Consider the following 66,332-nt stretch of genomic DNA (forward strand, 5'->3'; position numbering starts at 1 on the left):
GGGACATACAAGTGCTTGTCCCGTGAAGTTTTCATGACTCCTGCAGGCTCCGCACATCAAGCCCACAATGGCGCCTCCTGACAGCCTCCCACACGCCCGGCCAGGCATCGCAAGAAATGTTTGTTCCTCAGTGACAGACCAGACTTGCCTGTACTCTACTAGAGTAGAGCTCTGCTCTCACATTCTCCCGTTCTCCTTCATCTACTTGTCCATTCACAGTCTTCTGTTAATCATTCTTGCTTTTCCCAACCGACACATGCATTCAGTCGTCTGTCGCTCCTTCCCGCGGCTTCTCGTCAGAAGGAGAGCTTATCACATCGATAACGACGCATGCGCAAATGAAGCTCATTGTGATACAAAACACTTACTGGATTTTTTTTTTTACCAAGTGTAGGTTGTAATACAAGTCAGTTTTGTTAACAGCACATCATTTCGAGTCACAAGAAAAGCAAGGAGCTCAGAAGAAAACATTCAGACCAGAAGATGAAGACATAGTCTCGGGTCTACTCTCCAAACATGAACGTAGATAGAAAATAAATGACGCACTCTCTCTTTCTCACTTGCTTTCTGAATCTCTGGGGAGAATATGTCATGTTTCGCTTGTTTATTTTCACTTACAATTCCAAGATAAGATCAGGTAATCGACATGCCCTCCACACACAAAGTTGGACAAACATGTATCTTTACGCCAACGTCTGGACTGACTGGATCACGTGACAAGTGTAAAGCGTGTAAAGCTATTTCCTAGCTCGATGATTCGTTCGTTGTATTCAGAAAAAAATGAGTATTTTGAAGCGAAATTATCTGTGTAAGAATTTGAGAATAAACTGCACTCAATGAAATCGTAAAGGTCTACAAATGTACATTTAGCAGCTCGTTTATTGTAGACCTTAAAGGCTTGTGATAAGGCTCTGGCGACGGTCAAATGTTTCAAAACTATATTTAGTTACAGTTACAGAGCACGAGAGCAATACAGGAGAAATAAAGGATTCGTTTCTCACTTAATTACCACTTATTAGCACTATTTTGGTTGCCGATGTTTATAAACATTGAAAAAATCCAGTGAAATCGACCTTTGTGTCCTTCCGCCGAGTAACCACGATAGCTTCCCGAGATGGTCAAGCAGACGAGTCTAATTGTGATGTCAATCTTCTTGTGACGTCAGTCTCCTAATGACGTCACACGCACAGGAAGTGTGTGAGGTCATTGCGAAGATTTGACGTCATTTTATTGTATGACGCACTCTTTCGGAAACTGATGAAAAGAAAATTTTGAACGACTCCTCAAGACGATACAGATACACGGCTTGCGATGCTCCATGCAACCGGCCACGCATCCTGCCAGCAGCTAAATAAACGAGCGAGCAGCATGTTCCTCTGTTCTGTGTCGAGGTTGTTATCGCAAGCTTATCTTGATCCTTCACAAGCTGCTGTCCATCTGACATCAAAAACCTCTTCAGGCTGTGTCTTCACCTAAAAGCATCTCCCGAGCTGGCTGAGAACTATCTTCTCCCTCACAACTGACAGCGAGGGTGGCGCAGTCTCTCGGCGGTGATTCGCCAGACATTAAATGTTTGTTCCTCGTCAGCAGCGACCTCACGCGCACTCACTCATGCGCACTAAAATAAAATGATCTTCGCGATAAACAACTTTGGATAAAACTCTCTAAGCTCCCATCCATGCTCCTTCCTTCGCTCGCTCGTGCATTTGTTTGTTCGTTCGTTCTCACGCTCGCTAATCAGCAAATGCACGTGCCCTCGTCGTGCAGCTGCACAGACAAATCCATCTTCAAGACACAATACACAAACAAACTTTGTGCATCAAATACGACGCATTACACAGCTCACCCCGCTTTGAGATAAAGTTCCTTCTCACTCACCCACCTCTCACCAAACTCTGTTTTTAGTATTATTTCTCTCAGCTTGTATTTGTTTATTTTTCTATAATCTTGCTTCTCGTGGAATTATCCGTGTCAGACTGGCTAGCATCGCCTGAATGCCTGGGTGCTTGTCGATAACCTCTCTCCCCCACTCTCCCCCTCTCTACCCTCACAAGCCAGCCCCGGGTATCGCGGGTGTAAAGTGGCATCTGCATTCTTCATCCGGGCCCGCCAGTCGTTGGGCAACTCCACTGATAAGTGTGGAAGTCGTACACCGCACTCTACCCGACACACCACCCCGCAGTCTCTGCTCTTTGATAATGGGGCGAAGTCTGGCCTTGGCTCCGGCTTGGCATCGCCATCGACTGGTGAATGGAGAGAGAGAAAGGGGAAGATGATGGGAGATGGGCGGTAGGAGAATGGAGAGGCGACAAGAGTAATGGTTGGAGGAGGAGGGAGGCGGTGTTGTCGGGGGGTGGCTCGCACCAAGCCAGGGAAATACCGAGGCTTCCTCCAAACACTGCTTTAAGGTTTTATTTCTCTAACTCTCGAGGTCCTGTTACCACAGAGACACAGGCTTCAGTTTTATTTTGATGTTCGTACACCTGCAGCTTGATTTGTTGTTGTTTGGTTGATTATGATGTTTATTATGATGGGTTTGTGAGCGTTCTGTAACCTCGTCTTTCTTTTCTCAGTTCTGAAACGCCTTCTTTTCTTTACCCGTCCTTCCTTCTTAATATTTTGTTCCTCTACTCTTGTTATCATTTTGTAATGCATTTGTAGGCCTGCTCGTGTCTTACTGCGCATTAGAAGGACGTTGTCACGTGACTGTCATTTTTTGTCCCCCGTCATTCTTGAGATTTGACTAGACTCTCTAACCACTTTGCCCCTTCTGTGGGTTGGGGGGATGGGAAAGGGGATAAAAATAAAAAAAAAACTGTGTTATAATGTACATAACCGGTTTTACGAGGGAAGGGACACACGCTATAGCCGCCCTGACCATGATGGAGCCGAGATCGACCATACAAGGTTTGTAACGAGGTGTCACGTGGTGTGTCATGACAGACGTTCGGCCTGCTGTCACCTTCTCTTCACGTAGTCCGGTGGTTTGTTGGTTGGTTGGGTTTTTGTTTTCATTTCTACTCCATCACCATGTTTAGTGCAAAATATACAACTGTGTATTTTAATACCGTGAAGCAAGAAGCAACATTTTTAACAAAAACTTTCCTATTTCCCTCAACACTTTTTTTTCGGTCACTCGAGCATAAGCCCAAATTTTCAGTCCCTGACCTTTGACATGACATTTTCCGTCATCTAGCTGTGGCCATGGTTGGAGAATTTTGTGGTGGTGTTCACAACATGGAAAGTAGCCTCAACAAAGCCTTCAGCAGCAGACAAAATTCAAATGTAATTAGGAAGTGTTCGGAGGCTTCCGAGGAGATAGAGGAAACGATTAAATTAGAACATTCACGTCTTGCTCAGATACTTCATCTCTCCCCTCACCCCTGGGAGACATGTATGTTCTGTGTGTCTGTGTGTGTGTGTTCTGTGTGTGTGTGTTCTGTCTACATGTATCTGGCATAACTCCAACAAGTATGAAGTCTCGCTCCAGCATAATCTAAGGCAGTGTGCCAGTGTTTTCAAACTTTAAAAAAAAAAATTACTCCATTGAGATGATGTTTCCGCTACTCGTGTGGATCTGTCGATATATTTTTTATTGCAGACGTGTGTATTTTTCATCGAAGTAACGTGTCATTGAAGATTAAGTAAATAGTAATCTTCATACCCATTCGTCCATCCATCTATTCAGTGTCAGTGACGACAGTTCCTCGTGTGAGTTCGTTGAGGTCAGACAACAAAAATCAAACAATTTGAACCTTTCGACCTGATTTGAAACTCCTTGTTATGATGAAGACAATCAGACGATCGCTTTTTTGAAGTTTTCTCATTACCATGTGCCAGTCCTGACAAAATGGAATATTTTGTTACCTTTGAGTCTGTAGCCTTTGAATGTGCATCATTACATTCTTCTTTGCCTCGATACACCTCCCGGCAGAATCGCCGAGAAATTAAGATGTTCTTGCCTGTCAGACAAAACAGTGATGCAGACTGCTCTGCTCGTATTTATTTCCGCACCCCGAGTGCTAATTGCCCATAAATTCATTTGTCCACACGTGTATTACCTTGCCATCATGGATGGCTTGCGGCTCATTGGTCGTGAGGATGATGAACCCTCCTCATGCTATTTAACCGTACGGATGGATGGACTGCCTGAGTGTTTATCTGCACGAGGGCGATCGAGTGCCACTTGACAGTAAGAAGGCTTTTCCTTATAATTATTTATTCCTTCGGGAAGTGAATCGGGAAGTTTCTCGTGTTTCTATTTCCAAAGACAGTAATTGGAAAGTGAACAGAACTACTTATCAGTGTCTGGATCCGAAACTTTGCCAAAACCATTTGTCTTCACGTGCTTGGAAATCTCAGCTTGACTAAAGGATGAATACCTAATGGAAATAAAGTTTTTCACAAATACATTTCTGTTCAGCGTGGTAAGAAATTATGTGACTTTTGAACATGCTATTTGCTTTATTTTGATCATTAAGGGATTTCACTGCGTTTCTCGACGATTTTAGTATATTGGGGACTTGGTTCCTTGAAAATATCTTAATTAAAAATTACTACACATGTTTTAAGTATGATTAAAATGTTTATGTTGTTTATCTTGCATACATCAGTTAGCAGAATAAATGAACTGTCCCTTAGTGGTAAAGACTGATTTTACAGAACAGTTTCTGCTTCAAATATTATTTGTTTACCTGTCTGTCCTCTTATCTAGCTTTCTATTATACCTTCAATGTATTTATTTATTCGCTCATTTGTCTACACATGAATGGAGTGCGGCACAGTTATCATTTTCTGTGAACCTCAATCTTTCTTCCTAATTACAGTAGTTATCTCACCTGTTTCTCAGCATGATATTTTAAGGCCGACATTACTGTCACGTGTTTTTGACTAATTAGCATCATGCAAGTAACTTAAATCATGTTTTTTAGAGAATGATTCATTCTTCTCTGCTTTGTATATGTTAAGAGACCCTAAAAGCGAAATTACTTTTATCTCATTGTAGATTGAAAACTCATTTTACATTTGAAGCTTTTTTGTTGAATGGATGCACTTTCTTTACCTCAAAACAGAAAAAAATGTCTATGCTAGAAATAAATCAACTCTTTCAATTGAAATACGCGTGTCTTCTTCCCGCTTCTTACTTTTATCTTTCTTGAAAAGAAACCGATAAGAAAAAAGGAAGGAGTATATTTGGGATAAAAATTAACACAGTTTTAGAGGAGATAACATTGAAGACAGAAGAGCAACTGTAGAGATGAATCAAAATTGGAAACTGGGTTTCTGTACCGTGAACGGTGGTTCCAACACTACACACACACAAATAGGAAATGGCAGCTTTGGGCTTATGTATAAAAGCGAAATAAATTTCAAAGAGACGAAAGTCTGCTACGTTCCTGTTTGAACGTTTGCATGGAAACTTCCAGAAATTATTTGATAGTGTGATGACCGCAGGACCATCATGTTCCACTCTCATCGTGAGTCTCTTTCCCACCACACCACTCACTGGGCTCACGTCCTTCCAGTAACCATCAGGCCTCTGGTTACCTCCCCTTCGGAGCCTACCCTAGTGATTTTGCTCCCCTTGATGGACATGGCACGGTTGAGAAGATGTCCGTAACAAAACAATTGCAATACATCGTTCTTTGTGCAAGGACTATCTAATTATTCGGATTTTAAGGTATCATTTCTTGACCAGATTTATCTCCCGTACACTGGATCGTCCAGGAATAAGTCGGCATGGATGAGAGTTCACCCTCTCACAAAGCTTTATCATTGTCTGAGATGTACAGTCTAGACAAAACACATTTTTTACAGGAACTGTCATTGCCCCTGTGTTATTTTCGAATTTCGATATTTTAGCATTATTTTCAATACCCTTGACGTATAGTTGTTCCAGAATTTTCCAGTATGTTTCAGTATCTATTTGTGCTTAGTCGTTAGAGCTTTTCGCTGCGAATACCCAGTACAAGGCTGCATGCAAACTCCCTGCATTTATTCCTAAGCGTGCACTTGTGTGTCGTGCATGCAATCCTGTGAATGTGTCTCTAATGAATACAATTTGCATCCGTTGACCCACTTATCCTCCCTGCAGACAATGGTCAAGGTAATGGTGACTGGCTCTCCTATAAGGTCAACAGTTAGGAAAGCATGGGTCAAAGATAAAAGAAGACATTTCCGCCAGACTAAAGCTCACCCTCCCGTGCCTACCAAACCCTAAAATCACGTGGAATGAGCCCCGTCTGCCCCGTCTAACGACCTATTGGACGTTGGGGAGTAGTTCAAGAAAGTAAAGTCATGTCAATAGTTCTTCCTGGTATGGCTCTGTCCACTCCTTGCAGTTGGCCACCATTTTTTTTTTCTTCCTTCACCCTCTTCTTATATCCTCTTCGATCTCATTGCTGCTGGCGGAAGTTTACTAGCAATGGCGCGGGGTCATAGGCCATTGTCGGCTTCGTCCCACCTCATCAGCTTGGTTGAAGGGTGGCAATGAAAGCCAGGTCCTCTCACTAGTGCCCTCCCTTTCCTCACACCCACCAGACTTTTTAAGAGCTCAAAGTTGGTTTACAAGAGCAAGTGACTTTGCCGTTAGTGTCTGACATTAGAGAACTGTGTGTATTCGTGTCCTTCTAAGACCTGAGGCTCAATATTTGTTGATGGTCAAGTGTTGGCTTCATTTCTACATCAGTCACTCTTACAGCTTTCTTCTTTATTTCTCGAATATTTTCATGTTTTTCGATAAAGAAAACTTACAATAAATCATATTCATGACGATATTAAATAGAATGAAAATAGAATGTATTGCACTCACGTTGGTAAACATGTTTACGTCAATAATATGTCATTGATCCTGACTGTTTGTGTGCCTGTTGTTTCTCAGGGCTCGTGAAAAAATTCTTGTCAGTTCGTATTTACTTTCCCTGCGCATGTGCACGTCTCTGACACTGGTACTTCCTTATTGACTGATCATTCTAATCTTTTCTTTGAAACCAATCATTCCCTGTTCGTTGAACAAGACCTCAAAAAAAAAAAAGATAAAAAAAAACTGTGCGAAATAATTTATGTGCAAGTTGTGTCAACTGACTTTATTCTCGTATTTCACGAATAGTGGAAGTTTCATGTAAACTGATCATGTGACTCAAGTTTCCATTCAGCGCTGGACACTCCGCTCTTGTTAATGGCCACAGGTGAAATGTGCGAGTGAAACTAAATATTTACACCTGGAAAACAAGAATATGAGATTGTGTGCTTATCCTGTCAGAACTCTTAAAAATCAAACAACTAATGTACACAGCTCTGTTGTTGAGGGAAATTAAGAAGACTACTTCACAGACAAGGCTGCTTGTGATATTTGTATAATTCACCTCTCCCTCATACATCGTGTTTGTTTGTTTGTTTTTTTGTTTGTTTGTTTGTTTGTTTGTTTGTTGGTTGGTTGGTTGGTTGGTTGGTTGGTTAGTTGGTTGCTTGGTTGGCTGCATGGTTGCTTGGTTGCTTGATTATTTGTTTGTTTGTTTGTTTGTTTCGTGATGCTTGTGACTTCAACAAAAACTATCCCTATACCAATAATTGAATTTGGAGATCGAATTTCTGCGAGTAGCGGGATGCTCAGTGCGTTTTATTTGGATGCAAATACGAGATTGATTTAGCAGGCAAGTGAGTGTGAAATGATTTCTTGAAAGTAGAAATGTCAGCTAACGAGAAATTGGTGTGATCACAACATCAGCAGTATTAATACAAGAAAATGAAGCAAAGATGGATGCAAGCATGTTATGTAGGTTTTATAAACTTATTCTCTTCATCTCCTCCCAACACACAAACGCAATCAGAAGATATAGCTCCAAACAAATATAAAAGAAGACAGAATAGAATAAAACGCGTCAGAGACGTAGCGAAGAAATGAGTGAATGATGCATAGAGGAAGAAAGGAAGATTTGTCCGTGTCAGACAGCAATGATCGACTTGAGGGGCTGGGAGGAAGGGGGAGATGGAGGGAGGAGAAGTGGGATTGAGCGGAAAGTGGGGCTCGCTATCATTCCGTTAAATGTGAGTTAATGTGACACACGGCCCCGCAGTTTGCGAGCTTCTCCCTAAGCCCAGCTCTGGTTTCCTCTTCCTGTTGCGTCCATTTTCGAGCAGCTCCACTAATGAACCTCCCCACCACCTCACCCAACTCACCCAACTCACCACTTACATACTTTCTGTTTGGCGGGCTGCAAGCGATCTGTGAGTGCCGTGGACATGTGACAGCACCCGGGTTGATGTATTTGCTTCTGTCTTCTTTGTCTTCATAATGACTCGCCTCAAAGCTTTCTCAGCTCCTTTTTATTGTCTTCCGTGTGTCGATTGGGAATTTATAGGCCAGACTAGCGCATTATTTATTTCGTCTCTTCAAATACAAGCTTTTAGATAAAAAAAAATAAAACAACTGAAAATCAGTGAGTAGAGGCAGATTTATTCATCAAGAAGAATATATATATGTTTGTTCAGGTGTACCGGACGTGGATAGTCAAGTGGTTAGAGATTGTGTGAGATTGGAAGTGTGTTCACTAACCGGGTTGGTGTAGTAGGTGTCCAACAGGCGACAGAAGTATTCAAAAGTTGACACAGTTGACTCTAAACCTGAAACAGCAAGGACACGTTTTGGCGATTTAAAAATGATAAAATTTAAAGAATATTTTAGATAGGAAAGAAATAATCTCTTTTTAAGGAAATAAATTATGGACCTAATTTCGCTAATCTGCACCTAGACTATACATCTTTCGAGCATTACTCAGAATTCCTGTTTGCCATCACCTAGCAAATAAATTAATCTGTTTTTCAAATTATTCAGCAGGTGTCTGTCTGTCAGACCGTTTGTCAGGCGGGACACAAATTAAGACGAAGCACAAAATAAAGTTTAAGTTGACAACAGGAGGAGTTCTCCCTTTGCGTTTGAGGATTAATATGTCTGGTGCTGCCTCTCACGAGTAAGAAAGATGTTCGACCCCCGACCTCTCCCAGTCCCTCGTGTCACGTGATGTTCCGCTTCACGTGCGCCTGCCAGCTTCTTACTGTATCCTGGCCAGAGACTTGTTATGTCTTCAGCAACTTGTTGGTAATTTCATTGCCCTCGACAGCAAGATGTTTGGTGTCCAGTAAATTGTTATTTATAAATTGTAAATTGTTATTGTTATTACACGTGACATATCCTCTCATCTGTCTTGCTGTTTCTAGAAGCTTGTGGGGCTTCTACTAAGTTGTTCTGTTCTTTCCAGCAACTTGTCATGCTATGTACTTCAACTTTTTGTGTCCTTTCCAACAAATAGACATCGCTTCCACTTAGTTGCTAAAACAGGAAAACAAAGTGCACTCAAAGCAACAAATAAATTTGTTTTTACTTACTGCTACACGAAGTCGTCAATAAAATGTAATCCTAAATAATTTCTTTCATCCACCATCGTACATAATTACAGCGACGAAATCGGCGAATTAAGATAAGACATGCATGATTTGTCTACTTTTTCTTCCTATATGAAAATTGGAATAAAAATGTATCATGTAAGTTGACTTGAAGTCGGTTGGCAAATGAAGGAGGCGATTGTGGAGAGAAGAGTTTTCTAAGTTCCACTCGAGGCTGGGATCGATCTCTGTGCGCCATGTCGTGCAGACGATGGCAGACAGTCTGTTGGTGTTTGTGGACATGGCTCAGTGCTTCCCATGTGTTGATGTGTGAGGAAAGCTGCGAGGTTTGACATCCACATCGCTGGGCCTCTCAACATCGTGGTCACCGCGCTCCACCACCACGACGACCAACATGGCGCTGGACAAGCTGGTCCTGCTTTTCTTCTGCCTAACATTTTTCATCAGCTCGGCGGAAATTCTCCAGAACAGAAAGGTGAGCCCGATACAGACCCTTTGATAGGACAAGAATAAATGTTCATTCCATCCGTTCATGGGTGTGAAGGATGTTTGTACTAAATTTCTTCACTCTCTCGACTTGTGCTGTTTTATTTACAGTGACGATATGATGGTGGTGTTGATGGCTGCAAAGACAAGATCCATGTTTGTAAGCCACAACAGAAGATTCAAACACAGTGTACAGGAAATCAGACAGACTATAGCAAACAAATATAGTTAATGTTAGGAAAATGTCAACATGAAATTTCTTTTGGTTTCAAATAATATTCCAAGAAATTATTATTTTAAATGACACTAAATACAATATTTGTTATCTTGCTGGAGACCTGAGTTCTGTATTCGGCTGTCAGGTCCTGCAGACCAGTAAAAAGTTCGATGCATAGAAAGAGGTCTCTGGAGAAGTGACCTCTGTATTAATCAAAGTTTATAGAGCTTCGGGAATATAATCTTAACAGATGGCAATTTCTCTTTATAAATCGGGCTTGTCAGGATTGAAGCCTTGTAATCTGACATCTTTATCGTCTTATTTTGTGAGAAAACACCAATAAACATGGCTCATCAACAAACATCTCGAATAATCACGACAAACACTTTTTTACATCAGTGTCAAGGACTGCTCCATGAAACGGTCGTGACATCAACTTGTCACGATTCCATATAAGTGATCATAGAAGAGTTGTGACAGAAATGTATGGCATCACGGTCCATACACAGCAGCTGAGGTTGTATAGAGCTAGCCCATACCTGATGTATTAATACCTACTACCCTCTCCATTTCTTTGTGTTTTCAATGGCAAGTGCCACAAAACATTCTGCTCCGTTTGGTTCAAAGATTTCTGTCTCCTTATCTTGTATCGGCTTTTATACTAATATGTCTGTATTAAATTTTCATGCAAGACACCATTTGTATGCGTAAAGTTCTCAACTAATCTACAAAATTGATTTCCATGTTATTGGATGTGTAAAATTAATACACTGCTTGTTTCCTCGAATTTTGCATGATTCTTGAAATTCTATCCACAAGACCTAACCCTATCCCAAATGCAAGAAGAAAATTTCCGACAAGTGTGTGAGTAATCAAAAATATCTGGAGCACTGTATAGTTGTGGTCTTCACTGCCATCGATTCAGTGCCGGACATCCTGATAGTGTCTTCATCTGACAGTGTAATCCCCTTTGTCCCTGGCCTCTCGAGCCATAAAAAGAAGTCCATGATTGATGTGCCTGGGACCATCGTTAGGACCTCGTGCCTCTCTATGTGAATGCTAACAATTTGACCCTCACCGGAAGTCCTGACCACGCGGAGGCCATTTTGCGGTTCTCTACACGTTTTATCGTTTTGCACACGTCCCTGAGTGGAGCCTGATGACGAGCTGCTCTTCACTGGCAAGAACTGCAAGCAATCGCAATAAAACCAATTTTCTCAAATGAAAAAAACTCAGCCTTTGAGTTCAAGGATGTTAGATATAAAACACAAGTCAAAGGATCCATGACAACAAGAAATCGTGAGAAAGGACACAATATTTATTGTACTCAATTTACTGTGCTGACATCACAGCTGGCAAGATGGTCAATGAGTTTCCCTTGGTTCCCTTGGTTTCGGTTTAATGTGCATGGTGCAAGCGTGTGTGTGATGCACGTGTGTAGACACTTCATAAATTCCGCGAACTCCTCCATCAGGACACACGTGTACAAAATGTTCAACATTATTATTGTTGTTATTAACCACAAGCGGATGTGATAAATATCAAAATGGACCTTGAAGGGAAAAAGTCTTCCCACCCGTCAACTTCCTGACCTTTTAATCAGCTTCAAAAGTTGGCAGTGCTGTAAATAAAGTACCCGATACATTCTGAGTTATGAAGAAAAATGTTTCCTTTTAGCAACTGGCATTTGTGCCCTGATCTCTGCTCCAAATAAAAGGTAACCTTTCTGGATGGTGTTTCTCTGAGTATGGCCAGGGTCTTCAATATATAAGGTACATTCTTTTTATCGGTGCACAAGCTATCTTCTTAAGGATGGCATTCACTTATTTATGATGTCTCTGATCCTTTTAGTCGATAGCAACACTGTCTGAGTAAACTGCAGGCAAGGAAAAAGCCTGAAATGATATTTGCGCATGTGGTTGCTAGACATTTGCGCTTGTGGTTTCTAATGTATTTTAAAGTTTTCGAATTTTCTATTCTTCTTTTCATTCCAATAATTTTGATTTGCTTCATGCCAGCTGTGACTGAATATGGATCACATGGACCTTGGATATAAAAGAAAGAAATGGTTTTGTGCAATATTACCAGACACGGTGTTTGTGGTAATGGCTTCAGCATCTGTTGGCTCCCCCACACTGTCTAGACAAAAGTTTTGTCAGCTCTGTTTACTTGCAAAGTTTCAGCTTTTTTTGTTTCCAATTCTTTATGTAGCCACCACTAGCTGACACACACACACACGCTTATCAACTTCTATTTACCGTCTTCAAAGATAGCAATGTCCAGGTTTTGTCTTCTAGGCCCAGGAGTAGTTTAAGGCGATATCTTCATCTTCTGGAACATAGGTGTAATCACCCAACGGTGACTAGTGTGAAGTCACGTGGTCTGTACCTGATAATATCATCCACGATTTCAGTTCAAACCTCTTATAGATGTGGGTTACCTTGCTATCTTCACTCGTGCTTTTAAAAAATTTCTTACTCTCTCCCTCTCTATTCCAACCCCCTTCTCCTTCCACAGAAGCGCATATCTCACTTACCTTAACAGTTGGCTGTACTTTGTTACCAGAATGTTCCAGAAACTGATCACCTTTGGCATTAACGGGGTTAACCTTACATTATTTCAACTGAAGCTCGGTTCCCTCATGCTCAGACCTGTTTTTGTTCTCTTAAAACAACAAACGTGTAGGCGTTACATCTGAACTCCAAACTCTTCTAGAAACTTCCAGACTGGTTTTACCAATGTAAACGATGCCATTCGTATTTTTCTGCGATTATTGCGACGCAGAGAGAAAACTCTGGGGTTAGAAGCATCCTTGTCAACAACATCAACCCATTATAAACATCAGTTTTCCGAGTTGAAGATGGTGTTTGATTAAGGCATGATTAATGATGAGTCTACAGATCTTTATTAAGACATGATTAAGGCGATGTCTGTGGCTATTGTCGCCATGATATGTGCAAACTCGCAATGGCCAAACTTCCCTGATACAATATTCCATACAATAAATCCAGCTCAATGTGTGTTGGCGTGCAGACGATACGAGGTTTGCTGCAGCGGCTGGTGTAGATGCCACATCGGATCACTTCCGATCCATTCACATTTCTTCGAGCTTGGCGGGTCAAGGGTCAGACGAAAATAGTCGCCTCCAACGAGATCGACTGTCGTAAACAATTTTCCCTCGCGATTTGTTTGTGGAGGGTAGGGGTGGATTTTCTAGGTCTTTAATGGAAGCAGGGTGGGAGAGAGGGAAGGGTTGAGGGATGCCCCTGTCCCAACAAGCACTTCTCTCTCTCTCAAGCCAGAGAGTAACGATACGATCGAAAGATGGAGGTTGGAGGAAGTGTTATTTCGTTTTGTGAGCAGAGAGGATGTGCAGGGATCCAGATTCAAAAATGTTGTGAGATGGGAAGGGAGTTGTGGGGACAGTTCGATTGCAGGCGTGTATGTCGGTCAGAACAAAAGTCTTGATGCTTCAACTGTTACAAAAGACAGAGCGGGAAGGCCATTGATCTGATAAAATCAGAGGAGAGGCCGAGGCGGTAGACGAAAGATGGTTTTTAAAGTGTGGGAAGGTATGAAAAGCAGGACGAAACAATTGAGATTGACGAGCTCGATGGTCGAGATTAGGGGGACACAGAGGGAGGGTGAAAAAACGTTGTGGGAGGAGCTACATGAAAGAGTGGGGAACAACAAAAACAACAAAAAGCAGACGACATGAATCAGGTTTTTCCATAATGATGGCAAGATAGTACATGTGTTTCTTTTTATCACAATCAGCATCCATGACTAGGTCTTTCCATTCTTCTCTCCGTTTTCTGTCTGACTGTCCATCTGTCTGTCTGACTTGTCCCTGATTCTGTCCTCGATGTTTGGTATGGATGTGCCAATGTTGTAGATGTATTTTTTAGCCTACTCGCATTTGTGTGATCTGTGCAAAGACGAAAGTAAGAATTAAACAATTTAATGACTGAATGAAGGAAAATTAACGACTTTTTGACAGCTATTTTTTTTTAATATTTTAGCTTTTATTTTTATTCTATGTTCTTTTTGTAGTCTTCTTTTTTTTCGAAGCTCTCAGTGGAATGCGCTGTCAGAAGTTTATGGAATGAGATATCAAATCTCCATTCCTCCATTAAAGAAGTAGGAGGCGACCCTCCATTTGTTCCCAGGGTGGTAAAAAAGGGAGAACAAGGGAGACATTGAAGCAATTACCATAATGATTACAACACCATTATTTCATCTGATTTCAATATTTTAAAAAAAGCAGCGAAGACCAAAAATACTCAATCACGAAAGAGAATAAAAAGCAAGCCGAAAAAAATTCATAATCTCTCCCTAGAATGTGTACCCGAGTGCCGTGTAATGAGAGAACAGATTGGGTAAGGTCTGCACTGCATGCGCAGCACGTTCATCATTTCGCGGATTTTTTTACTTTTTGTGAAAATCCTGCATGGAATGTCACCTCACCTGCTTCACATGCCACCAGACGACCGCAAATCTCAGCCAGACACACCTCACGACCAAGGCAGTAAGGAAGGAATTTTAAGTAATGGGGAGTCTGGTGGTGCAAACAGGTGTGGCGAGAAAAAAAGGTAGCCACAAAAATCAGTCACGTGACTTTTCATTGACTTTTAATGTAGTCGGTGAAGACTTCCATATAAACTGCTTTGGATGTTTTATACTTCATTTTCTTGCGTTTTTTGTTTCATTTAGCTTCATTTTGTTTTGGTTCGTTTTGCTTGTTTTCCTAACGAATCGGTAGCACGAGCTTTCAGTGCGACTGATGTTGGGTGAAATAAGCTCTCTGTCTAAAGAGGATCAACCTCTAGTCCAAACTTCAATTCTTTAACACTTGAGGTCTCAGGTCTTAGAACAGACATCACATGCAATCAGTCAGAAGTTTCTTAATTAAGTCAAACCAATATTATCATTAAAAGTAATTAGATTGTCATTAACATGTTGCCTACTACGGGGTTAGTAAAAATCAGATAGAGCGGGTAGGAATAAGATGTAAGAAAAGTTTACTTTGTTTCTATCATTGTGTCATTATCATAGGGGAGAGAGAAAGAGGAAGGTGGAGAGACAAAGTTACAGACCCATTTAGTTCCACCTTATCCTAGCGCTTAACCCAGGTTCAAAGCGATTTACATACTGACACATGAGTAAACATCTTTTTGAGGTAGGCGAATGCATTTACATGAGGATTCCAACACACACACATTTCACAGCAGACAACACTGAAATAATGAAATAATAATGATTAAAGCAAGACTGGGATGAATCAAAGAGAGAGAAAAAAAAATAAGGGAGTGTGATAAAAAGGGGAGAGGAGAGAGGTATGCTTGATAACAGTTTGGGTTTAAAGGATCAGAGAGAGAGAGAAGAAACAGACAATGAGACAGGAAAGGTGTCAAAGCTCGTGTGCTCCACTCACACCCTCCCAGGGTCAAATAAGAATATTTGTGGGGATATGATGCAAAGCTGAATGCGCATAATTCCACGGCATACAGATAGGCATCAAAGTGCCTGCCATGGCACTCATTCATCATCGGTAATTGACGGCCAGAGCGCATCAGTCACGCGCACGGTAGGACGGTCTTGGAGCGCCATCTGTAAGTCGGGGACGTGCAGTCTTCGTGTCCCAGCATCCAGCGCCTCCCAGTGTAATCCTTACAAGCCTTACACACAGAGTGCGTCATAGAATAAAATGACGTCAAATCTTCGCAATGACCTCACACACTTCCTGTCAGAGACTGACGTCACAATAAGACTGACATCACAATAAGACTCGTCTGCTTGACCATCTCGGGAAGCTATCGTGGTTACTCGGCGGAAGGACACAAGGGTCGACTTCACTGGATTTTTTCAAATTTTATAAACATCGGCAACCGAAATAGTGCTAATAAGTGGTAATTAAGTGAGAAACGAATCCTTTATTTCTCCTGTAGTGCTCTCGTGCTCTGTAATTGTAACTAAATATAGTTTTGAAACGTTCGACAGTCGCCACAGCCTTATCACAAGCAGTGAGTATCCCTTTAAAGAGGATTAATGTAAAAATATTTTCATAAACAACATGTACGACAGCACCTCTACAGTTTTCTCTCTATGACTGTGAGTTCGTCTGAATTATCAAGACTAGTCACACACCTAACCTCGACACTAAAAATGTTACTTTTTCATATTTTTAAAACTTTTTTCTTATTGACTTGGCCGTGATATGCGATGAGGACCTAAAGATGTGTGTTCCTCAAGTTTATAACCATTTCAGAATGAACACCACGACTTTTCCCTAATCGACAGAAGCAGTTCAGTCTCATTCATAAATTTCCTGCTGCATGCACTGGATGCTGGCGCCTGCATGTGTGCGCAGTATCTGCCAGACGATGCCTGTGAGCAGACAGGTGATAGATGAACGCAGCCCCCGTCCTGCTCCAGGAAAGTGAACCACCCCGGACGAGATAACCTATCTCTCAAACTCTGCTCAAACTGCCGGGACTACAAGCGCCACGCTCTCAGAGATGGGGGTCACGTGGTACTGATGCGAGAAAATTAGTTTTAAAGGCAAGCCGAGGAGAGGCTTCACCGTTAAACAGCTTCGCCGCCATCTGCTAGTGTGACGTCATCACCACGAGATTCTCCGTGAACTGCATCCATGGACGACCGGGTTTTTCTCGCGGCTCACACTCGGCTCAAATCCTGTTGAAAAACATAAAAAAAAGAAACAACTGTTTCAGCCGTATCTCCACAAAATGTTGTACACTTTTTTTTTCTCTCTCATGACAAAAATGTTCTGTAAAAAACTTCTAGGTGTGATTTTTGACAACAGTATGTCCTGGCCACAAGGATTGAACCCTTTGTAAATGATCACTATACACCCTCAAATAATCTAGTTAAATATAAATAGTCAAATAATCTTTGTCAAATTAGACACTAACCCCCAACTTTGTAGATAGTCTTATTTTTCCTCTTGTTTTATTCCTTCGTTTGTATTAGAGTACCCGTTGTCTTTCCTTAGATCGATGGCTAGATGAAAAAGTATACCTTTGCTTTTTGTTATCCTAGTTAATAATTATTTGTCATTTATCTCTCTCTCTTTCTCTTCTCTCGCTCTCATCTTTCACGTCTTCGTCTTCACCTTAGTTAGCTTCTCTCATTGTTTTCTGTAATGTATTCTCCGTCCAGTTTTTAACAATGTTCGTCTTTATCACAATTTTTAATACTTAACAAAGACAAAGAAAGAACATAGAAACAATCAAATAATAATAAGAAACAGAAAACAAATTAAAATAGAAACAAAAGATAGATGAAACAAAAAAGAAAACAAATAAAGTTCATCCCATCATAATATGTCGATTACACTTGCGAGTTACATAGGTAAAAAAAAAATCTGCGATTCTGCAAGAAACAAACAAATGGTACAGACATAACAAGAAAGAAAAAAAGACAGAAAAGGCTTGTTGTCGTCCTTTTGTGTCTGTCTCTAAGCTCTTTGCGGCAGTTGGATTTAGAAACCCACTATTTTTCTGAGGCCATTAATTTGTTTGTGTGTTTGGTCATCTCGTCTAGCTAAGTCTCCTAAGCACTTGTAACATTTGTTTATCCAACCGCCCACCAAACCGCCCATCAAAGCTTGAGACGCCGGAGCCAGACCAGGAAGAACATCTGACTGTTGCCAACGGCTGCTAATCGTGGAGCTCAAATAGTTTGTTTCTCTCCCCATGGCGAGTAACGGTCTCATATTTGTACCTTTTATCAGCTTTTACTTTTTGTATTTTGAAGCCTACATCCTCCAGACTCTTCTCAATAAATATCCTACAGCCATTGAGGCTCACAACATGTGTACAACATCTAAAATAACATTGACAGTTTTTGTTTACTTTTTTCCCAAAGTTTTCTACTTTCTCCTGTTGTTGTGAAATATTATATTTGATTGATATTTTTTTGTTAACAGTAATACCGACATTGCCTACTCAGGTCCACCCGAGTGTTCTTGTTTATTCTCTGGTCTAAGACGAAAAATATATCAGCTTCGTGTTTTAAAAAAGCAGTTTCTGTCTCGATAGCCTGGTCATGAAGCTCAGATGTTCGCATCCGCTGTTAACGATGACTTTCTGGAAAGGTGAGATGACAGACAGCTCGCACAATCCCTTGAATGAAGTTGATCTTTGTATTTCTACCTTCTTGTGTGCACGAATTAAGATATGTTTCCAGCTCAGGGCAACAAAAATCGCAGTTAGCTGGAGATTACAACTATTTAACCGAGCTTTCGTATTGCGTTTCTTGTGGTTTATGATGTCGTAAACTGTCGTAAATTTTACAGGAAAGAGAGCTGAGTGTGGTAAGAATTAAGACTTCGTGTCGGGGGACACGTACGGAGGAGAGATAGGAAGTCGTCCATCACCGGGGCTTACGTGCCTGCAGGCGCGAACCCGGGGTTTGACGGGTGGACAACATTTTAATCTCATTATTCCACTAATTTATGCTCGAGATGTGCCTGCGGGGTGGCTACGCCTGCCTGGGTGGCCAGGCTCACCCTGTGGAGGGTGGGAGTGAGAGATGGAGAAAGTCAGTGGCGTGAGAAACTGTGTTTGTCTTGTCGCAATCACGTGACAAGTCGTTCGCTCCATGGGACGGTGCAGCGACAAACAGAATGATGGAGTGAAGCGACATTTGTTTGGGTGAATAAAGGAGTCTTTCTTTGCCGCATGATGATGAGAGCTGGCTGGGAGATGTCTGGGGGAGTGCAACGGGGAAGGACTGAGCAAAGAAAGTATTAAATAAGTTACATCGAAGTTTCCCTCGTGTCACTCTGTGCACATCTGCGACTACATTTGATATTGTTTATATATACTTTGTGTTTGTGTATTTAGTGCATATGTTAGTGTATGTGTGTGTGTGGTCTGAATGTGAAGCTTCATAGAAGAAGTTACGATGAACAGTGTGAAAAAAAGGAGAGTAGGTTAAAAAGAAGAGAAAATCTGTGAATTGCATAGCAGAAAAATTAAAGAGAGAGAGATAAAATATAATTTAAATACATTATTCACGACCTGTATCTATAACTATAAAAAAAATTACCATGTAGTAATGAAAAGACCTCCCATTAGTGTACCATCCCTTCCTTCCACACTTCCTAATGTGTATGATGAAGGTATGCATTCATCCCTACAGCAGAAAACAAAAGTTTTAAAAAAGTATGTGATTTCGTTGAGCAAAGGTTTTCGGAAAATGGATTTTTTTCAGATCACACGACCTATTTGCTGGATTATTATCTATTTATGCATGAAGGGATACAGTTTTATTTCATTATAAGGCGTCGATGGCAGGAGATTCTTCCTGAAAGTACCTGTAACTTTCTATATTTCTCCAGAAAATGGAAATATCTACGCCAGGCAGAAACAAAAGCCGCAAGCAAGCCGCAGGATTTAATGGCGACTGTGACATGAATATGTCACGTGACATGAATATGTCGCACACAAAGACTTGCTTTGCTCGGCTTGCAGGACAAGGGACAGGCGCCAGAGGTGGATAATTAGTTACGTACGTGCACGTGCATCGCACTCTAACAACACCTCGTCTTCTCATCCCTTGTACGCCTGACCGGAAGCTGCTGCGGATCTTTGGGATCTCTCCCATCATCCGGGTTCTCGTTGTTTTCGTGACGTCAGACTTGTTTGTTGTTGATTGTGTACGACCTGTAGGTCCGGTGTGCGCCGCCAGAGGTGGCCGTTGTCTGTGAGAGATTTGCAAACTCCAGACTTTGGTATTTGGTAGATCATGTGCGACTTTCAGGTTTTTCTCATAACAGTTTCTGGGCTTTCAAACTACCCTGAGGATGTAGATATTAAGCAAGAGTAAGTCGCTTCCCCTGGCAAAATGGGGAAATCAAGAAAAAAAGTGTTTTGTTTTCGTAGTTACAATGCGAAACCTATACCCACCTACTAACCACGAACCTGTATTACTGGACTGCAGACGATTTTTTTCCAGTCAACTACTAAAAGGAGGTAGTTGTGTACAAAGCTTCCGGTTTATTCACATTTCATATTAACTACTAAAATGAGGCTGCTGTACATAAAGCTTTCTGTTCAGTCAAATTCTTTGTCTAGGCTCGCCGAGACTAACAGCGGAGAATTACGTTAGAGACTAATCGTTGTACTTGGCAGACAGACAGCAATCCACCTATACACATCCATTTCCATACTTCATATTTTCTTAACCCTTGACATCCTGGCCACCACTGAATAACTATGACCCCAGGGTATCTGTGGTGTCTGGACGCTGATTTATAACTTTAGTAACACGACGCTTTTGCTGTCGGTGTTGTTTGTTTGTTTGGTTGTTTGTTTGTTTCGTTGTTTGGTTTGTTTGGTTGGTTGGTTGGTTGGTTGGTTTGGTTTGGTTTGGTTTGGTTTGGTTGGTTTGGTTGGTTGGTTTGGTTGGTTTCTTTGTCTGGTTTGTTTGGTTGGTTTGTTTGGTTTGTCTGGTTTGGTTGTTTGGTTTGGTTGTTTGGTTTGGTTCTTTAGTAGGAAAGCGATTCCACCTTGCGGCGATTTCGCACTATGGGGGAAGAGGAAGATTGGAGGAAACCCGAGTACCCGTAAAACAAACCAACGCCCAGCTCTGCGATCAGGTGTCATATACAGTGTCCCGAAACGAGATCTGAACCATGAGCCGCTCACTGCAGTGACAAGCGACTGTTTTAACCACTTATCTACCCCGCACCCCTAAGGTGAACATGACTCTTTTCCTTAAGTTCTCCATTTTATCTCAGGGCAGCTAGTTACCCTTGCTTCCTAACTACCACCCACGGTCAGCAAGTTCATGTCTGTCAGACACTGAGGGAATTTAAGTCGGATGGATTTGTCTATCGTGTATTTAGAGATGGTCAAACAGAATTTACAGCATTAACGACAGCTTGCAGACAGGAAAAGGTGTTACCCTGTTGTTTTAACAGATGAATGCATCAGGTGACAATTTGTTACATATGTTCCATGTTCATTTCCTCCAATAAACACAGGTCGCCACGTCCACGATGGGTGTTCAGTCGACTGAACTCAGGAAAGTCATGATGGCGATGGCGGTCTGTGACAGGGTTACAATAAATTCCTAACTAGAGTGCGATCAGTCAGAGAGACAGAAGGAAAAAGATTTAGCTAACTGATGGAAACACTGCTGAATCTCGATCTCCCTTCCTTGATGTGTCTTCCTAGTTAACCTGCTGCTCGTCTGTCTGAGAAAAATGATTAATGGAACGCCGAGAGAAGCAACAGCTAATGGCAGTCTTCCGAAGTCTTGTGATAAAATTCGCTGATTTATTGCTTGGAAAGTGAAAGTATGAACTTCTTAACTGACTTTTTTTCTGAAAACATATGAAGCTATAAACAACCTGTCGCGTGTCATGATTTCGTCTAGGTCTGCATGTCTCTCAGCGCGCGGGGACGCTCCTGTATTGGAGAGGTAGCTCACAGCAGACGACAGTCAACGTGTGTTTTCAGGCTATTTTTGTCCGGTTCGCGGGAAAAGGTCAAGGCCCTCGCCCGTTGTCTGTATCAGCACCTGACGTCACAGTCTTGCTAGGTCACGTGAGGTTTGCTTGAGGGGGGCTGCTGTTGGTGAGAGATTTCTTACCAAGGCGCTGAGTAGAGCGGAGAGGGTTTTTTTTTTGTTTTTGTTTTTGTTTTGTTTTTTTGTTGTGAGTACTCGCATCGGTATTTTCTTTTTCTTGGTTGTATTAGGTATTTGGGTGTTTGGGTATATATATATATATTTTTTTTTTGATTAAACTTCGTATTTGTGTCGTTCTTTTCGTCTTTGTCATGGTCTTCGCTTGGGCACGGGTTCGAGAAGTAAGTCGCATCCTGCCTCCGGCTGAGTGACTGAGCGTGTTTGGCCTGCTGTGTGAGTGGCCTTGAGCGTGCTCCGTGGACGCTGGGGGGTGGAACGCGACACAACCCTGTTAAAATAAAATCAAAAGAAAATACTGGGCAACTGCAATACTTACTTTACTGTGAAATATCAAGTTAGGAAGCATTATGTACTATTCTTATACTATATTCCTACCAACAGAGTTGTGGTGTGCATTTAGAAACACTTTATATGGAGTGGGTTCATGTATCACGGGATATGTGTTCTGTCATTGGTGGCATGTAGTTTTCTGGTTTCGTGCTCCACATTAAGCAAATGAGATGAGCCGTGTAGGTACAACTCCACCTTCCTCCATCCCAAACTTAACAGATCGGATTTATCATGGAATGTGAGCAAGAGGGTTGAAATCCGCTTTCTACATCCAGTCCCCTAGACACAGTCAGGAGTGTCTGTAAAGAAAGTACTCTAGCGATGTTCTTCCATTCAGTCGGAATTCTGTCTTCCTTCCTTCCAAAAAAAGTTACCTTTTATAAAGTCAATAAAGGAAAAAATGTCCGTTGAGCATCATCCTTGTAGAAAAGGCCTCGACAACACTATGCTCAAACACACACAAGCGAGTGATGGCTGTAGAAGGAAGGGTAGAGTTCACCTGTAGACCACAAGTTTTAAAGACAAGAACAAACAAGTTGCAGGCAAGCTGTGCGTGTGAAGCTGTGTTTTCTTGCTCCCGAGATGCATCTCAGCAGGAAATTGCAGTCGAAATCTTTTCTGCTTCCAGTCGTGGTTGGAGGCTGCAGTTTATGGAACATCATTTGCTCGGTCTATTGAAGCATTTCCGTCACAAGCAGAGAAAAGGGAGGAAAACATTTTTGGTATGAAACAAAAAAACCAACTGATTCTCAGCGATGGTTCCTCTCATCATCGAACCTTCTAGTTCCAGGTTCAGGGGAAGCAACTCCAGTACTGTTTGTGTACCAGGACTTCCACCAAAAAAATGGACCATGTCCACTGTTTCCATTTGTATGGTGTGTAATCATTACTGGACACAGCTAGTGTGGGTGAGACGAGAGGAAGAGTCAGTGATGATGGGGATGGACTGAACTTTCAAGAGTTTTGGGATCGATGTTTCTTAGTGAAGGTATATAATTATGCTCGCCTAATTACTTATAGAAAATGCTTTGGTTGGATTTTACCCTTAAAGCTCATCCTCTCAGACCCAGAATCACTGTCTGTGTTATGAGTACTTACATTTTGTGTAATAATTTTTCATTGATTGCTTAGGTTGGGCTTCAAGTTGATGAGGAATTTCATATCGAGAGCTTGTTTTGTCAGGATATATCATTAAACGTCCTTTTCATACACTTACACGCAAGAATCATTTTTAAAGCACTTCCTTCTTTTATCACGTGATTTGGATTTCAGCATGGGGAATACTTGGAGCTGTCTAACCACTTCCAGGAGATGCGCCAGAAGATAACTAGTTGGGAAGCTTTATGAGCCGCTCCACTCACCGTGTTATCTCACACCAAGTAGATGCGAGCTGAGATACAGGTGTACTTTAAATGATTCATCTCAGGACCGTGAACCCCAGTCTGAGATTGATTGTATACAGTTCACTCCAATAAGGTGATGTAAGCCCCACAGGAGCAATGTCCTGCCGACTTTATCGGTGATGGTTGGGTAGAGAAGATAGAGGATGAGTTGCTCTCAGGTTTGCATCACTTCGAGGGAAAGGAAGTGCAGACATAAAAACTGTAGAAATTCCTTGAATAAGTTAACTCTGCTGACCGGGATGAGTTCCATTTGGCCTCACCGGGAGATAGCAAGTTGACCGCGGTTAGTGTGTAAGGCAAATCTCTTACTCGCCAAGTTACTAACAGACTCGTTCAGTGAGCCACTCACTGGCTTATCTGTGTTAACCACTCACTAACGACTATCAAGAGGCTCTCTGTTGTTCCTGACAAACTAACAAACCTGAGAATCTTTGCCTCCAGCCCACACACTGATAATCTTCCCTTCTAAACACGTTAATTTGACGACCCTCATCAGCACGTCTCTCACGCACCTCGCACTCACCCTCTCACCTCACCCTCGGCGCTGGCCTCCACATCGCGAATACCTTTAGTATGCGTGCCTGTGTGTGTGCATGTGTTTGTGTGCGTGTGTGTGTGTGTGCAGTTGTGTGTGTCTGTGTGTGTGCTTGTGTGTGCGTAGCTGTGTGTGTGTGTGCATGTGTGTGTCTGTGCGTGCGTGTGTGTCTGTGTGTGTGCATGTGTGTGTGTGCAGCTGTGTGCGCGTGCAGCGCCTGATAGCGCAGTCTGTAGGCGCTCGTGCCGTCCGCCCTCACATCAGTCCGGACAACGAGCTCCTCGCCGGATGAGGGCGCAGCGTCGTGCGCTTCTTAAGGTTGCGCCGAGCGCGATGGATACCACGCTCCACCTCTCCTCGCCTCTGACTTTAATCGTGGAAATCACAGCATCAGACTGACATTCCTCTGCTCACAAGCTGCTGGTCCCGGGGATGCTGCTGACTTCAGTATTTTAACTCTTGTCTCTAGAGATCGCCGGGTGCTCGACTTACATCAGAGTGAAAACCTTTGGGACAATTTACACAACTCGTAAGTTTAAAAACCTTTGACCGTTGTTTTAAAATAAAGGCCGTTGAGTCATTTCTTATTGCTGCTCTACTAAGGTAAGTCTTTTATCTATTCATACAATTTGTGAGAGGGAAATGATGATGAACTATTTACATGTTGTCTATTGTGTTGTGTGTAAGTGTATGTGTGCATCTTTATGCTCTGTGTGTGTGTACCTTAATGGGTGGTAACATATGTTTTTACTCTGTGCATATATTTACATTGCTTGTGTAGTGTACCTACTTATGCAAAGAGAAGTATGTGTGTTTGTGTTTGCGTGCAACACTTCAGTAAATATGTGTGTGGGACACAGCTGTAAATAATGTGTAAACTTATCTCAAATGATTTGTATTGTCCCTAATAAGCAATCTACGGGAGTAAAACATAAAAATGTGTTCATAATAAATTCAATGTGACAAAATTACTCTCAAACACACGGATAAGTACAGGTTTGGACTAAAGAGAGTGCACATCCACACTAGAGCGTGTGAACCTTGTCATATCATTCCAAATAATGTTTATAATATCAAATATCTATATTTACCATTCAAACAATATTTTTGAGGATATGTCCGAAAAGGAGAGCACGAAAGTCTTGCTGTCATCACAACTTTCAGTTCAAGATGCAAAGAATATCATCACTACAGTCAGCACTACTACTTTCTCTCTCTCTCTCTGTAGGTCGATGATCCGATACCCGCATATGATAACATCCTTTTAATCAGTAAACATTGAGGAGATGGGGGAAGATGCTCGGCTGAGAATTATCTCTCAAACGTAAGCTGTCAGTGATTTTTATGGGTATATCTCCATGCACTTCATCAGGAGATTTCAAAACATGGAATAAAATATCTGGTGCCAGGAGGTTTAGCTGCAGACTAACCCGCCTTCATCGCCAGATACCCTCGACGACACTCGGCGATAACAGCCTGCACCCTCCCATCACTGCCTCGGCATCAGTGCTGCAGTCACCACCGACATTTTCTGTTGTTCTTAGCGGTCATTCTTCTCATCAACATTAATTAATTGTACTAGTGTTGAATTCTTGTTCTTATTACAATTTATTCTTCCCATTCTTCTACATTGAGTCCATCAAAGAAAGTTCTAGATTTCTGGTTTGTTAACCCTTCATAATAATATCTTCAGAGGCTTGGTGGAATTTGTTTACATACTGTTGAAGTTTTGCACTAAAAGTCAGACTGTTGTTGTAAAGATCAAGGTGTTGATAGGGTACTGGGCAGTGAACTGTGAGTGGTTCACGGGGTTATCAGGAGTGTATCAGTCTGTGACCTCAATATCGCCAAGTACACATGATGAGTGAGTAAATATACTTCATTGTCACCTGAGTGACTAAAAGATAACGGGTGTAAGGTTCAGTCCTCTGGTTATTGCCTGGAGAAAGGATGCAACATGTTTATGAAAGTTTAAAGGCCAAAAGTGTGATGCTGTTGACAACATTTTTACTTCTTGGACAGTCTGTGTTTTTGTTCTTCTGGACAAATATTTTTCTTGTTCGTACTCTTCAATTTTCGTACTCAAGTCATTATCTCAAGAAAAGACACTATCAGCCATCGCATAATCAAACGCATGCTTTCTGTGATGTAAAAGAAAGAAAAGAACTTTGTCTTGAGATTGAATCCAACCAACAGCTTCCTGGTAGCCACTCCACAAAGTTTAGTACTGCTCTGGCATCCTCCCAGGAACCATTACCACAGCCAGAGAATACAGGTCTGGAAACAGTTTGCAAGACTTTGAAGACCCGACATCACCCAGTCACCAGGCCCACCTTTGAATTCTGATCACCGGGTGGTGAGCATGTTTTTAGTCAAAACCTCTTGCATCCTCAGTTTGAGAACGAAAGATTTGGACTCCCGGGGGAGGTATGATTCTCTTCCCGTGTGCACACATTTCTTTTCCACCCTTTCTCTTCGACACAAAGCGATATTCCATTTTAAAACATTTTTAGCTACAAAATTTTTTTTATTGCTGACTTGGCTTGTGGATGACCTCGCGGCTGCTGATAACGATGAGAGCTCCCAATCAACGGAAATAAAAATATGAAAGATAAAAATGAAAAAGGAGAAAAGTAAACAATCCTAGAATAGATGGCAGAAGAAGATAAGATTCAATGATTTACAGGAGAACAACCACAGAAACGCATAAACAGCCACTTGGCAGCAATATATGAATATTCTACGAATTTCTTTCTTTTCTTCCATCTGTTCTGCTTCTACTTCTTTCTCTTCTTATTCTTTTTTATTCTCTTTTCGCTTTTTTATCCTCCTATTTGTTCTTTCGTCGGTGATATTGTAATAGACTTTATCAGTTTCTTTCTCTACTTTTTTAATTTTTTGTGAATTATTTCGTTTAGCTGATATCTTTTTTTCATAGTCCACTAAACAGTGCATTTGGAAAACAAAGACATGAACTCTTACAGATGTTTACTTTCCATTCGCTTCATACTTCTTGATTCGATAATATTTACCATGTCTGGGTGGGTGGAAATAGCCGATTTATTTATTTGTTTATCTGTGATGAGAGATTCTTTGCGTCACACTCACTAATTCCTGTAATGATTGCTACAAACTCACCAACGGTTGTTCACAGAGTGTTGGGGGAACCAACGGACAGACAAGGAATTACAAGGCTAACCAATTAGACCTTTCTAGAAAGGCTGCAAGAATTTCATGGGGCTTGTTTGTTTTTACAGTTTGTTTTATTCAAGTACTAATTCAGGATTTATATCTTTGTCTCGGGTGATTTCGTGAGGACTTCCAGCGTCTTGCAGACATTGTAAGGGCGGCTTCTGTGATATAAAGTCCGACATTATTGTTGTCCAGTAATAAAATGGGAGAAAGTGAAGGAATAAAAGTGGTTAATCAGCACTATACTTGAATGACTATACACAGATAGTCAGCATTGATGTCTGCGCTCCACCTTGTGGTCTAAACTAGTTTACCTTTATTATTACAAGGGAATTCGTGTAAATAGGTTGTCTGCCATCTTTTGATACAGACAACTTGATTACACACTCTCTGTCACACACACACACACACACACACACACACACACACACACACACACACACACACACACACACACACACACACACACACCACACACACACACACACACACACTAACACACACACACACATACACGCACACACACACACACACGCAAAGAGAAAGAGAAGAAAATAGTGGAGATATAAAGACGATGGGGAGGGATGAGGAAACGAGGCCCGACAAGAGCCAGCCTTCATTATGACAAAATGTGTTGACACCGTATTACACCCTGTCTACCAGCTCCATCTGGCGGCTGACACCACAATGTCGGAGTCTGTGAGCCAAGTCTAATGACTCCCGTGATAAGAAGGTTTGGGTAGCGAGGGAGGGACCTGCTGCACACCCGGCTAATGTAGGGAGGGGGAGGGCGAGCGCCATGCATCTTGCTCCACAGGGTATCTGTGTCAACCACTGTGAAACTTTTTCATGTTCGCTAAATAGGGTTACACAAATAGGTTTACCCTCCTTCTGTCTCTGTCGCCTTCAATCTTTGTAAGGAAGATGGGAGGTGTCTTCATGTTTGTTTTTTTGGTCACCTGTAAAGAATTACAGACACACACTAAAGCATGTTTAAATAATGTAGAAGAGAATTCCTCGTGTGTAGAGTGGTTGTATAGAAACGGTTGTAAACCAGCCTTCTGATACCCTGAAGATACGAGAGTGAAAGTGAAAGAGGAAAATTATTTTTTTAGAGTTGAAATTACCTTTTGTGTATCCATAGGCAACCAACTTAAAATGCAAGTTTATTGAAAGTCTGATAGAAGCCCTGGTGGGCGTCTTTGGCCATACTTTGTCCAGCTGGATTCATTGTGAATAACAGAGAAACCTTAAAACCTGTCTGGAAAATATATTTGTGGAGAGAAAAATACTCTGGATCACAACTTCGTCGGAAAAGTTGACATTAGCTTAGCCGGTCACACAGACCCACAATTCCCTTCTTCCTTTGTCAATAAATGTCAAAAGTGCCCCTTGCTCCTAATTCTGTACAACACTTATTTATGTTATTCATATCTCTTGTGTCTGTGAAACTTTCTGAAGTTTCACTTGCTTCTGTCTTTCCCCTTCACTCTCTCACTCTCCTCCACCTTTTTGACTCCTTCTTTTGTATGTTTTTTCCCTGCGTTTGTAGTGTTACCAAATGATTTAAATATTCCAAAGTCTGACCCCCAACACTGAAGGACAGGGGACCATTCTTGTCACGCACACGTCACGTGTTCCGAACTACCAGTGACGTCTAGCGATGCCCCAGTCACGTGAGCGCGGTGCCCCACAACGAGCTAAGACTAAGTTAGCGCTGGCTAGAAATTCATCCTGATAAATGCTCTCCCCAGATGAGTCGAGCTGTTTGCTCGCAGTTTGCAGAAAAAAAAGATGGTGGAATGACATATGTTCGTGGACGACAGTGGCGCCGACGGTGGCGCTCGTGTTGCACATCTGTTGGCGAGGTGCAAAGTGGAGTCGGTCTCGTTCACAGTTCACTGACAGGCCGTTGGTTTCTGATGTTGAGGCTACAGCAGCTTGAGTGAAGCTTTCAACGCTGATTCCATTCCTGTAACTAATGTTATTGTTGAACATTGGCAAGTGAACACTAGGAGAGACCACCCTCCATCTTTAAAAGAAGTTTTCTGGAATCAGTGTGTGACAAGAGTGACTGGCAGTGTCACTGTTTATTGTCTTGAAAGGAGGCCGTGACACAGTGACACAGAACCTTGCAGACAACTGTGACAAAACGGTAGAGAGGACAATAATTTTATCGTTTTCATCATCCACAACAGTTTTAGTCTCGGCCAGTTGTAAAACAGTTTGAAACAAGACTGAAGTTTATGTGCCTGTGAGTGTGTGACACACAACTAGTTGTGAGGATGACAGTTAAAAACATCGTTTTGCACTCCTCTGGTTCACCCCTGTTGGAATTGGACGGAAAGGTGAGAAGGTTTTACATAAAAAAGATGATTATTCTTGCACGAATGCTAAACATGTGTTTTCTCCATGACTGATAGTTTGAGCGTTCAACAGAATTAGAATATATTTATTTTTGGTAACGGTATCGCCCTACATATGTACCTGACCTACAACTGTGACCTTATTTCATCCCTGTCTGGTTTGTCGCTTGTGTTCTACTCGCCTGCCAGTGTCTGGAAAACATCTACCAAATGTAGCCTCACCTGCCTTCTCACCTGTTCATACTGCATCCCTTCTACCTTCTCCTGCTCCTCTCCCCCTCTGTCATTCCTGCCTCCAACTGTAGCTTTGTTATTCTCTACTCTGTCTCGTGTTTGCCTTCATCCATGTTAATTAATGTGTTTACGCATCTTTCTCCAAACCTCAAGATAGTTTAGCCGATGATTTATTTGAAAATATATATTTTTTTAATTTTTATATTCGATAATGTGTCACTTTTTCCGATAAATATATTTTTCCCTCTCCTTCTTTCTGTCTTTCTCTCTTAACCTCAAGGACGGGCGAAGGTGCTGCAACAGGTTGGCTGTCAAACGCAGTTTCTCCCAGGGTGTGCGAGTTTAGTGGTTTACAAGCTCCTGTTGTCTGCGCAAATCTTCAAGTACATGTAGCCTTGTGGTCCAGCACCAGTGTCCTTAAACAACAACCAAACGAGTCATGTATTATTTATTTGTATGTTTATTCTGTTAATTTTTGTTTTTCGTGAATGGCCGGGCGTCCAGTTCTCAGTAAATGTCATTAACACAGAGTCGTGGGTAACAGTGATTACAGTGATTACAGTTGATTACAGTTGACTTCAGTTGATTACAGTACAGTCGTGAAAACAAGAGATGAGACCACTGCTGTAACACATTCTGAAAACAAAACTTCTTCAACACTTCAGCATGTAGCAAGATCTCTACACTTTTATCTACGATGTGCGATGATATCCGTATCACTCATGTAGATAGTAGGCGGATTTCTCTGAACACTTTGGTCTTGGTAAACACTTTTAACATCCAGCCACCCTGCTCTGAACACTTGTAGCTTATCTTGCTGACACAGTTACCAACTACCCGCTCTCCCTGAACCTCTTCTCTCGATCCTTTATTGGACTTCACATCGATCCCCTAGGGTATATTAGTGTGAAGAGAGACTTCTACTGACCGTCCAGATGGCGAGCAAACAGATCCTAGTGTCCTCTTTACCAAGTCACTGTGGTGCTAAGGATAGTGTATCAGATGCTATGCCCCTCATCAATATGTCAACAGCCTCCGGTCTCATCTGTCTCCGAGTTTTTCTTTCCACTTCCTCCACCTCCAGCATCTTCAGTAACACGACTCGGCAGTGTTGATGTTTGTACTCTTTGAAGATATACCTGTTAAGGTGAGTGTCAGATGGCCGTGGCCTCTACTTGCCTTCACTTTAGTCTGAGAAACAGAGAAGACTCACATGTTTCTTCTGAAGCAATTATCTAATTATCTCAGTGTCTTACTGCTTGACAGCCTGCACGCGCAGTGTTTACCTAAGGTTGAGTGTGAAGGATAGCTTCCTTGGAGACTTGTCTAAAGCCACCCTGACATACAGTCCACCTTCTTTAATACTTTCCGATGTACCCTGACACCACTGCAGGCTTGGATAAAGCCACTACCACCCGAAAGTATGAGGCCGGTGGTTCGAGTCTCGGAGTCGTGGGCTAAGTGTAGCCTACAATTGGTCCTTCAATACTCTGGTAGCAATGAATATCTTTTCTCTTCGTACAGGTGTGAAATAGACACTTGACTTCTTGAAAGTTAAAAAAAAGGTAAATAGATAAGATAGGCGCCGTTATCTGTCATCAAATTCACCAAAGAATATAACCCTGAAAAAAAACGAGTTCTCACTCCACAATGGCCAAAGAGGAATAACTTTTATCATTTGAAATCCACGTCAGCTCTCCTAAGACAGGGAACATTAAAAGCTTCGTGAATCATATAATTTATGTTTTGTTTGTGTCAGTGTTTGACATTTTTTTTTAACTTTGAAAGATTTGCTTTGCACTATAAAATAATCAGCGAAATATCACAACCAATTATCCTAACATCAGGTATCACAAGAAACAGAGAACATCAACATCGACAAAAGCAACTTTCGTTCAGTTTTACATGCAGTGCTTTTATTTTATCTGTCTGTCTATCTTTCCTGACAACGATGCACTTTATCAGGAGGCCTAAAACAATTGTTTTTGTAAGAAATCAGCGGGCAGAGAAGTGTGTGGAAACTAATGGAGTGCCAGAGTCGACTTGCAAGCAGATTTATCGGAACAGTGCGCTGGAAGCTTTTTGTGTTGGTTGCACACGGGAGAGGTGTTCACACTCAGCAGCCTGCACGTGCAACACGCCAAACCGTTTTCCCAACATGGCGAAAGGCAATGAGGCGTGACCACGTGCTGGCTCTCACAGGGTTAGGGACCGGAAAGTGTCTATGATTGCTGTGGTCACAGCTTGGAGACTTTCTTCTGGGGTTTCCGTGGTGATAACTGAGTGGAGATCATATTCTACCATAGTGTACATAGCTCTGGATGTAGACATGGTTTATAGCCTGCGCTCATGTTCTCAGTCAAGTGATGGTTTAATGTTACTGCCGGGACACTCAACAATTTCTTAAAAACAGATTTTTTTTATTTACTCCATTGGACATGAATTTGGATTGTCCTTACTCAGATGGAAGTAAGCGACTGTCAGCGGTGTTGTGGGTTCGTGAGTAGAGTTGACTTTATAGTTTATTTTACATTTTCTTGGCTTGTTTGGGATGTCTTCACGAGCTATAGCAGCAGTAAGGCGGAGCTGATTAGTTTTACCCAGTTTAATTTCACACTATTCCGAGTATTTCATGCGATGGTCTGGTAGCCTTTGAAACCCGAGAGCTGAAAACGATCCTCCATTGTCTGGAGGTCATATCACTTTCCTCCATCAGTCCTCTGGCTTGCTGTCTTTTTCTGGAAAATCGGCTTCTCGGTCACACTTGGCATATTATCTATCGTCCTAGGAACTTTTGTTTCCACTTATTCTCATGGTAGTAAAATGTGTACTTTGTACTTACTGTTTGTTGTGCCTGTCATAAGATGCGCGTAAGGGAAACAACTTTCCTGTCAGATCAAATGTTCTCTACCCCCTTTGAAGTCTGTTCAAGAAAGTGACGATCGATCCTCCTCCTCCTCCTCCTTCTCATCATCATCATCATCATCATCATCATCATCATCATCATCATCATCATCATCATCATCATCATCATACTAAATTGTGTATTATCATTGCACATTATCAACATACCGACCATAGGCTTACACGAGATCACGTGCTGGTGGAAATGTTATACAATGATGATGTGGAATGTAGGAAACTGCCATCGAAGCTACATTTTAAAGTGTAAGGAGACGCAAGTCTATCTAAACATTGAAGAAGATAACAGTGAAGGGGCTAAATTGTTATGTTTAGGTGCAAGGCAAAGGGTATCTATCCATCTGGCCTTGTCACCCTTCCCCTAACTCTGCCCTGCTGGTGATGAGATAACAGGATACCGCTCCATTTTTCTCCCCCTAATGAAACTGCTTCATCGTAATAATTTTACCTGATAACTGTAAGCACAAGGTAGATGTTTCTATAAAGCTAACTAATGGAATATGTGAGCTTCCTTGGAACCAGCCATTATCAAACTGCTGCTCGAGCAATATTTCACATTAACAAAATGAGATTTGTCATATGGCTGTTCCCTTATCGCCTTCATCGTCGCACAGACGTGAATATGTGGACTGATGTCTGTCTGCCGAGACCAATGCTTAGTCCCCTGTTAGTCTCATCGAGATTCAACCATGAAAAAAAAAGCCGGAAGCTTTGTGCACATCAGCCTCGTTTTAGTAGTTAATTGAAAAAAATAATCGTCTGAAAGCAGTCCATTAATAGAAGTTTGTGATTTGAGTTATCGTGGTGTAGAAAGGGCTTCAGCTACAATAGTGTGAGATTACCAAGACCAATGAGTATAGGTAGCCAGGACCCTACAAGACACCATGATGACATACAAACCTCGGAGGTACGTAGAGGCACACAATGCCATCGAGGGCAAAAATAAAGATCGACAAATGTTCTATTGTGGTTTCTGCTGGACAAGGAGCAATGTCCCTTGCTTTCAACCTTTCCAAGGCTAACTGCTCTTTTCATCTGCAACCTCAGTGATTGTTTGATCATTGATTATCGTCGTCATCGCCACAACACCGCGGAACTGCCTGGCGTGACCCGGCGTCAGCGCGCGTGACTTGACGTTCCTCGAGCTGATCAGAACTCGTTGATGGAGCAGGTACCCGGCTCTGGCCTTGGGGACATGGACATCTCGGGTTGCTGTGGCTGAGGGTCACCTGCTGACTCACCGGGAGCCTGCAGGGTGCTGTGACGTAAGATGCGTACACGTGGTGAGAGGGGGCTGATGGGAAGGGTGTGCGTTACATCAACAGCCCCGGTGTCTATGAAACTCTATCTTGATGGACGGTGTGTCAGCGGCAAAGACATCGGCAAATGCCAGCTCGCAGAATCAGGCATGATGGTGGTGTTTAATATTAAAGGCCAGAGGAGATTACTGAAGCCATTTGCTGTGAAAACAAACTACAGGTGATGATAGGAATACATGGAGACAGAATATCATCTGTTTCTCCTCCAACATTCTCCCCTCTGTCCGTGAGTGTGTGCGTGTGAGCGAAAGGTGAATGTGTATATATTTTTTTGTACGCTCAGTCCATGACAGTCATGGGCCCTGTAATGTCCTCTCTTGAAGACTGAAAGAAAAAAAAAAGATTGTCATGATTCTGTTCTATCTAACAAGCTGTTATGTCGCATTAAAGCTCAGCTTTGACATGTTATACAAAACACATCTGACATGTTACCTGTCAATTTTTTCTTTCTTGTATTATTTCTGACTTCGCTTGGTTTTCTTTCGTCCTCTTTCCTTCAGTCTTTATTATTTTAGCGGCACGCAAAGCCCTTTAAAGGAAACTAACTAAAACTCAACGGTTTGCTGTTATCATGCTGTTGTTACTGGAATGTAGAAGCAGTTTGTTAGCATTCTTTGAATTCTCCAAGCTGCGGTTGGCACTTGTTTATAATCTCGTGGGAATGGTACTTAGAAAAAAATCTACTTGCCAGCATCAAGAACACATAAAGATAAGTCAACGGTGTATCTCTGTGACCTTCCATATCTTCACATTTATAGATGATAAAGTCAGACAGCCTCGTTTGCGGGAGGGCGATGAGGGGGAGAGCAGGGGACAGGGAGGAGAAAGCAGAGCTCAAGTCGCCATTAGTTTGAAGAACCTCCATCACTGCGCTTGTGGTCTGATGTATCTTCCTCTCGTCTAGCCTTCGATTTAGAGAACAGTTGTTGTCGGTCCTCAGTCTGTGCCGGTAATTTGCCACTTGCTCTCGTCATGAGGTCTGTAACCCTGGAGGTAACCACTGTTGACTGCGGGGTAGACAGGGGGATGTTTGACTCACCTCCGGGCTTGTTGCTGGCAACATTTCACCACATCCTCCCACTGGGCGCATCAAACAGCTGATTTGGCCAGCTGATTCTTCTGAAAGTGTGAAAGGTGGAAGAAAGGGGTAGTTATGGGTCCTCTTGCCTTTTTCTAGACACGATGAACCACTAACAATGACCTCCCATCATGGCCACCACACTGTGTAGACAGGATTGGAGGCGTGGTTGATGAGCGTGATGGTGAGGACGCCAGGCTGGTAGATGGAGTAAAGGACTGACAGTTTGCTTGTAATAGTCGTCTGATGAAAATGGAGCTTGTTTAAATTCACATACTCTAAAATCTTTGTCTACCCGATACCACAGAGCTTTGGGTGTTGAACTAGATATGAACCATCCTGTGGGCCAGGAACAGTGCAGGTAATTAAAGCATCCTTATTTTTAAATCACCTTGAGAACTCCACCCAACGTGAAATCTCTAAAAATATACCTGCAAGGTGAACAAACGATGGCCAGACTAGAGAATAGGAGCGGGAGATGGGGAAGAGGGAGAGTGTAGAGAACGCTTCAATCAGGGCCTTAGCCTTAATAGCAAGCTAAACGGCAAGGTGCATTTTATCCCCAAAAAGCAAAAAAAAAAACGAAAAAAGCGAAGAGATCCCTGACATGAGTTTAGAGAAGAGCACGTGCGCTCCACGTTACCTTGTGGAGATTAGCGATGATCGGGTATCCTCACCAAAAGCCATCACACACCCTGCACTGTACAAGAAGACACATTCTTCTCTGCTCTCAGTGTTTGCATTAATTTTTCTCGCAACCATCAAATAAAAAAGTTAGTACTGGACAGATAAACCTACAAGGTGCATCAAATGTTTACATGGAAAGAACTTTTGTATACCTATGTTTATCTCTGTAAATATTTGTCTATGTAGATTTTTTTTTTTGTATTGAGTATATTTTGAATATGTCTGTCACATTCACATCTATGTATCACCATCCTGATGTGGCAATACACGCATGTACCTGAGACTACAGAGTGAAACGTACACGAAAATCAGTAAACAAGAGACAGACCGAAACTTGGGCGGACAGACAGACCTGAGATACAGAGTTAAATGCAGACAGACAATAACAGAAGTAAAGAACAATTGACGGAAGAATGTGAGAGATGTGATTGAGAGGACAGCGATGACAGGGATGTGTAGGAAAAGACGAGCGCCTTTGATACCAATAGCAAGGAGGGAGGGAGCGAAGAAAATATTGCTCCAGCAGGTGTTCCTCCTCTCGGTTGCCCTAAATAAGCGGCCAGAGTCTGGCAGCAGCTGGTATCAAAGAACTGCCGCAACATCACCATGTGCCAAGCGACATTTAGCGTGTTGTGGATTATTTATATGTGTTGTGAGAGACCTTTTAGTGTAATGAGCGACTGTTAGCGTGTTCTGGACCAATTATAAGTCTTGTGATAGACCTTTTAGTGTGCTGAGCGACCAGTTAGCGTGCAAAGCATCCATTAAGTGTGATGTTTAGCGTGCTGAGCGACTGTTAGCGTGCTGAGCAATCACAGTTCGCGATGAGCGACTTTTTAGTGTGTGGATCGACCACTTAGCAAGCTCAAGCGATTATTCACCACACATCCACGCTCTCATTTATTGGATACTTTGAAACTTTTATAATAATATTTTACTTTGCAAAAACTTTCAAAAGACAACAACATCAACATCTATGTACAAAGTTATTATCTTCGTTTCTTTCTCCACATTTTAAACATCGTGCTCTGTGTCCCGTGGGCGAGGCAGCGTATGTAATGTCTACTTCACTGGAAATTCAGACTTTGGAAGGCTAATAACACTTAGTTCGGCAATATTTTTAGTGGGATTTTTGTTCGCCGAAAACAACTTTTCTTTGACTTTCTCTTATAAGGCCAACACACTTCGCCAAACATCTGTCATCAGACAAAATGTCGGCGTCAAAGAAAACAAAAACTAACCTCGGGGAGTATCACACCGGCTTGTCTTATCGCTGATGTGGTCAAATTTGCTCGTTTAGCATCAAAGCAACCGGCAAATGAGGCTCATCTGGACAGTTTCCTCCATTTCTCCATCCCTCCCTCATGTCTGCCTCCTGTGAATTCTGATGTGCGTTGACGGGTTGTAAGCCCCTGTGTTGGCGATCCCGACATCCTCCGACTTTAGTTTGCTCTTTCTCCAGGTCCAACCCCCCAACACTGTTTATTGTGTCATTATATCGCCGGGTTTTCCCCTTTAATCTTTTCTTTTTTCTCGGGTGACAGCAAAGCTTCTCATTAGAGAGTAATTACACGCCTGAACAATTCCGATGCAAGCATCAAACAAGTTTCACAAAAAGGTTTCAAACATGATTAATCGCTTCTTCTCATAATGTCTTGTGGAATATGTTCATGCCTGAAAAAGCAATTATAATGGCATTTACGGCTGAAATAGTTGTTAAACTCACACGTGCCCACACACACAAAATAAAAATAAATGAAGCTATGTATGATATTTGTGAGTCGTCTGAGCGATTATTCTGAAAAAATCTTTAGAAATAAAATATGTATGAAAGAATTTACAAGAAACATTGTTGGTACTCATAGAAAACTACATGAGCGCCTTCTCTAAATATCATCAATTAGTGTGAATTAGGAAGTGGAAATTCTTAAATGGAGGATTGAATCCTATTCACACCAATATGACAGGAAGGTATCAAGTCTGGACTGTTAAGTGAAGACGTGGTCCTTGCATCGTCATGGCAACAGCTAGTGAGAGAGATTGCAACATAGAGACGAGTCAGTAAACGTTGATGAAGATGGAGGTGTTATTCGTGTCGGAGAACTAGAAATTCTCGTTTCCTCGAGTATATAGGTTCAATAATCCTCTACTGGGTGCTCTGCCACTAAAGCCATGTTTGTGGGAAAGAACGAATGAAGGAAAGAGAATAAAAAAGGTAATATATCTTTGATTCTCGAAGCTTGGATTATGAATATCCAATTCACATTATTTTTTACACTTCTGTTGCTACGGCAGAATTGAAGACGGAAGAAAGTAAAAAAGAAAGAAAAGAGCCAAACCAAAGTGTCATCACACTTATTTTCCCCTCCATCTCATTGCCTTTGATCTGAAAGGATCAGTCGAAGTTAATTTCAGTTTTATCTCTAATCACCCTTCTACTTGAAGATCGTTTTGCTCACACAGCTCGAGTAGAACCCAGACTCGTGGAACTCAAACAAATCGTGTTCCATGCTAATCAGCAGGACTGCTTGGTTTATGACACAATGACACTGGCATTGGGTTGCAACTAAAAGGTCCCTCCGACTGCTGGTAAAGAAGCTAATGAAGCCAATTAGCACGTGGAGGGAATACTTAGAGACCTCACTCACTGAGTTATGGATTTCTTTACTGGAGAATTGCATCTTGGCCGGCGCCTCGGCCTTTGGTCCTTCGCGGACTCCAGACTTTAGGAATCGACATTTGCAGGGAGGCTGGGGCTGCGTGGGAGTGATGGAAGAGGATGCCCTGTTACGACTGATTTTATTTTTTTATATTTTTTAATCCGACTGCAGCAGGAATGGAAAGGAATGGATGCACGCTAGAGATTCGTTTGTTGATTCTGTTGATTCCAAGGCTCTTCCTGCTCTGTATTTCTGTCGGAGATGGACGACTAAATGGTTACTCATTGGCTATCCGGATGATGGAGGAGGTGAGGGTTTCGGCAGTTGCATACATGGCGATGGGTGAGTGGGTGACGGTTTTACCATGAGGTTATAGGTCATCTGTCTTTTAATGAAATGAGAATGTCAAGATGACCTCTTACACAACAGGAACGTCGAAACCAAAGAACAAATAAAGACAAATGGAGAAAAGAGAAAGATCACAGACTGAATTTGTTCCACTTTGTGAAGTGGATTTGTTAATATTAATGTCTGACATACTTTCTTATCAACGGCTTTCGTGCTGTTGATGTTTCCTGATAAAAACAACATTGAAACACATTCAATAACAGATTCTGTCAGCACTTCTTTCTTTTCCTCCCTTCTCAGCACAAACATGCTTGAAATGTTCCTATTTTTCTCTTTCTCTCCTTATCTCTCTCTCTCTTGCTTTTTCTTCCTTTCATTCGCGGTTGAGTTAATACAGATTATTCAGACCTTCTGCTTTATTTGCTGGGTCTCACATCCCAAACAGAGCCTCATCTTTCACGCCATTTCTCCCAGACAAGCCATTTGTTAGCGAGACTGACGTCAAAGGTGTGATGACGTCAATCTTAAATGACGCAATGCACTGTATTTATCCCAGAGGCCATCATCCACCTTCATCGCCTGAACCTTGAACTTCTTGACTTCATAAACGTTTTCTTCCGGCGTGACGCGACACCCTCGTGACTTGCACGCACCTCATGGTGTACGTCACTCGGGAAGTAATAGTCTCTCTCCTTCTCACTCTCCCTCGATGTCTCACCTGAGAATATTTATATATGCACACATCTTGATTGAACTAAATGATTACAGGCCCGTGGCATTGACCTCTATTGTTATGAAATGCTTCGAACGCATCATCCTTCGCACACTTATCTCACAGACACAACAACACCTCGATCCCTTTCAATTTGCATACAAACAGCACAGATCCACTGACGATGCCACACTCACTCTTCTGCACAATGCATACTCTCACTTAGACAGGTCTGGCTCCTATGTACACATTCTTTTTATTGATTTTTCTTCTGCATTTAATACTATACAGCCTCATCTGTTAGCTCTGAAACTTCTGAAACTTGATGTCAGCCCCAAACTCATCCTATGGGTTGTTAACTTTCTGGTAAAACGTTCCCAGACAGTCTGTTTCCAGCATGCACTCTCCTCTTCCAGAAATACATCTGTTGGGAGCCCTCAGGGTACATGTCTCTCGCCTGTAATCTTCACCCTCTATACCAATGACTGTCGTGGCACTGATTCATCTCTCTTGATTAAATACTCTGATGATGCTGCTCTCCTAGACCTCTCAAACTCACACTCTGTCTATGTTGATGCAGTAGATAAATTTCATAACTGGTGCAAAGAAAACTATCTTGATCTAAATGTAAAGAAAACAAAGAGCTGGTGATTGATTTCAGACGCAAGAGCACTGTTATCCCTGACCTCCATATTGATGGTGCCAAGGTTGAACGTGTTGATCAGTACAAATATTTAGGAACTGTGATTGACGACAAACTCACTTTTAACACAATACTGAGGTTATTCATAAAATGTCAATCTCGATTGTACTGTCTACAAAAACTCCGTTCCCTGGATGTCAACAAAAAGGTTTTAAGTGCTTTTTATAGATGTTTTCTTGAGTCTGTGCTGACATTTGGATTTTTATGTTGGTATGGAGGATTGAGAGCTAGTAATAGGAATGTGTTAGATAGAGTTGTGAGTGTGAGTGGGAAGGTGATTGGGGAGAAGCAGGAGTGTCTGAGTGAGTTGTATGCGAGGCGAGTAGTACGGAAAGCGAGAGCGATTGCGAAAGATAGAACACATGTTTTAGCTCAATATTATAACCTTCTTCCGTCCAAGAGACGTTTTATTGTACCCAGAGCTTCCACTGCCCGTTCTCGGAATAGTTTTATACACCAGTCTGTTGTATTACTGAATAAGTGTTGGAAGGATTTGTGAGTGTGAGGGTGTGGGTGTGTGGTTTTGGGAATATAGTTTTAGTGTTCTTATTAGTCGGGTATTACATGGACTGTAGGTGTTTGTGTGAGATGATAGTTGAGTGGAATTAAGTTGTTATTAAGTTTTATTATAAGTTTTATTATCAGCCAGTTGTTTTACCACGTCTTTTAATTTCTCCTAGTGAGATAATAAAGTTAAATTGAATTGAATTGAATTGAATTGAATCCTTCTATGTGTAGAGGTATAAAGAGACTGTGAGAGTCGTCTCCCTTTCACTGACTACTCAACTGCAAACATTTGTGACTCGGTGCCCTTTGACATTTCGGTCGTCTGCGCTAGGAGTATAAAACTATGGGCAAGACATGAGAAGTCAGCAGTTCCATCTTAGTACCTCGTATCTCATTCTAAGTACACGTGTAAACCATGGCCCATGCTCCGATAACCTCTCACGCCGGGGGTGACAAGTCTGAAGGAGACAGTGAATTTGTAGAACTTCCTTCACAGTTGTAGATGTGAACAAATATTTGCTGCATCAGTAAATATTTTCCGAGAGAAAAGTGTTTATCATAAAGCTAGGGAAGAAGGGTATACAGCAGTGCCGATATACATATATATGAATAATTTGTACATACGTATATCGCCTTACATAGATGTGTATATAAAACTGTAAAGAGGTATGAACAAATATGCACCTGCATCTGCATTTGTTTCAAAATAATTAGGCATCAGTCACAAGTATATACAACTGACATGAAGCAGTGTGTCAGTTTGTCTGTTTTGTCTCCTCTTCACAAGTATTTTACAGTATAAACACATCTTCCATTCACATCACACATTTCTGGGTCACAGCGATCTGAGCAAACTCGGGTTCCCTCATGCACGAGCAGACTGTAATACTAAATCTCATTTCCTGCAACTTCGGTGCAGCTCTCCAATCCTCGACCGATTTCTGATGTCACTTCCGGCGAAATAATCAAATCTGGAGAAAGACGCTCCACAGAGAACCGTTGCCATGCATGGCTTCACACAATTAGTTTACACCAAGGGTAGTTACCACCCGTATTATCTGGAGTCCCGGGGTGACCGTCTCGGCGTAATAGTCGTTACCAAGGTGATGGCGTCAGGACGAAGCCAGAGCCAGCAAACTGAAGGTACCCTGAAATAAATGGGCTCCACGGGTATTCATGTAACACAGGTTTGTCGGAGTAAGTGTGGAGCAGGTTATGTAAGTAAGTAATCCAGAAATGTGTGATGTGAATGGACGGGCTGTGTTTTTCTGAAATAGTTTCATAGACTTAACATTTTATCATGTTGTTTGTGGACTGTGAACGCCTTCATATTGTGTTTCGCTCTCTCTAGTTCATTCTTCACCGAGCTAAGAATGAAAAAGCTCCAGAGAAAAGTTATAATGCCTCCACTTTGCCAGAAAAGACATTTCCACACATTACAACTACAAAAGTGAAAATCCTATACATTTACTGGAGACTTTACACAGCTGTCAGGACCACTGTGTTTGGTATAACACAACTTCCACTAATGATTGTTGTTCTTTCTCTCACTTTTTTCAAATCCTTCCTTCTATTCATTTCTTTCTTTTTTCATTTCTTTCTGATTTTCTTCCCGTCCTTTCTTTCTTTCAATTCTTGCCTTCCTTTGCTTTTTTCCTCTTCTACCTTCTGTCTGTATTCTCATGCTCACATCGTTTTTTCTGCTAGTTGCCTGATCCATCATCTCAATAAAAGACAAGGTTTATCGGCATCTAGCGAGTGCCAGACTCCACTACCTGCCAGCTGTTGCTGGAACTATTCATCTCATTAAAACTGAAAATATTCAGTTCGGTATTTCAGTCAAGCTACCCAACATACACGCGAGTTTCTTATCTGACAATCAGTTGGTCCTTGACAAACTGCCATTATCATCGTTCATCAGCATCATCGTTTTCAATCTTCTTTCAATTTTATTTGTATTTCTTGACCCGTCTATACCTTTATCTCTTTTTATCTTTTCTTGTTAGTACACTAACCTTCATGGTACATAGTAACTCTAGTAATTCGTATTAACTCTAATTACCTTGACATGTTTTAATGAGAAAGTAGTATAGAAATTATTTGTAATATGTCTTTCGTGTAATAGAATATAAAGCTATCGCTAGTTTTTGCTCACATGCTCTGCCAAGCAATTACCAAAAAATCCCAGTTCTTATATTTTTGCAGTTGATACTTTCTTTTATTTATTTTTAAACCAAATTAAGTGGAAAAAATTCACGCTCATTGCATTCCTCTCTAAATCAGAAGCTTAGTTCTTGATTGAAGGACCTGCTAAATATTGTCCTAGAGCCCCAGGCCGGTGTTCTTTGCTTAAAACTATAAAGAATTCTTCGACGAATGGACATCATAGGCAAAAATCAGAGAGAGTTCTTTTATGGACTTGCCTTTTGTACTTATTTAGTTTATTTTCTTTATGTCCTCTACTTATTTCGCTTTCATTTAATATTTTATGTCAAAGCGCCCCTGTCTTTGTGCAACAAATTGCATTTAAAGTGCTGTTTAAAGTGTAATCTGTAGTTTTTCTTCTTATATTGAGGCTTGTCGCGAATTTCAACAGAAAAAATCAGCTGCGGTATTCAGAAAAAGGAAAACGCCTTCAGCACAGATTGCTTGTGATGTTCATCGTCTGCTTCTGAATTGAAAATTGATTGCAGCAGAGTATTCAAACCATTTCCATTTACAAACCCACCCATGCCTTACAGGAACGGTTCTGATCGTTATACTCAGATGATGAGAAAATATCATATTCCGCTTTGAAAAATGGACAGGGCTCCCTACTTTTAAACTGTCACAGCTGACATCGTGAAATTTCCAGAATCAAATCTTCTGTTTCTCATGCAAGAAACGTCACGTGAGTATCCTAGCTGCTATCCTTCATTGGTTGCTATAGTTACTGCAGGACAAAGCTGTTTTCAGGTCTGATAGCAGATGCTTCTATTTTCCCTTTTAGACTCCAGCACTTCTTTATCTCTCCTTCTCTCTCTCAAGTCTCGTTCTCGGCCTAACACTGGGATGTGTAAATCTCGGAAAGACTCGTTCACGTCGGTGAGACCGAGACGATGTCGGCGATAATCTGATCACAGCACACACGCTGCTCACCTGAAACTATCGCACAGTCTCGGAGTCTGATGGCAACATACACCTGTCAGAGGAATGGCATCCCCCTCCCTGCTTCCAGACGCTTACTGTCTGCACAATTATCTTAATTTGGCTTTGATATTTACACAACGTCTGTACGAAAACGGTGGTTGTTCTTAATTTATTTACTTTCCTCGTAAATATTACCCCCCCCCCTAATTATTTATATGAGACATAATTCACTTAAAAATTCCCTAGGACTACAGAGATAAACTTCATATCTGATTTAGAAAAATATTTCCGCTGGCACCATAATTAAATGATCGTGGGTTGTGGATTAAATTGTGCTTTCCCTAAATTTTGAAGAGAGAAGATGGCATAGAGCTTGATCTACAGGTGGATAAATCAGTTTTTTTAAATTAATTTAAATTAATTAATTTAAAAGTTGGACATGATACTATCATGTACAACTTTTAAATTTTTTAATAAATAAAAAAATTATTGTTTTAAAATCAAAAGCAAGAAATGGGTTGTATCTTGACTGGAAAATACCTTGTGAAGCAGATGAAGATAACAATAGAGATGAAAGGTAAGATGAAGTCAGGAATTGTTACTAGAGACAAAGCACAGGCGCAATAAAGTAGACCTCAGAAAAGTCTTTCTATGATTTCACCTGACAACGGTCCACCCAGAGAAGGAAGAAGCGGAAATTGGATGAGACAACTCGCTAAGTCCGAGATGACGCTAGGCAACAGGATGAGCTCAAGCGGGATAACTCTCCGTCCCTTGTCGGCTGTGGATTCTCTTCAGTGTCATTGCCGTTGACATCTTTGTAATTCCTCCGCCAACGTCTTCATGAATAAAATGTTTTTGTCAGTGAGTCACATCCGTCGTAGACAACGTGCAGTCTCCATGCTTTCATCTTCTGTCCCTTCCATCTTGTGATGGATTGAATAATGGGTTGATGTCGCACTACATCCTCATTGAGCTTTGATGTTTATAAAAATGAGAATATACATATTTTACGCATATTTCCATGTTACACCTTTCAAACATGTAATGTAAAGAAATTATGTTAAAATTATATTTGAATTTAAACAATTTAAAGAAAGAAGTTGCACGGTGCAAATTCAGACAATTCCTTGTTGTTGCCAATGTTTGGCCAATGTCCAGCAAATGTTTAGCCAATGTTTAGCAAATGTTTTATTTCCCTAGTGGTGATAGAGGGAGCCATCTTCCTCGTCGACGGCTGTAATTTTTCATTCAAACCGCCATAAGGGAACAAAGCACACCCACAGATTGCCAGCTCAGCACAAAGGCAGGATGCAGATTGAGTGTTATCATCTCTCAGGACCAGTAGGTGTTAATCCTGTTAAAGACCTCCCCGGCACCAGGCTAACGTTTGTTTAAAAGCAGTTGCAGCTTCCGTTAGAAAAGAAAACGATTTGAAGAGAGACGGTGCTAATGAGACACTGTGTGATGGCCGTGCACTCGTTGACTTGCATCAGATGTAACGGTAATTGTTTCAACATCACATTAAACCCTGCTTTCCCTACCTGCCTCCATCTTGATGGTATGGCTACAGAAGACTTTGTCCAATTTTTGTTCTTGGCCTGTGAACGGTCGGGTGGGCGGTTAAACTAATCAGCGGTATTAGCACTCCTCGAGATTAAATGGAATGACATCAATGTGAAAGAAAAACAAAATCTTTGGAGGAGAGAAACGCAATCAACAGTTTTAGTTTGTAAATGTGTTTGTCTGTCTTTAGAAACGGACTGCTTTGTTCGATGGGGAGGACTTCTGTCACAGAAATTCCTCCTACACTATCCTGCGCATTCCTACAGCGCCACCTTTGTCATTGAAGTGAACCTGGAGTGAGTGAGTGAGTGAGTGAGTGAGTGAGTGAGTGAGTGAGTGAGTGAGTGAGTGAGTGAGTGAGTGAGTGAGTGAGTGAGTGAGTGAGTGGTGAGTGAGTGAGTGAGTGAGTGAGTGAGTGAGTGAGTGAGTGAGTGAGTGAGTGAGTGAGTGAGTGAGTGAGTGAGTGAGTGAGTGAGTGAGTGAGTGAGTGAGTGAGTGAGTGCGTGCGTGAGTGAGTGAGTGAGTGAGTCCATCGTGCCTAACAGACTCTCACGCTTTCTCCACGCCCAAAGTAATCATTCGTTGTAATTACGTTCCTTGAAACATTATTTTCTTTTTAGTTGTTCTTCTTTTCTTCTTTCCGTCTTGCTTCTCTAATAACCTGTGCAGGGGTGCATTTCTATGGTTCTTTTATTTCCCCTACCATCTGGCACAAACGACGGCTGAAGGCAGCAGTGTGCTGTCTAACTGGTCACATTTTAGTCCTCCATCAACCCTTCCTCAGCTGGAAGCCTCACAGCAGTCGCTCACCTCAGCTGCTGCACTAACAGGACGCGCACACAAATCATCAGGAGTCTCCATTGTTTATGTTATCCACTTTTTCAAAATCTGAGTAAATTTTGGCTGTCTCTGTTGCACGCTTTTTAGGTGAAGGGGATTCCTGTACTTTTCAGGATAAAGGATAAAAATAGTTTTACAGTTATTTGGGAGTAAGATGTTAGAGATAACAGAGCCAGTTATTTGACAGGGTGGTACTCATCATCTCTTTCTTGCTATCATACTCATACATCTTTCTCAACCCTCTATAAAACCAGTTACCTATTTCCGACAACTGAGTCGACCAAAGAAAGTTCAGTGCATCACGCGGGTATCGAACCGTCATTTCTCCGAGTTGGAACTCCTGTGTTTTAATCCCACCTGTGCTCACCTTGCAACTTGCTTTTCTAACCCTGTTCACTGGATCCAAAGGACTGGGATCTTCTTAGGTGTGCAACTCGATAACGGAAGAGGAATATTTACCCAGGTTTGAGGAAGTATTAAATATCTGTTAGCTTTACCTATAAAAATCTGCACATGACTAGTAGTTTACTCCATGTTTATATATACTGACTTTACCAGCAGACATCCACAAAACAACTGACCCGTTCTGTTTCTAAATCCTCGTTTATTCAGGAAACATATTGGCAAAGTGCTGCTGTACCAAGTAAACGAAGAAATGCAAGTTTGTGTCCTGAAGATCCCTGATAAGACATTCTACAAGAGCGTGTGTGGATATTCAAGCAAAGCAGGAATCATAGACAATTTAAAATGTGTGTGGCATTCATTGAGTGTGCAGGGCCAACGAGATGTGCAGGACTTATTTTTTTTTTATTAAATCAATCCCTTCTGATTGCTTTGAGTTTGTTTGCGTATCGTCCTCCCTTGATATTTCTGTGGCTTACATTGGGTCCGAACCCCGGCGAGTTGCTGTGAAGAAGACGTCCAGGAACGTTTCTGGATGATTCCACCAAACATCGTAAATCAACTCTCAGCTCGAGCCTGGCATACAGGGCTAACGAAGGGAGTCCCATCTGATAGGCGAGAGTTTTGTGGCCCAAACCACGCGCCTTAGTATAAGCCAATAAAACGAGGGAGGACTTTAATGGCGGCTTTAGCGATTCTCTCCTTCTGTAATAGAGAGGTGTTCGCTGCTAGCCTCCCTTGGCCTTTATAGGTGTCTGCGCATGCGCGTACCCGCTGTTAAATTCGCCTGTCGGGCAGTCTGTCTGAGTGTCAGCGTGTCTGCACTTTTATCTTTGTCATCCTTTTGTGAATAATTTCCTGCAAATAGATTTTATTACTTGTGTCATGAGAGTAATTTAATCGACTGCGACTTAGTACATCTTTGTTTGTGTTTACGGGTTACTGTTCTGGAAAAGACTTATTCTGACCTCGAAGATGCTAATTCTGTTTACAAAAGAGATGGAATTTTCCTTTGTTGGGAGCTCTCAATAATAATGAATTAAACAAAATACAGTCACATTCAACACACTCATATGATTACCATTGCAGGACTTGAGCACCCATCCTTTCAGACCGTCTGGTCTTGGAACTTATTAATTATTAATTATTAATCTTGGAGAGACAAGGCTACGTTAAGTTTGTGTGTAGATTTACCCTCCTAATATAATTTTCATACAAATGTACACATATAATGCTTAAAGGTATGTTCATCATTTAGTTCATGTCATGTTCCTGTGTTCCTTCATCGAGTTAGGCCATGTTCATGCTGATGTTTACCATTCAGTTCATGTAGAGTATTGGCATGTGTATTACCCGTTCACTGTATCTAGAATGTTCACCTGTTTTCTTCAGACAAATTCAATGCAGACAGCGAGAGCACACTAACACACATTTGAAAAGAAACTTTAATTAAGGTTTCCTTTTCCTGCAGCATTGCCTATTGTCATCGTAATCATGTTGACGATAAAGATAAGCTTAAAATCAGATTGCTTCATCATCCTGGAACATGTTTGACCAGCGTCTGTTGCTATGCCAACGAGACTCTACAATCTGTGAACACAGCCATTGGTCACTTTGATTCCTGTGTTTGCTGAATAATTGTCCTACCCAGAGGCCTCTCTGTCTCAGACATGGATGGCAAGGATAAGAGCGAAGTCGAAGGATCTGGTCTGGACGATCCAATGAATGAAGTCCAACAACTAGTTCTAGAACTGTCAGAACGAGACCGAAGTCTTTTGTAGACCGATCAGGCTTAAGAGCTGGTGTATGTTGTTAGAACTTTAGTCAAATACTTTTTTTCAACTTGAAAATAATTCCGTTGGCTTGTAGTGAAAACGAGTCCCCGGTCTCAAGTGGCAGGTCGACTAGTCACACCAGACTTACCGAAGTCGACGCCCATGAAGCCGGGGAGTCAGGTTCGAGACCTGACAATCACACCAGCCCAGGGCTAGCTTTCATGTTCGTAAATAATACTTTTCATCTTGATGGCTGTAGAGAGTGGTTTGAAGGCCTGTCTGGCATGAACTGAGCATAATGGAACATTTGCCCAGCAGCAAGCTGTTAAACTAGTCATCACGTGACTAATCTGTCATTTCAGTCTGTTTTTCTTTCCGCCCTTCACATTCCATTCTTTTTAGGCACTTTATAGCGATATGAATGGCAATGATTTTTGTTGTTTATCAGATAAATAAACGGGGTGTTTGACCTATCCCAGAGTCTTTTTTCTGCCACTGATTTTGTGAAAAAAAGACGCCATATTACTTGCTCGCTGTTTCCTATTCTCTCGCTCCGTTCCTCCATCTTTATTTCTCTCCTTCCCTTCTTTTTCCACACACACGCACATGCATCAGTACGATTTCAAACTACAACTATTTATTAGCTTCATTTTTCATTTGGAGTCACAAGAGTAAAGATAATAAACAAAAACAAGGCAATGGATGCTGACCACAATCTATGACCGCGCCGTAGTCGAAACAAATACTCTGACCACATTCTTGTCACATTGTACTAACAAACAGACGAACACATACACACACACATGTAGCCACTTTATTTAATAGATTTTTCTGCTCGGCAGTATTTACTTTTTAGACCTGATTATTTTGGGCGGTGGTTGTTAGCTTGTTTTTGGTGGTTGTTGTTGTTTTGGCTAAGCTCTATAAATATGCTCCAGAATTTATTTTCCTTTTACCCAAAGTGACAACTTTGAAGACAGAATTCCTGATACTCATTCACTTTTCGGCGGTGACTTTGGCTGCTTGCCCACTCAATTTACTTATTATTACCAGTTTAGAAAATAGCGAAGGTGAGGTATTGGAAAAGCTGTGGAAAACAAGACTCCACTTGCTAGATGAATTTGTCTAGACATCGGATAGCGACTCGCTTCACAGATTATTTTATTGGAAGGATACATTTTGTAACATCTTCGTGTGTGTCCACAGAAAGTTTGTTTTATGTGTTTTGTGGGCAGAGAGGTGAGCCCATGTTTAGCTGATTGCATGTTCAGGAAGATAAGTCATCTGTCTGTGGAGTAATCAGACTTATCTGTCAGGAACTGGCGAGGGCACTCATTTTTCAAGTCTTCTCTCTTCCTCACTGTTTGTTTGTTCCTTCCTTTCTTTATTTAATTTTCTGTTGCATGTTTTGTTTGTGCTTCTTTGTGTAACTTGATATGTTTCTGAATATTTGTCACTAATTCACAACCTTGCGTAAGTATCATATAACTCCTAACAATTGCTACACAGCTATAGTGAATAAACATCTTTGTTTTAGCTTTTTGTGTTCATAACTTCCATCTCATATCTTTGTTCTTGCAATGTCTGTAGAAAGAATCTTTTGTGTTGACTGAAGTCCTTCCTTCATGACTCAAGTAAGAATATGTAAAAGACAAGTACAAACCGTGTTGGTGTACACCATAAATGTACAGCAGTTTATCTAAAATAATCTGTTTACATTTTAAAATGTATTATTTAATTTTTATTTTGATTGTAAAAAGGTCATGATATATTGTCGTATAAATACTTTCTGTGGTAAATATATCCAGGCTACAAACTCCTTGACATATTTCATATTTTCCCCTCTAGTGTTGATGCAAGAGAGGTCATGGGGTCAACATTGGAGGAAAGCCATATGTTGTGTAGGGGTTGATAGTGTGGAATGTGAGCATCTGATGCTGTCCCATTGCAGGTGCTAAGCGGCACCAAGCTGTGTTATTAATGAATATTAAAATGGTTTCCTAGCTGCCAAGACTAAAACGAAAATAGCTTGCCAAGTAACATAAGCACAACATTCATTGTCCTAACATCCAGGACCTCTCTGCTTCCAGGTGGTCAACCTCATGGATGCCAAAGAGCAGATCAGAAAACTTGCCAGGGAAAAAGACGACTGCATCGTAAAAGTGATTAACTATCACAACACGACCTTTTATCTAGGTAACTATCATTATCTTCTATGTCGTCATCGTCATTAACATCATCATCACCATCATCTGCCTCTACCAAAACTAGTCCCTTACCAAACTCACCTCAGATGCGGATGCCGAAACTTGAAAAGGGGGACCGGCCCTTTATTGTTATTTACAAATATGTGGTTGGTTCTTAGTGTCTGGGTGTAAATCGTGTCCACAACTAACTTCCACTCGCCTCAGTCAACGACAACCCGACATCTTCAGCGACAAGGGATTTATTTATCGGAGGGCGCAATCATCGGATGGTTTGAGAAGGGGTCACCGCTGTGTCATCTTAGATAAACTAAGAGAATTTACACCTTGAGCCATAACCAAGTGCCTGACCTGAGCACGATAAGGGTTCATTAGGCAGAAAGCTGCTTGCAACCCCAGACTTATTAAGAAAGCAGAAGAGACTTTCTCGGGAGTCCTGCGTTGAAACGTGGATGCCTGGCAACCAGCAATCGCTGTGATTTGTGTGTTTAACCCAGTCATAGTCTCCAGCCAGGGGCGAAAAAAACGAGATTTTCTGGTTATCCTATAAGTAAAATCATCTTGACAAAGAGAATATATTCCTAAGCCGCCTTTTCTCGCGAATGTAGTCTCTTGGTCTTGGTATGTAAGGGTCTGGTAGGGTGGAATATATTTTATAATGATTAAATACAGTTAGAGGAAAAATGCCCCCAGATTTGAGTTAATATCTCCTTTCTATTTACAATGTTACCAAGCACAGAAATAATTTGAAATGATGAGATCGTTTCTGCACAGAAACACCTAATTAACAATCTCGGTTGTCTCATTGGCTTCACAAGGTAGACGTATCCAGTCGACATTGGAGATGTCTGTGTTGTGAATATTTCTGTGTATGCGGTTGCAAGTGTGTATCTTGTATCCAGTTGTGTGGAGCTAGTAATTAGCACCAATTACTCACACTTTAAGACAGAAGCTTCGTTTAATTGTTATTACCAAATCATGGTTACGGTTCACAAACTGCACAACGCGTGTACAACAGGAACAAAGATTTTTAAAAAAAAGTAAAAACTACAGAGAAGTCTGACGAAATTAAATGAGGACCCTTAAGAATGGACAAGAAAAATGTTTTCTCCAAAACATAGCCAAACAGTTTGGTTGGAGAGAGAGGCATGCTGACGGACGAAGCATTGATGATATGTGGATAGAAGAATTGAAGAAAACAGTCGTAAAGAGTAAAAAGAAGAATGGATACACGATAAGGACATTGCATCTGCCACTAAATTTGAAAGAGGACCGAAACAAAAGCCAGACATGGAGTCGAGCCTCCACTCTGTCCCGTGGTCGTGCAATAAAACTGTCCAGGTTGCCCGGGTACATCTGGCTGGCACTTTATAGACTCGTCTGAAGCTGGGAGCAGGCGCTGCCAACGGATTTTCGGGACTAGTGGTCTTGAACAGTATTCCTTCTTCCGCTTGCGAATCTTTCGTTTCATACTCGAGAGCTCACCCTCCAGGTCTTCAAAGATCGATACGCCATCATTTATTATCATGGCGCCACATTTTACATGGGTAGACTCACATCATCAACAACGATTAGCTGGGCAGTAAAAGTGAGACAATCCGATGTAAATTTTAAGAAAAAGTGTGTTTGAATTAGATTTGCATGAGATAGGTAGGTATATACATTTTTTTGGTCGTATCGTCATCACTTTTCTTTCCTTCCTGTAACGTGCAAGGTAAACATCTACACACTCTAACATTTGAACGGTTAAGTGTGATAAAGCAATGAATCCAGTATTACTGATTTGCAAAACCAATGACAATAAACAGTTTTTTACTACAATATGAACAGGTCACTTGACTTTCAGCTCTCACAAAGAAACAAATGCGGTCTGTTACAGCTTTAAATTAACACTCATCAGCATTGTCATTAACACTTCACTGGCCAAAGCCTTCATCTAGCGACCTGTCGTGAAGGTATCTGTGAGCTTTTTCATGTTAGTTGTTATCCTGTGCACCATTTTCAGGGTCTAAAAAGCTGGAATGTCGTGTGGGGTTGGCGACAACATCCTAGGTGCTGGCCTGCAGCGCCCCTTGAAACCGATAGCATCAGACCAGAGATTACCGCATACATCCCCACGTTTCGACACCACCAGGGTAAGAAATTCATTCAACGTAAAGTACATCAATCTCATCCTCATATCAATCCCCATGCATCTCATCATCATCATCATCATCATCAATAAATCATCATCATCATCATCATCATTCGTCGTCATCATCGTAGTCGTCGTCCGACAAGTGCAGTGCATGATTATTCTTAAATAGAGAGATTTGGTCTTGAGACTATTTCAGGTTTGATAAAATCTTAATTTCGAAAGATATGATGAGGATAATTTTCTTGACATATCATACTTTAGTGTCTATCGGTATAACAAAGTGATATTTTGTAATTTATTTTTATCACTCCTGTTTTACTTGACCATCGTTGCAAACAATCATTAAAAGGTCTGACTAACCCACGTCCTGTTGCTTTTTTTTTAAATAGAGAAAGAATTTACCTTTGGTAGGCAACTCAGTCTTCACCTAGCACCTGGAAAAAATCTAGGTTCATGTTTGCTTGCACTTTAAAAGGAAATTATATGAATTTAAATTGCACCTGTGTTCGCGAAGTGCAGCTCGCTGTACACTTGTTATCAATGAGTAAATTTAACGACGTTTGCAATGAATGTCCCACACCAGGTCCTCTCTGTGAATGCAGTCAGACAGGCTCGATGGCAAAGCTCAGAGACCGTACCTGGTTTACTTACAGTTTACAGAGCTTTTGTTTTTGTCAGATGTCAGCTGACCCCACTAGGAGTGTGTCTGTTATCTGAGCAGGAGAGATTACCATCTGGAAATGTGTGAAGAAACAAACTATTTTTATGTGGTTTCACTCGCCAAATCGTTGCCTGAGGGAAGCCACAGTGCATCTCAAGATCTGTGCTCACCCATTCTTCCCATATTCCCTACAGACAATATTAGTTCTCTACTTTAACAGCCAGACGATTTAAACAGGAATTACTTGTGAAGACAACTGTTCTGCCAGTCACTAATCAAGCTACACTTAACCAGTAAAGAAGTCTACAAACATAGACGCTTTTTCCCCAGATTTTATATTTATTGCTATTCATTAGTCGTCCTGCAAGCCCATATCCACTCCAAGACTACAGAAACCAATATTAAACAAGCAAGCAATGGCGTCAATACTTGGATGTAGGTGAAGTAATTCGAGTGTCTAGAGAACAGCATGTGCAAGGTAAGGGATCTAAGGTGACAAAGAAAGTCCTACCTGTCTGTATAAATAAAAATACAATAATAATAGTAATAAAGAAATAAAAAATAAATAAAAATAATAATAAATAATGGAAGATTCATCCTACTCAAACCTGAAACTGCTCTGATTGTTCATCTCAACCACGTTCCTGTACAAAAATACTGATTAGTATTCAGGTAAAACTTTTTAAACACCTGCGAGCGATCGTGTTAGGGATAACGAGAAGGATGAAAAATGTCGGACACTCAGCTGCAGACAATTTCCACTAAAACATAGCAAAGTCGACCTTTTATGATTTTGGAGCAGAACAGCCGAATGTTGCCAATGAGACATATCTCGTCCGCTCACTGGCTGCAATGATGACGAGAACAGCTTGTTGATGGTGGGACGCCTATGATGGTAATTAGATGTTGGTGGAGTGGATTTGTGGGCTAATGGCTTCCGGTCTTCACCGATGTTTTTATTCATGCATGCTCATAGGATGCTAAATGATTATAATTCAAAGGAGTCAACTGGTCGGTCTGAGATCCGCCAGTGTCATCTCCATCTTTATGAAGGATAAGAACTGATAAATATTCACCTTTTGGAATTCCCGTTTTAATATGAGTTTATTTTTGGTATGAAGCAAGAAAGATTGGAAGCTCACCCAAGAGATTTTTAAATGAGAAAATATGTAGGAGAAGAGTCTGGACAGGAGTAGGAAGAGGAGACGCCGGCACCTGACTCGTACAAACATCGATCTTCTGTTACTTACCAGGCTGCTGGTTGCTGTGGTGAGCGGCTACAGTACTCATCATGTCGTAACATTACTTTAGTAATAATAAGAGACACTGAGCACCTTCTCGGAGCTCATGGAAGGATACGAACGGTCACAAACGATGAACAAAGAGAACTGGAGATTCTCGGAAAATGAAGAACAAAGCTCTTGTCATATAACTTGTCTGCTTCATTGCAGTCAAAGTGTTCGTGAGGACATTCACTAATGGAGTCTTTGTCTGCAAGCAGCTTCCAGTTCCTTTCGTCTCTAACGATAGTCTGAACCTCCAGAAGCATTGTTGCAAAGATTTGTTTCTATGTTTTCTGTGTTGTATACGTGATTTCGTGGCTTTGTAATGTTTTAAAAGGCATTATTTTGCAAAGTTACTTTAATTCGATCATCCAGATACACTGAAAATATCACTTTTCTTGTTTTCATGACAAGCGTTACATAATGAAGTTGTTGATCACAGTAAATAAAAGAATACGTATTTTTTATAATCTCTAAGGAATAACGACCAAAGTTTCATTTATGTACTAAATGCGTCGTTAGGTGTACATCAAAGACTGTGCTGCTTTTGCAATTTTAAAAAGCCGCTCACTCAAAATTCCGTGACGCAAACCGGAAATACGAAACATTTATACTTAAACTGCAATCTCTAGATATGTTTCTATTACATGATATGTTGCTTTGCACGTGATTTCTAGTCACACAAAGGAAATTTAATTTCGCTTTGCATAACAACCAAATGAATATACTTGTTAACCTGTTCTTTCTGTGGGGTGTAGAGCGATGCCACACGGGTACTGCTCCCAGAGAATGGAACCTGTCGTTCTTCAATCCACGAGCTCACCAACACTTCTGGACAAACTACTCTGGCTGCTTCGTCAAACGGCTCTGTTCGCAACATCAAGGTCAAACACGCCATACAGGGAACTCTCAGAATAGCACGGTGATTATGCCTCATTCTCTCTTCCTTCCCTGGCTCTTCCCTCTCTCTCTCCCCCTCATCTGTCCCTCTCTGACCTCTCTCCCTCTCTCTCATCTCACAGCCTCTGCATGACAAGGGGATGGCCACCACCATTCTAATGTCCACACTCAATGAAATTTAATGTCCTTAAATGAAAATAGAGGAGGGAAGAAAAATTCCTGAGTAAACAAATTGACACACTGGACACTCTTTTTGACAGCCAACCTTAAAGCATGCTAATTGTTCGCAGGCTCTCATAGTGGTATTTTTGTATCCTCAAAATACTAAATTCATTTACTTTTCTTCCTTTCTGAATTAAAATTTGTCTCGGGGGCGCGACCGCGAAAGAGAGATTACACGATATTTTGGACGGTTCTTAGAAAAAACAAATCTGATGAACGGATTTCACAGTCGTATGCCTCTTTAAAATCGTCTCCTCCATCAAAGCACGTGTATTGACACGTGTAATTTAGCCAACTGAAATCTATACCAAAATATTTTTTTTTCATTATAAGAATTGAAATCATTCGACATACGTTTAGACGAAAAAATATGTACTAAAAAATTTGTTTTCGTTAAAAAAACCATCTGGATGGATCACTGCTCGATCCCGTTTGCTTCCAGCATTAAAGTATGATATGTAGTATGTAGTCATCTTGTTATAAAAATAGGTCCCATTCTTGTTTAAAAATGTCATTTTTTAAAATTAGTCCATTCATTCATTGTTTAAAAATAGTCATTCTTTGTTTAAAAATAGTATCAATTGTCTTAAACATAGTCCTTGTTTAAAACTAGTCCATTTTACCAAATAGTCATTCTTGTTTAAAATAGTCATTTTGTTTAAAATAGTCATTCTAAAAAATAGTGCTTAAAACATAGTCATTCTTTGTTTAAAATTAGTCATTGTTTAAAAATAGTCATTCTTTGTTTAAAAATAGTCATTCTTTGTTTAAAAATAGTCATTGTTTAAAAATAGTCATTCTTTGTTTAAAAATAGTCATTCTTTGTTTAAAAATAGTTTCCTATGGTATAACTACCAAGCCCTTGTGTAAATAATCCTCAATGTACAATTCTAAGAGAAACTCTCGTTACCTCCGGTGTATTTGAAGCCTCGATGAAAGGTAATTTCCTGAGTTTATCTTTTAAATAAAATATTTACCTTTTTTTCTTTTCAGGTAAGTGGTTTTAGCTTCGATTAATATATCTACATTGTTCCTAGGATTTTTTGTCATGGCCAAAATGTTTCTATAAAATATTTTATCTATATATAAAATACATTTTAAAGAAGATTTCCTTTCTATTACCTATCCAGGGCTATGCAGACCTCTTCAGTGCTGCTGTAGTACGTGTGGCTATGGTGTGTCTCTTGGTTCACTGATCATTGCTCTTCTCATCATGTGCTGCTGAGGTTACACGCGACTGCGCTTAGATAATTAAAATTATTGAGGTCTGGCAGGCTGGAGTGTGCTATATGTGTTTAACTGTAATATATAACACTTACTAGGGACACATATTAATGTGAATAATCGGGAAAGAGTAAAAAAATCTGTTTTCTTAGCTTTCAAAGTGAGAAAAGGTGAAAGAGAATTTTTCTTGAAAAGTTTCAAAGAGAATATACTTTTAGAATTTAACGTAAACGATATTACAAATGTGGCAAAAATTTAAACTTTACAGGAACTAATCTTGGGGAAAAATCTTCCATCTTATTTAGACTTTTAAAAAAACTTGAAGCAAAAGCAAAAATACAAAACCAGTGCAGACATGATTATTGTTTTTAATGAACAGTGGGAAAACTCGATCTTGTAAATCGACATATTCTTTTGTAAAGCCATCGTGTCCTTTAATGTCGTACGCATTATCGTCTCGTTTTTTGTAGTTTGATAAAAGAGGCGAAATGAAAGGAATCGATAATTTGATTTTGGATAATGTGAGCAGGAGACAGAGATATTCAACACGATGCTGGAGTCTTATTATTTTTTAGGGATTTCATTTACAGAGAAGCGGTTGATATTGCTTGAGCTTATTTATTTTTTTGAGTGGAAACTAAGTAGGATTTCATTTGTGATTTCCATACCGTACAGTTTTGTCGCGTAAATACAACGATGCAGGGTGAAATAATTTTTGGAAGCGGCTTTTATTTCCCTAGATGAATGAAGCCTATTTCCTGACACTACGTTTGGTTTTGGTTGTGTTGGGTGTTTTTTGTGGGGTTGTTTGTTCTGTGTGTGGGGTGGGTGTGGTGTGTTGAAAGAGTATGGGAAAAGGTTTATAGGAGCGTTTTCAGTCAAGAGGAGAGAACACGATCTCGAGTTAGTCCCCCTAGCTGGTAATGTCGTAAGTTGGGGAAGTTGGATAAAAAGTCTTTTTGGGGATGTCTACAGGTTGGTTGTAAGATGGATGTGTGGAATGTCAAAGAAATGTGAAATGGAGGTGCGAGTGCAACTGATGAAAGTGCAGGAGCGGTTTGTGGATGGGGTTGGCTAGAATCGGAATTATACTGGTGGAACGGTCTTGTGTGTATTTTTTGTTTGGCGGGGCTGCCTGTACATAGAGAGGGCATCCTATCTGGCAGCATATATCGGTTATTGATTGCATTGTTGAGAGGTTGTGTCGCTTCTCGTGTTGTTTGGGAAATGGTAAGGTGGTGGTTGTTGTGCTAGGTATTGCTGGGTGGCGTTGGAATGGAATGTTTGGGATGTGTAAGTGAGGGATTGGTCTGGTGTGGGATGTATTATATGTTGTTACCGTGCTAGTGGCTTGTTTTTGATTATTGGAAGCGACGAAATCATCCCTGTGGAGGGGATTATAATGTCTGGGAAGCAGAGGGACGGGGGTTTGTTGTTTATGCTACAGGGCTTCTTGTGGCTTTTTGCTGGGAAGTCGATTGGGTGTGAGGGGGTGTGGAGTTGCATAAGGGGTAACCCGTTTAAGAAGTCTTCGTGTTATGTATTGATTGTAGCTATTAGACGTTTGTTCATGATAGTAAGCAGGTGACAGGGTATGATTGGAGTTGATGAAATGACTTGTATACAGAGTAATACTCTTGTAGTAATGCAACTGGTTACTAAATCCCTAATGAAATTTTTAACTCGAGGAGGTTGCCTTTATTTATAGAAGCTATTTGATTAACAGAAATTGAGGTCGTGTATTTTAGTGTGAATAGACTGCGTTTTGTATGAGTGGTGTTGTCTTAAAACATTTTAGGAGTTTGAGGTGTTTGCCGTGCTCTCGTGGGGAGAGAAAGTTCTAGTTACGTGTGGGGGCTGTGTGTTGGATGTTTGGTGGGCACAGTGGTAGGCAATGTTTTGCGGGAATTAGATTAAGAAAATTCAATTTAGTACGAAGCAGGATAGTTGGGTTGCTTGGTTGTTAGGTAGTGTGTGTGTTTAACCATGTGTTATAGGAATTGTTTTATTATTGTGGATATGGATTACAGTAGGATTGTTGGGAGCGTGTGGTTGTGTGGTGTTTAAATAATGTGGGAAATAGAGTAAGGGCTAGTGTGGGGGTTTGTTTGTTAAGGTTCCAGACACGATAATTTGGATAACTGTGTTCTATACAACAGTATTTTTCTTAATTAAAGATATGTGAGATGGCGGTAACTTCCTTTAAAGTTTCATATGTGTGTGTGGGTGCGGGCGTGGGCATGGGTGGTGTTTGTACGTCTAATTGGAAAAATATCCCATGTAATGAGGATGTCAGGAGTTGATGCATTTGAGGAAGGAAGATTAGATTTGGTTATTTGGGTTTTATAGTTCTGGGAATGTCGACTTGGCTTTTGTGTATTCCATCTGACGTTCGAGCGACTGTTGGATATTAATGGGGGGTCTGGTTATTTGGGTAATGGTGCTCAGGGGGGTTGCTACTTGTGTGGTTGGTGGTGTAGCAAGCTTGTTCGGGTGAGTCGGGAGGTGAGGATGTACGTCATGCTGGTCTGTGTGTCGGGGTGTGTCGGGCGTGGAGGGGACCGTGGGTGGAAGGTTTTGGGAAGAAAGCGTGTGTTGTGGGTTGTGAAGCGTGTGAGAGTTGGTTTAAAGATGTGTGAGGTTATGGTAAAAGAATGTGTGGTGTTTGTGGCTTAGGTGTCTCGTGTTCGCTGTTTTCTTCTCTGCAGCTGTTTATATGGTTAAAGTATGTTCAGGCTTATCTTATGGTAGATTGCTGTTTCACGTGGTTTTATAGTGAGGAGTATGATGATTTAATGTTCATGAAAATTCGTTACACACAACACAAGAGCTGAGGGCGTGTTAATATGCGTATCGTCTTTAGGTCTATTTTGGGCCCGTTGCCGGTAGGTGGTCTTTTATGTGAGGTGGTCTTGTAGTCCTTGTATTTTTTTTCTTGTTTGTTTGGGTGTGTCTGGAGGGCCTCCTGTGTGTGGTTCCTTTGGTTTGGATTGGATGTAGTATATTGCTAGGGAATGTACGTTTAGTATATAGGTTTATTGTGGAGGTGGACTGTTGTGGTAGCATGTGGCGCGCGCTCTATGGCGGTTCTGTTTGTATGAGTCCGTATTAGGTGTTATATATGGTGTTGTGGTGATGGCTAGCTTGTGGCTTGTTGATTTGTGCTAGACGTCTGTTGTTGTGCGTCGGAGGTGGTAGGTTGAACTGTGACGAAACTGCAAAGTAAATTATGTTCGTCTGTGTCGGCGTGATACTTATGAGAGATGACGTTTCGAGGCCACTGACTGGAAACTTTTCTTGTTTAACATATGTCATTTACATCACTCAGGTCAAGATGATGTGTATTTGATTTTGTGTGTAGTAGTATCTTAAGGTAGTTGCATATAGGATTCAGTGGGTTTGGGATGTGTATAGGTGTAATTATTTAAGTTCTGTGATATTATTGTTGGAGGAGAAAGATTATGAGTTATGGTGAGTTCGCATATCTGTGTGTTGTGTGTTGGCTGGATGTTTTTCTCTGTATCTAGTATAGGTTGGATGGATGGATGTGCGATTGGTCTGGGGGCGTGGGCGGTTGTCGTTTAGAGTTGAGTGTGTGTGAGGCATGCGAGATGGTGGCATGGGGCGTAGTTATATGGGTGATTAAAAATCATGTTAACATACTGTGGTGGTTTAGTTGGTGAATGTTGTTTAAGTTAAGCCTGTGTCTGTTGTGCTGAAAGTTTTATCGTTTTGTAGGTTACATGATATAATAAGCGTCTTGAGGTAGAGATACGGTGTTTGGGGAGAACGTTTCGGAGTGTTGTTGATGCTTTGAAAGATTTAAGACATAAGTTGTACCAGAGTAGGGAAATGTAAGAAGTGGATTGGGTTGTGTGTTTTATGTTGTGGGTAGGGTATTGGGTGGTGTTTATAAATTGATTATTGGTAGGGTAGAAGATTGCGCTCGAACGAATGTGTGGAGTTAGTGGTTAAAGAGTTTGAAGTCTCACTGTGAGGTTGGGTGGTCGCACCTTGATGTGGGGCTGTTAGGCGTTGTTTGTAGTTTTGTTGTTAAATTTTCTCATCCTTCGTTTTCTTTCACACAGAGGATCTTTGAATTACGCAAACATAAGTGTCGTTGTTTTGAAAGAGTGCAGTTCAGCGTTTTTTCTGAGTTGGTTTAGTTGGGTTGTAAGATCTTGGTCTCGGGCGGGGTTGGAGGTGCGAATGTAGGTTCAGGTCGATCATCTGTGAGTCTGTGTTTAAGTTTTTTGTTTTGTGACATCTAGAGTGGTTTTGTTTCCGTTGAGTGTGACTCCCTGGGGTAGGTCGTTGTGTGTGTGTGGCTGTAGTAGTTGGGAGTGTTTGTGGTGTTGTAGATGAGATGTTCTGACAAAGTGTAGTCGGTTCATGCGGTGTTTTGTGAGGCAGTTAGCTGTTTTTTTTTCTGCCTTGACATTGCTAAGGGTTTTCAGTCTTCTGTAGAGTGGAGGGCGGATGTGGGAGTATGGGTTCATGGAGATCAACAGTGCAGTGATGTGAATTGATGGGGGTGGATCGGATGAAATGGGTTGGTTTTTGATAGGCTTAGGTTGGTGATGTAGTTGTTGGTGTTGTGAGCTATGAAGATTGGTGGGTTTTGTTGGGGGGGTGTTTGTGTGCAATCAGGCGATGGTTGAGTGTATGAATCGTGTCAGTATGGTTTTAAGGTTATGTTGTAGTGATGTCTTGTGCGTGTCAGGGGTGTTTGTGTTTTGCTAACGTGTGTGGAGTTTTGGTGCTCAATATGGTGGCGTTATCGAGTTGTGTTTGTGGTGGATTGGTATATTGTTGAGGGTATTCATGGGGTGCTTAGACCTTACTGATTTTGTGAAGGAGTCGATGTGTTTTAAGTTAAGTGTGAGAAGGTGGGGTCGTGGCAGGCTTTGTCCAAACCGTGGAGCAGGTAGCACGAGTGTAAGGGTAGTGAGGGTTAAGAATATGGTAATTACCTATTTACCTTCTAGTCTACAGGCACTGAAATAGCGTACGTGTATTGTCTAGATTAGAGAAGCTGTAGTAAGAAAGTTGGTGCACCTTGTGTAAGTTTTTGTGAGTATTCATTCGGTGATATGTTTAAATAAAGATACAGTGTTTAGTTCACCAGGATAAGGTTAAGACATCTCCAATGAATACGTTAAACGGTGCGAGCATTTACGTGGATACATTTATTACTTCTACATACTATGCGAGACCGGTTCATGTGTGGTTAAGTAAAGATGGTTTTTCTCTAGGTGCAAAGCTTTAGATATTTTCCCTAATGATACGGTGTGTTGTTTAAGACTTATATGATAGTTTGATGTAGGACGGTAGGAGTTGAATGTTTAATTGGGTGTCGCTAAATAGCATAGAGTTGTGGTGATTGATACTGTTTTCCTGACGAAAAAAAAAGATGAACAGGACTTGGCGTTGTCCTAGACAATAACACAGTGAGGGAGTGAGGGAACGGGGAGATGTTATGTTTCGTGAAAGCTCAGAAGGATTGGCAGAGCTAGGCCTTGCGTGGATCTCTGTTTGGTGGTCTGGTAGTTGTAAGAGTAGAACAAGTTGTGGTGTTTTTCGGTATAGCATGGTTTAGTAGTGGATTGTTTTGGGTCTTGTAGACATAAAATAGATGAGGTCGGATGGGTGTAGTTTATGCATAAGAAGGTTAAATAGTCTGTGTGCTTGTTGGCTTGATGATGATTGGATATTCGCGACTATTCGTCGATGGGAGCTAGCTTGTGTGTCCGATTGGTGAGAATTGGGTTTGCTGTGAGCAATGATTCATGAGACAATTACCTAAATATAACCGGGAGACGAAAGTGAGAACAGTTTTAGAAGTTGAAGTAGTGCTTCCTCGAATGAAAGTAAGGTCACAGATGCTTTTGGGGAAGTATTCGTTGCTACAAAGTATGAATGCACCTTATGATTTTTTTTTTTTCTTTTTTCTAGTGACAGGTGTGTAATGAGGGTATGCTGGTAGTTTTCTGTTCCGCTCTTCGGATGTTATTGTACTTTTTTGGTTTCATTATTTCCTACAGCTTTTCTTTCAAATAGGTATAATATTTATTTTGATATTGGCTGATGATTGATTGGCCGTAGTAGGAGGATTTTTTTTTCTAATTCTTAATACTTTCTCTATGTGGGGTGAGGGCAAAAATGTTTTTTTTCTAAACAGACGTTTTTTTTTTATTATCTCCTCATTGTTTGTAAGCTAGTATGTATGAGAGCTGTTCAGTATATGATTATTATTCTGTATACGTGCGGGGAGAAAAAATGAGATTCACAAGTGTGTAGGATTTTGGGTAGTTCATGATTTTGTCAGGACAATCGGGTGAAAAATGGGTGAAGGGTTTGAGATAGTGAGCATGTAAGGTAAATGATACTAACTCTGGTTGGGCAAGGTTGGCAATTCTGTGAAGCGAAGTCGGTTGATACGGTGGTGAGTTGTGACTAGTTTGCTGATTTATCAAGCGGTTGAATAAAGTCTTATTCCTTAGGGCTGGGGAGACAGGATTATGGAGGAAGACAACGACTGCTGTTCAAATAGTGGTTGACCGGAGAGTAACTGAACTGGCTTATATCAGCCTTATTTTTCATCAGACAGTAAACACGATATGTCCGGTTTGGCGATTAGGTGTTGTTTCCTGTTGTTTTTTAAATAATGGGGTGATGGCTTCTTTTTGATTAGGCAAGCATAGAAAAATGGTTTATGTGTCGTTCTGGATAGCGTGGAGAGCCGGTTGGTTGCGGTACTAGGATACCATGGGGGCGAATAGGACAAGACGAAAGAAGAATAGATGGAGATAAATAAGTGACAAAAGAACGAAGAGTGCGTGCCTGTAGAGGGTATATAGTGTAATTTGTTGTGGAGTCGAAAAGAAGACATCAGATTGATATGAGCAGATAGGTAGTTGTCTATTTGTTTTTTTACAGGTTGGGTTTTATGGTTGTCTTGATGTGGGGGGTGGTGGTGCTTGCTTTAAATTGAGGAGTGGAGTTTGTCGTGTTTCCGACTTAAGCAACAAAATTTTAAATTTGCACAGTTTTATTTATTATATTTGAGGTAATAAGACAGGATGAATAGTAAGTTGTGAATCAAGGGTCATAAAATTTACGAGAATCATAACAGCTATCTGCTTTGTTGTATTTCGAGTTCACCAAAAACATGAAGACTAGTTCTTGTATTTCATTTGTATTTACCACAGTTTATTCGTTACAAGTATTATACGAGACTTGACAGTGATCCGGTCCGTGTAAGGTTTTCACTGGTGGCGGAAGTTCGTTCGATGGGAAAGCGGGAAGAAGAGTTTGCGAGGGAAGGGATCGCTTACTCGGTCTCGTTTGTCTCCTATCCGTAGTCTCCGGCGCTACCGGTCCTCCCTCTGCTAGAAATGTAGTCAGTGGACAATCAGAACCCACATGCGATCTTCGTTGACACGAATGTCTCGGTAAGCAGTTCCGGACAAAACGACGACTGGATCCCTGAGAGCAAGATGAGGGGGCAGGAATCTGTTGGGGCGCAGGCCCTTGCACTCGGGTTCCATCGACAGGCAGGTACGGACTGCGACTGCGTTGCCTGAATAGACAATGAAAGGTCCCTTTTTAACTTCACTGGTGAGAGGAGAAGTAGCGCGAAAAGAGATTCGAGAGATGGACGGTGTCAAGGTGAACAGTCGATTCCAATACATTTTGTGTTAAGATGGAAAGGAAGGCTCGAAAAACGCATGGTAGAGCTACCAGCGAGTGAAAAGGAGTACAGGTATCTTGAGTTATAGCTTGTTGGACCCTAAGTGTTAATGACTTGATCATGGGGGGAACATTAGCGTGCATTCGAAGCTCAACGTTTTAAATATGGTTTAATAGGAATGTAATTTATAAATTTATTCGATTTTCATTTACATGTAAAGAGAGAAACGAATAGATATGATATTATTTACAAAGATCTTATTGGAAGAGTTTTTCTGCCATTAGGTTTAAAGATACGCTGGCTTTTGTGGAACATGTTGTCTAGTAACGGATGTCGAAGGGATTATCTTACGGAGGCTACTGGCATTCCTGTAAAAATATTCTTTACAAAAAGAGTAATGAGGTATACTTCGTTCTCTAGAATCTTGAAAATGGAAGGGGCTGGAGATTTGTGACGAAGGCAGCGATGTACATGTTTTTGCATAGGTTTTGCTTATCCGCGGTTTGCTGATAGAAACGAGGGTGAGCTGTGAGGAGGGTGAAGTGTATCTATTTAAAGGACGACAAAAAGCCTTGTGACTTAGAAGGTGCGGAAATAGAGGTCTAGAGTTATTTTGCGAGAGACTGCGGATGAGCGTGGGATTAGTGTGAAAAAAAGAAACACATGGGACAGTTAAACGACAAGTGGTTAAATGTCGTAAACTTTGAGATTTCTTTCTTTTCCTGATCAACTCATGTTGTTGGGGTATGTGGTGGTACTTGCTTCCATTCTTGGAGTACTCATGGATATGTTTCCGGTCACATAATTGGTTTTGAAACTTTTACCGTTTTATATCGTGAAGATGTCGATGACTAAACAGTAGTTCAATAGAGGAAAAGAACAACGTCAGTATGTGGATCGACAGAACAATGACAATGCCTTTAAAGGGACTCAATAAGGGAGAAGAGATGTGAGAAAAGGCAGTCATGAAATGTATAGAGTTTTTGAATATAACTGGCGATAAGCCCACTCGAACAGATGAGTCGGAAGGTCGATTTGACAAATAGAAAATTTTGTGTTAAATGAAGAACTAATTCCGTGAAGCATGCAAGAACTTTTATAGTCTCTTCCTTCCTCACATCTGCTTTCTTCTTTTTTTCTTTGTTTCTTTCTCTAGCATCTTTTATCTTGTTTCGAAAATTTTTACAGTTTTTATTGTGGACCCACAATAAGCAATGAGGATATATAGTGCGGAGTGTAATGAAAATGGTAAGTGAATCATGATGGTCCGTAACCATGACAACTAGAAGCGTTTTCTGCGAAGAACCTTGACCGACGGTGTGGTTCTTAAGCAGTAGTGATCTTCATGCATGAGCATCGGCGAGTGATCTGGATACCTGATGCTGGTGAGGGAGAGATGGCGAGCACCGCGCAAAGACAGAAGGATCCAGGACCGGAAGGAGGAGTAGTGACAAAGCTTGACCTCAGCGCAACCTTCAAGCGTTGGGTCGTTGTGTCAGTCTGTCATTATATG

The 66,332-nt window shown here is 41.2% G+C and overlaps 1 long non-coding RNA gene across 1 annotated transcript; it reads left to right on the forward strand.

Moving 5' to 3' along the window:
* Positions 1–24,251: 24,251 nt before the first annotated feature.
* LOC112565398 lies at positions 24,252–52,725 on the forward strand. The gene is made up of 3 exons (XR_003099396.1): positions 24,252–24,658; positions 50,586–50,691; positions 52,705–52,725. It is a non-coding gene; the product is annotated as an uncharacterized LOC112565398 (long non-coding RNA).
* The last annotated feature ends 13,607 nt before the right edge of the window (positions 52,726–66,332 follow it).

Source organism: Pomacea canaliculata, linkage group LG5, assembly GCF_003073045.1.
Source record: "Pomacea canaliculata isolate SZHN2017 linkage group LG5, ASM307304v1, whole genome shotgun sequence".
Lineage (NCBI taxonomy): Eukaryota > Metazoa > Mollusca > Gastropoda > Architaenioglossa > Ampullariidae > Pomacea > Pomacea canaliculata.